The sequence below is a fragment of the Eleutherodactylus coqui genome, chromosome 6, assembly GCF_035609145.1.
Source record: "Eleutherodactylus coqui strain aEleCoq1 chromosome 6, aEleCoq1.hap1, whole genome shotgun sequence".
Classification (NCBI taxonomy): Eukaryota; Metazoa; Chordata; class Amphibia; order Anura; family Eleutherodactylidae; genus Eleutherodactylus; species Eleutherodactylus coqui.
The window spans coordinates 69,358,300-69,430,388 of NC_089842.1; the positions used below are offsets into that span (position 1 = coordinate 69,358,300).

A 72,089-nucleotide genomic window follows, 5' to 3' on the forward strand; every position below is an offset into this window, starting at 1 on the left:
CGGACACGTGGACAAGCACAGGCGGGCAGGGCCACTATATCTCCCTGACGGCACATTGGGTGAATTTAGTGGAGGCTGGGACAGAGTCAGAGCCTGGGACCGCTCACGTCCTACCCACCCCCAGAATTGCGGTCCCCAGCTCGGTGCTGGTATCTGCGGCGGTGTATGCTTCCTCCACTAAACCACCCTCCTCCTCCTCCTCCAACGCAACCTCGGTCTCACAATCAAGATGTGTCAGCAGCAGCAGCACGTCGCCGGCAGTCGGTGTCACGCGGCGTGGCAGCACAGCGGTGGGCAAGCGTCAGCAGGCCGTGCTGAAACTACTCAGCTTAGGAGATAAGAGGCGCACAGCCCACGAACTGCTGCAGGGTCTGACAGAGCAGACCGACCGCTGGCTTGCGCCGCTGAGCCTCCAACCGGGCATGGTCGTGTGTGACAACGGCCGTAACCTGGTGGCGGCTCTGCAGCTCGACAGCCTCACGCACGTGCCATGCCTGGCCCACGTCTTTAATTTGGTGGTTCAGCGCTTTCTGAAAAGCTACCCACGCTTGACAGACCTGCTCGGAAAGGTGCGCCGACTCTGCGCACATTTCCGCAAGTCCCACACGGACGCTGCCACCCTGCGCACCCTGCAACATCGGTTTAATCTGCCAGTGCACCGACTGCTGTGCGACGTGCCCACACGGTGAACTCTACGCTCCACATGTTGGCCAGGCTCTATGAGCAGCGTAGAGCTATAGTGGAATACCAACTCCAACATGGGCGGCGCAGTGGGAGTCAGCCTCCTCAATTCTTTTCAGAAGAGTGGGCCTGGTTGGCAGACATCTGCCAGGTCCTTGGAAAGTTTGAGGAGTCTACCCAGGTGGTAATCATTAGCAATCATTAGCGTCACCATTCCTCTGCTATGCCTCTTGAGAAGTTCCCTGCAAAGCATAAAGGCAGACGCTTTGCGCTCGGTAACAGAGCCGGGGGAAGACAGTATGTCGCTGGATAGTCAGAGCACCCTCCTGTCTATATCTCAGCGCGGTGAGGAGGAGGAGGAGCATGAGGAGGATGAGGAGGAGGGGGAAGAGACAGCTTGGCCCACTGCTGAGGGTACACATGCTGCTTGCCTGTCATCCTTTCAGCGTGTATGGCCTGAGGAGGAGGAGGAGGAGGATCCTGAAAGTGATCTTCCTAGTGAGGACAGCCATGTGTTGCGTACAGGTACCCTGGCACACATGGCTGACTTCATGTTAGGATGCCTTTCTCGTGACCCTCGCGTTACACGCATTCTGGCCACTACGGATTACTGGGTGTACACACTGCTTGACCTACGGTATAAGGAGAACCTTTCCACTCTCATACCCGAAGAGGAAAGGGGTTCGAGAGTGATGCTATACTACAGGACCCTGGCGGACAAACTGATGGCAAAATTCCCATCCGACAGCACTAGTGGCCGAAGGCGCAGTTCCGAGGGCCAGGTAGCAGGGGAGGCGCGGAGATCAGGCAGCATGTACAGCACAGGCAGGGGAACACTCTCTAAGGCCCTGGACAGCTTTATGGCTCCCCAGCAAAGACTGTGTCACCGCTCCCCAGTCAAGGCTGAGTCGGCGGGAGCACTGTAAAAGGATGGTGAGGGAGTACGTAGCCGATCGCACGACCGTCCTCCGTGACGCCTCTGCCCCCTACAACTACTGGGTGTCGAAGCTGGACACGTGGCCTGAACTCGCGCTGTATGCCCTGGAGGTGCTTGCTTGTCCTGCGGCTAGCGTCTTGTCAGAGAGGGTGTTTAGTGCGGCTGGGGGAATCATCACAGATAAGCGTACCCGCCTGTCAACCGACAGTGCCGACAGGCTTACACTCATCAAGATGAACAAAGCCTGGATTTCCCCAGAGTTCTCTTCTCCACCAGCGGACAGCAGCGATACCTGAGCAATACGTAGGCTGCACCCGCGGATGAAAGCATCGTTCTCTATCCCCATCAAAAACGCGGACCTTTTTGCTTCATCAATCTGTGTATAATATTCCTCCTCTTGCTCCTCCTCCTGAAACCTCACATAATCACGCCGAACGGGCAATTTTTCTTAGGCCCACAAGGCTCAGTCATATAATTTTTGTAAACAATTTTTATACATTTCAATGCTTTTTAAAGCGTTGAAACTTTCACCTCTACCAATTTTTATTTTAACTGGGCTGCCTCCAGGCCTAGTTACCAATTAAGACACATTAACCAAAGCGATTAATAGATTTCACCTGCCCTCTTGGTTGGGCATGGGCAATTTTTCCCAGGTACATTAGTACTGTTGGTACATCAATTTTTTGGGGCCCTCGCCTACAGTGTAATCAAATGAATTTTTAGCCCACCTGCATTACAGCTGACATTACATCAGCTGTGTTGGGCACTGCAATGGGATATATTTATGTACCGCCGGTGGGTTCCAGGGAGCGACCCATGCCGTCGGTCCACAGGGAGTTGTAACTGCATGTGTCCACTTCTAAAGAACCCCAGTCTGACTGGGGCATGCAGTGTGGGCCGAAGCCCACCTGCATTTAATCGGACGTTACCTCAGCTGTGATGGGCACTGCAATGGAATACGTTTATGTACAGCCGGTGGGTTCCAGGGAGCCACCCATGCTGTGGGTGCACACGGAATTCCCATTGCGGAGTTGTACCTGGCTGTGACTATTTATAAAAAACCGCGGTCTGACTGGGGCATGCAGACACCTTGACAGAATGTATAGTGTGTGGCACATAGGTTCCCCATTGCTATGCCCACGTGTGCAGCTCCAGGTGGAGGTGGCACAGGATTGGATTTCTCATTGCTTCTGTACAGCATTGTGGGCTATCGCCCCGCCCCTTTTAAAGAGGGTCGCTGCCTAGCCGTGCCAACCCTCTGCAGTGTGTGCCTGCTTTTCCTCTGGCAGACGCACTTATAAATAGACATGAGGGTGGCGTGGCATGAGGGCAGCTGAAGGCTGGGCAGGGACAGTTTGGTGTGTGCTGTGGACACTGGGTCGTGGGGGGGGGGGTTGGGCAGCATGTAACCCAGGAGAAGTGGCAGCGGAGTGTCATGCAGGCAGTGATTGTGCTTTGTTGGAGGTAGTGTGGTGCTTAGCTAAGGTATGCATTGCTAATGAGGGCTTTTCAGAAGTAAAAATTGTTGGGAGGGGGGGGGGGGCCACTCTTGCCGCTATTGTGGCTTAATAGTGGGACCTGGGAACTTGAGATGCAGCCCAACATGTAGCCCCTCGCCTGCCCTATCCGTTGCTGTGTCGTTCCCATCACTTTCTTGAATTGCCCCGATTTTCACAAATGGAAACCTTAGCGAGCATCGGCGTTATACAAAAATGCTCGAGTCGCCCATTGACTTCAATGGGGTTCGTTACTCGAAACGAACCCTCGAGCATCGCGAAAAGTTCGTCTCGAGTAACGAGCACCCGAGCATTTTGGTGCTCGCTCATCTCTAATCAACAACTAACTTGATTGGACACCCACATATTTTGGTGCTCGCTCATCTCTAATCAACAACTAACTTGAGAGACCTGCTTGGACACCCACATATTTTAGTACTTGGCCGGAAGTCCCCAGCCTCATCACCCGGACCCCGGGAACTTTCCAAAGGTTGGGCATAGGTCACGACAAACTCCTCAGGTAGGAGAGGAACCATTTTTTCCCAACCAAGGCAATGGCCTGAGAACAGTTCCTTGGAGTCTGTCTGCTCATCAGAATGTGTCATTTTCATGGAGTGAGGAGGCTGGGAGGAAGGAGGAGCAGCAGCCAGAGGATTCAGAGTTGCAGCAGTGGACGGCGTAGAAGACTGGGTGTTCGATACATCGCTGGATGCATTTTCTGCTATCTACGACAGGACCTGCTCACACAGCCCATTTTGGAATAAATGTCTACGACGTGGACCCAAAAATTGTGATATGAAGCTGGGGACCTCAGAAACTTTCCTCTCTCCTAATCTCAGAAGCCGGCTGCGATTCACCTGGACCAGGAACTCGACCTGTGCCCACACCCTCACTTGGAACTCCGCGTCCTCACCCGCGTCCACGTCCACATCCTCTAGCCCTACTTCTACCCCTCAGCATGGTGGATTACGAATAGAGCAGACACAGAGCGGTGTAAAAAATTTTTTAATTATTGGCGTGCAGTTGGAGGGAGACAGCGCTTATGTTACACAAACTGCAGCCAGAAAAATTATTATACGGAAGCCTGCAAGCAGGCCTAGCTGTGCAATATGCAATAGTGATGCACCTGAACTCCCAGCAGCCACGCAGTGAAATGCAGACAGTCACAGGTAGCCGTAAGAAGGATTTAAAAAAAAAAAAAAAAGTTTGGAAATGCAATACAGGCTATGTAGCGTGTATCTGACTTCCCCTCTATCTAGGGCTGTCACCGTACGCTGTGCGTGCAGTTGACGGCAGACACACAGCGGTGTAAAAAAATTTTGAATTATTGGCGTGCAGTTGGAGGGAGACAGCGCTTATGTTACGCAAACTGCAGCCAGAAAAAAAATTATACAGAAGCCTGCAAGCAGGGCTAGCTGTGCAATAGTGAGGTACTAGAACTCCCAGCAGCCACGGAGTTAAATGCACACGGTCACAGCTAGCCCTAAGAAGAACCGTTGGGGTTCTTGTAGACAGGATTCCGCACTACCCACTGTCCCTGCCTGACCAATACTGCCCCTATACTATGTAGTACAGACTGCAGCCTGAGAACGCTATAGCTGTAATGGGGCTGCACGCTCGATATACATTAAAAAAAAAAATGTGCAAAACTGCTACCAGCAGCCACAACAGTAATGCACACGGTCAGATGCGGCCCTAAGAAGGACCGTTGGGGATCTTGAAGACGCTAACACTAGCCTAACACTCTCCCTATAGAAGGAACAGCAGAAACAGCACTCTACCTAATCTCTGCCAGCGTGTGTCTGAGGCAAGCAGCAGGCGGGACTGCCTTATATACTCGGCGGTCACTTGATTTCACTAGTCACTCACTGCAGGGGGGTGGGATAGGGCTGGAACATCACAGGAGGAAGTTGTAATGCCTTCCCTGCATGTCTATTGGCCAGAAAATGGCGCAAAACTTTCAGGGAAGGAAATGGAATTGACTCGAATAACGAGCATTTCGAACACCCTAAGGGCGCCCACCCACTGGCGTTTTTTTTCCCTGCGAAATTTGCAGCATTTTTTTCTCTGCCGGGGTCTATGGGACTTGTAATGTTAAAATCGCGATCGCGCAAAATCGCAATTTACCACGAAATCGCAATTTACCGCGCCATTGTACGCATACATCCTTGGAAATAAGCCACAAGTGTGTGGACTGATGATGGGAGAAGTGGTAATTATTTAACAGAAGAATGTTATACGGAAGAAATGTTAAAACCTATGATGTATGGTTGTGCTTGTGAGTTGGTGGCAACAGGAGAAATATTCCCTTTTTAGGGCGCCCACCCACTGGCGATTTTTTTTTCTTTGCGTTTTGCGTTTTTCCTGCAGAGCAATTAGAATTGAATGTACTCCTGTCCACTGGCGTTTTGCGTTGCGTTTTTTAACATAGGAACTGTCAGTTGCATATGTGTCCTTATTTTTCTCCTAATGCACCGATGAAAGTCAATGGAAATTAATGGAAAAGCCGCGAAAACGCCGCAAAAACGCGGCAAAAAACGCCGCGAAAATCGCAAACGCCAGTGGGTGGGCGCCCTAATACTCGAACGAGCATCAAGCTCGGATGAGTACGCTCACTCATCTCTAGTATATATGCAGTTGCTGGGGGAGGGTGCTAGATTCTGTGTTCTACTTTAGTTCTGGGACACTACATTACTTCTCAACAATCGGCAAGTAGGAATTTCCTGCACTCACTAACCCCAGATACTTTATTCTGACTAGTAAATACTAAACTAGCATTCACTTCATAGCATTACTTTACCCTGGGGGTGCATTTACACAGGCAAGTGTAATATTGGTCCAAGGAACTTGTACCGATATCACATTTGTAAACTTGCAATTTTTTATGCAATTTGGCATCACATCGCTGAACTTCTGAAACGCATGTTGTTCCAATAGTAAAACAAGAAAATTGCATTACACTCACATAAAACTCATTTTCACATGTGTGTGTGTCGCAATGTTTTTTTTTGGTTTTTTTTTGCTCTCAAAGGGAATAATGGAAGATTTCTGAACATAATTACCCCAAAATAGCACATGCTGTGAATTCTCTAGCTAGCAGCATCGCTGCAAGAGAAAAACACCCATGTAAATACATCCATTTAGGCCTTAGTCAGACGGGCGTTTTTTCGCGCGATTTGCGGATCGCATGACGGATGCGCATCCGCAAATCGCGTGACCGGTGCGCGCAAGTCGCCCGCAAATCGCCCGAAAATCTGCTCCTAGCCGCGTTTCATTAGAAACGGGCCGGAGCTGTCCAGCGCATTGCATTCAATGGAGACGGCAATACAGCCGTCTCCATTGAAAGCAATGCGCTGCGGGCGAGCCCGGGATGAATTGTCGGTAAGGGCTTAAATATATAAGCCCTTACCTGCAATGCATCCAAAAATGTGTAAAAATAAAAAAAAATTGTATACTCACCTTCTGCCGGCAGCCGGAGCTCCGCCCGGCCGTCCTGCAGTGGGTGTGAAGGGGGTGTGAGTCAGACCTGCCCCCTGATTGGCTCAGCGCTGAGCCAATCAGAGGCATGCCTCACTCACACCCATTCATGAATTCATGAATGGATGTGAGTCAGACCTGCCCCTGATTGGCTCAGAGGCAGCAGTCACTCACCCATTCATGAATTCATGAATGGGTGTGTGAGTGTTTTCAGCCTCTGATTGGTCAGGGCTGTGACCAATCAGAGGCAGATCATTCAGCCGGCGGGGATTTTAAAGCCCCGCCGGCTGAATAGTGCCAAGAAGCAGTTCAGGAGAACTGACAGCGGCCGCGGCTGGACTCCGGCTGCAGCGGAAAGGTGAGTATACAATTTTTTTTTTATTTAAACACATTTTAGAATGAATTGCAGGGAAGGGTTTATATATTTAACCCCTTCCCGACAATTCACCCCGCGCACGCCGGCAGCCCATTGCTTTCAATGGAGCGGCTGTATTGCCGCTCCATTGAATTCAATGGGCAAACATCGTTCTTCTTCTGTTACAGCTGTGGCAGAGAAGAATGATTTGTCTTCTATATGTTCTCAATGGGGTCGGCGCTGCTGCCGCCGGCCCCATTGAGCGCATATAGAGAAGAGAACAGGTGCGATCTGCGATTTTTTGTTCTATAATTTATCGGACGAGCGCATAAAAAGCGCTCATGTGTCCGATACCATTGCAAAGCAATGGTTTTATAAAATCGCCGGACGCATGCGCAAATCGCGCGAAAAATCGCCCGTCTGACTAAGGCCTTAAGAGGTCTTTTTTCACATGCAAGATTTCACAGAAATTGCAACACACAGAAATCGCCTGTGGAAATCGCCCATGTAAATGGGTGGACATTGCATCCTAGTGCAAAATTGTTGTGTGGTTGCATAAAGCACATTTTTCACATGCATAATAATATACATTGTTTATACTTTGCATTGCACTGTCTTAAATTTGCAAAACCTTGCATAAGCTCAGACTATGCAGAAATGTAAGAGTAAAATTGTACAGATGATATGTGATTTTGGTTATCAAGCAGACCCTCAGCAAATTTTGCAGAGTTGCATCAGTTTTTGCAAAACCACAAATTCTATCAGTTTTGCAGGGCAATCCCCGGGAATGTCGGAGGAGCCAGAAAGCAGTCAGACAGTAAGAGTTCAGTTTTTGTGATGCAGAGAGAGAGAAGGAGTGCAACCTGTCAGCTCAGTGAAAAGCTATGAGAAAAAGCCCCCGGAGTCGCCACTCACCCTATCATTTGTGCAATCTTGATTTTTGTGCCAGTCCATGCTGCGAAGGGAATTACTGTGTCATGAGCTCTGATGAAAAGGAACAGAGCTTAAGCTATAGACAGAGAGGATAAGTTGTATAAGGACCCTCTGTGTATGCTATGTTTTCTAGCCTCCGATGGAAACAGTGTTAGTCAGCTACCACACTGATGAATTGCCCCTACATGCATCTTTCCAAGTACATGTGACGAAACTGAATTGTGGGTAACAAGTGGATATTGTAATACAATTTGAGTGGAACCCCACAGCAGAGGTTAATCTAAATTGGACTGTGCATGTTAAGAATGGAATCAATAAGTGTTAGCAAAGCTATTCCTGTTACTAACCAAGTAAGAGACATTACCAAAAGCATTATAGGCTGTGTCTTCAGTAACTCTGCTAAAGCAGTCACCTTTAAAGTCACAATAATTAAATGAGCATTCATCTACTGCTGTTGTATAATACCTCACATTATGCTATAATGGACCGTTGTAACCTGAATGTGCATAACCAGTTACAGTAAAGTTTAAAGTTGTTTCAAAAAATCTTTGTGTCAGAAGTCCATCCTACACTCTGTATAACTGAAGCAGCTCCCTTGACAAAAGGGTATGCTGTGGAGGCCGGGACCCTCATGTTAATGAAGCCACCCTGACACGTGACATAAGAACTACAACCCCTACTAGTCTGGTGTATTAATCCCTGGTCCACCACAGTGACATCAGGGATATTCAAAAAAGCAATGTACTATGAGGTATGCAAGGTTCACCACCCAAATGTTTTCCCTGTCTGTTTATATAGGTCCCATCATCAACCTAAGGGAATCACATTTAGTGCATATATCACATCTCAAAATGAATAGAAACCTCACACCAGACCAGCTCACGAGATACAGACCAAGACCACCTAAGTAGAAACTCAGGACCAGAACCCCTAATATACAAAACCTAGAACAAGCCTCATAAACTAATTACAGGCCCCAGGAAGCTTTTATACATTTAAAATCCTTATAGAAAAAATTATGCACTTTTTTTGTGTTTTTCCAGTGAGTTTTCCTTCTCATGTATTTAGAAAGCATCATACTTTGTTTGAAGGCTCTCCGACATTCATGTTTCTGGCTGGGGATGTTCTCAGTACTGATCAGCTAGTCTCTCTAGTGGATGTGCACAAGCTTAGCTCCCCCTCCCCTCTCCTCTTTCAGATGCTGTGCAGCATAACCATACCATCACTTGTCCAAGGAGAATGTGCTCTCAACAAGGGTGTATGCCGACAATAGTTTCAGCAGCAGCTAATCCTCCTGGATTTCACTGGGTCACACTCTTGTCAGTTCACACACACTGACTCCTACTACTCACTCCTGCTTCCTAAGAAGCACTGCACAACGCAATATAGGATAGAAACCAGTCACATAAAATTACAAAAGGAAGAGTACACAGGTATCAGGGTGCTTTCACGTTTGCAATAAAATTGCGTGAGTGAGTGAAAATGCAGAATTATGAAACCAATGATTTTCAATGGTTTCATTCCTGCTTGTATGTTTTCACTCATGTGAAGTGAGAAAAAAAAATCATAGTATGGGCTCCTGCCACTTGCCTTTTTCTTGCACCTTTTTTTTCACACAATATCAGTGCCTTTTTTTTCTCCCAGTTGTCAATGGGACTTTCTAATGTAAAAAACGCATTGCACGAAAATTACAAAGCCCCAACTTGTGATGCGTTTTTAACACCAGAAAGTCCCATTGACAATCGTGTTTAAAAAAACGCAGCGATATTGCAGTGTTAAAAAACGCAAGTGAGTGGGAGCCCTATATGCTATCTTTTTGCAATTTTTTATCTCCTATGTTTCCCTAAAGAGCCTGCTTTATATCGCATCGCAATACACAAACTCGCGATTTTTAAGCAATGCATTTTTGTAATGTTAGAAAGTCGTATTGATGTTTGCGCTAAAAAAATTGCAAAATCGCACAAGAAAATTGCAAGCGGCAGCGATCTATTTGCGAGAAAAAGTAGGGCTGATCATCAAAAATCATGGGAACAAAGATGCAATTTGGCCGCGATTTTCTCACGGCAAAATCATGAATGCAAGTGTGAAGGTAGCCTCATGGTAACAAAAGAAATACAGTCTTGTATTCCATGACAGCTCCTCCAATGCTTACAAGGATTAGAGAGGAATGGACAGTCTAAAAAATTTCTGCAACAAATCTGCTGCACATGAACTATTAAACCTATCTTATCTAAACGTATTTCTAAACAAAATGTCTATTGAATGCATTAGTGTTGTAGTAAATATTCCTCCGGATAGTTTCTGTCTGTTCCACTCTTTGTCTTATTTACTTCATGGAAATCTTACTAGAAGATTCGGTATGTAAATACGGAAAGTAAAGAGATTACAATTTGATTATCTACCTCACCTCTATGTGTATATACTGAGGAGAATCCAGCTCACCATCAGGGCAAAAACATATGGGCGTATGTGCAACTACACTCGCCGTTACAGAGCATGGTTGCGCATGAATGGGTTTTATTTTTCTTGGGAGTATTCAAACTCCACGCTATAGTCCGAAACTTTGAATAAAATAGCGGGAAGATAGGTCCTGTACTATCTTTCCCTCATATAGTTAATACTACGTGCAGGAAACGTAGGGAGAGTCCTATCTTTTCTGCCCATACTATTAAAAGATGAGAATACCGCTAATGAAAACAAAACAATTGAAATCAATGGTTTTGGTTTTGTCCCGTTATGCGGCCGTAATTATTATGGCTGCATAAGAGGACTTAAGGCCCATTTACATCAAAAATCACTAAAAAGCGTCCGTTTGAGCGATAATCGTTGCGTCTAAACACGCGGCCATCCTGTACTTTTCATGCACTGCTAGCTGATCGTTAAATTCAAGCCAGCCTAAAAATCGCTGTACGGTCTTACCAGGACTGCAAGCGGAGTTCTCCGTGAGTAGCGCTGATAGCATTGTTTCAGCTGTTTAACCCGTCAGAGAACAAAGGAGCTGTATGGAGATAAGAGCCCTCTGTCTAATAACTGCATTCAGCGAAGGCTTCATTTACACACTTAATTGCTCTTAAGTAGCTGAGTTACTTTATAGTTTATGCAAAATGATCGCTCAAAGCTGTCACTCAAACTGTCGTTTAAGCGATCTTTGAGCAATCATCGCTCCATGTAAATAGGCCTTAAATCATGCCGATGCAAAGAAGCCTTAGTGTGTATATACTGGGGAGAATCTAACTTGCCTATCTGTGTATATACTGAAGCGAATCAAACTCACTTTTAGGCTAATTTCACATGGGCGAACGCGATATCAGGCAGTGAAACTCGGCCCAATATCTCGCTCGGGAATGTGCAATGTCCCGATGGATGCGAGACGTTTTGTGGCATCACTTCTGGGAATTAAGGATCCTCCGGATTGGCATGTATTTCCAATTGTTTTCAATGGGAAACCTAGCATCGCATATACCTCATGCGCCATGCAATGTTTTTCCTGGTTCCATTGAAAACAATGGGTGAGCGCAATTAAAACACAAATTTACTAAATTTGGTATGTAAAATGAAATCTATTTCCCATTGAACTATTAAACCTATCTTATCTAAACTTATTTCTAAACAAAATGTCCATTGAATGCATTATTGTTGAAGTAGTAAATATTCCTCGGGATGGTTCTGTCTGTTCTACTCTTTGTCTTATCTTACTAGAAGCAACTACATCCACTGGATGATTGCCAACCATGTACTGAGCTGTTGGCGGAGATTAAGGGCTAATATCCACTGGTGTTTTTTCACAGCGTGTTGCACGAACGCGTAATACACGGTGAGTGGACGCAATGAAAGTCAATGGACTTTCATTCTTCCATGCACACCAGCGAGTGAACACAGCGTTTACATATAAAAAGTATGCTCTATTTCTCTGCGTACGATAGAGAGCCATTCTATGGGCTCCATATTAAACCGCTGTCCCTACGCAGGCATTGCGAGAGGGCAACGTTTCAATAGGTATCCCCGCTCTGAACAGAGCAAAGAATTAGAAAAAAAATCACACTGCACATGTCTGTGATGTCAGATTCCCAGACATGCGCAGTGCATACTCAGCCCATATGCAGTCACTGCCGGCTCCCTGCTGGCATAGTGAAAGGGATGTGTATATGTGAAATGGCAGAAGAGACCTGCGCCATTGTACGCATACATCCTTGGAAATAAGCCACAAGTGTGTGGACTGATGATGGGAGAAGTGGTAATTATTTAACAGAAGAATGTTATACGGAAGAAATGTTAAAACCTATGATGTATGGTTGTGCTTGTGAGTTGGTGGCAGCAGGAGAAATATTCCCTTTTTAGGGTGACTACCAACTACTTTTTTTTCACTGCGAAATTCGCAGCGTTTTTTTTTCTGCAGAGGTCTATGGGACTTGTAATGTAAAAATCGCGATTTCACGGTAAATTGCGATTTTGCGCGAAAGAAAACACGGTCATGGACATGAGCTCTCAGTGTTGCAACACTTCCCAAAACACAAAAAAAATAGTTAAACGTAAGAACAACGATGCACAGTCACTTCCACGTGGTGTTTCCTGGGTAACGCGGAGAACCATGCAAAATGGTGAACATATTTTATTCCTCAGCTCCTCTGAAGTAACAACAACTTCAAACATTTTCCATGCGAACAACGGGTAAACACCAAATAAACTCCGGTGAAGCCAGGTATATCAGCTAGTAGATACCCATGTACCCTTATAGGGTGCTGCATACTACGCCAACCATACTATACATTATGCATGGATGGCTCAGGCTACAGACATCTTCTTGAAATCCTGTTCTTTCAACTTGAATAGCCTTGTAAGGGCATATATATCTATGTATAAATACGTATGTGTGTAGTGCGTTCTCCTACCCACCACCACGAATGAAGTTACTCCTCAGAAACCCTTTTTTAGACACAAGACTGTCTCATCCTGCTTGAGGCATTATATGCAATTCACATTACAAATAGCAGATAGACAAGTACACATCACCAGTAATATCCAGGTTTATGGTAATATTATCTGGGTGGGATTGAAGGTGTGGGCCTCAGTATCTGTTAATCATTGACATTGGCTTGCTAAGACATGTCACCCTATAAAGAACAAAAATGAAAAACAAGACAAGAAGCTTTTTGTCTCAGCTATCAAACCAGTTCTTACTCTACCTGCCTCCTCCAGGCTCATGTGATGCAATAAACAGACACATGTTATGTAGCAAGCATATTAGCGCTAAGAGAGATATAAAAAAAACTAAGAAAGGCTTATAAACAAGAAAATCTAAGTCTCGGATCACATCTGCATTGTCACAACAGTTCATAATAAAAGTCTTAGGCCGGCTGTCCACGGGTGATGCGGTATTTTATGTATTGCCTTCCTTTGGATCAACAAGGGAAGTGGTGGTGGGTGGGGGGGGGCTGAACTGGATGGACTTTGTCTTCTTTCAGCCTATCTATATATATAAAATTGAATGTATGTCTGTCTGTCTGTCTGTTTGTCCTTTATGCGCTACTACACCATTCATCCGATCGCCATAAAACTTTGGGAATTTGTTGAGTACACTCCTGGGAAGATTATAGGCATAGTACATTTATGCTATGATAAATGGCACGCGTGCGAGCGTTGTCGACAGTTACGCCCCCCCCCCCCCCCACGTAGATCGTTCAATTTCCATCATTGCCACTAATTTTCTCACTTCCCAATATCATAGAAACTTGAAATTTGGCACGAGCATTGATTATGTCATAAATAGGAAAAGGTAATGGGTCCCAGCTCGATTATTCAATTCTAAGCGCAAAAGAATCAGCGTCCAAATTTTACGTACGGAATCTAATTTTCTCACCTCCCAATGTCATAGAAACTTGAAATTTGGCACGAGCATTGATTATGTCATAAATAGGAAAAGTTAATAGGTCCCAACTCGATTATTCAATTCTAAGCGCAAAAGAATCAGCGTCCAAATTTTACGTACGGAATCTAATTTTCTCACCTCCCAGTGTCATAGAAACTTGAAATTTGGCACGAGCATTGATTATGTCATAAATAGGAAAATTTAATGGGTCCCAACTCGATTATTCAATTCTAAGCACCAAAGAATTAGCATCCAAATTTTATGCACGGAATCTAATTTTCTCACTTCCCAATGTCATAGAAACTTGAAATTTGGCACGAGCATTAATTATGTCATAAATAGGAAAAGTTAATAGGTCCCAACTCGATTATTCAATTCTAAGTGCAAAAGAATTAGCGTCCAAATTTTACGTACGGAATCTAATTCTCTCACTTCCCAATGTCATAGAAACTTGAAATTTGGCACGAGCATTGATTATGTCATAAATAGGAAAAGTTAATAGGTCCCAACTCAATTATTCAATCCTAAGCGCAAAAGAATTAGCGTCCAAATTTTACGTATGGAATCTAATTCTCTCACTTCCTGATGTCATCTATATATATAAAAATGAATGTATGTCTGTCTGTGTGTCCTTTATGCATTACTACACCATTCATCTAATCACCATGAAACTTTGGGAAGTTGTTGAGTACACTCCTGGGAAGATTACTGGCATAGTACAACTATCCTGCGAGCATCGTCGACAGTTATGCCCCCCCAGACAAAGATCGTTTGATCTCCATCTCAAGCACAAAAGCAAAAGGCATTACGAGCAACGGGATGCGTGTTCAACTACAAAATGATGCATCCGCCGAACGTATCACAAGACAATTCCTGGATATTGAGAATGCTGAGGTAAAATGAAAGCTGTGCTGTGATTGGTTGCTATTTCTTATACTGCTGAGGCAACATGAAAGCTATGCTGTGATTGATTGCTATATATTATACCGCTGAGGTAAAATGAATGCTGTGCTGTGATTGGTTGCTATTTTTTATATTGCTGAGGCAAAATAAAAGTTGCGCTGTGATTGGTTGTTATTTCTCTTACTGCTGAGGTAACATGAAAGCTGCACTGTGATTGGTTGCTATATTTTATACTGCTGAGGTAACATGAAAGCTGCGCTGTGATTGGGTGTTATATATTATAAAGCTGAGGTAACATGTAAGCTGCGCTGCGATTGGTTGTTATATATTATACCACTGAGGTAACATAAAAAAGCTGCGCTGTGATTGGTTGTTATCTAGATATATAAAAACGAATGTATGTATGTCTGTCTGTCTTCGCAGCAACGCGCGACGGGTAAGCTAGTGTTAATATAAATATTTATTCTCTTAAACTGAAATGTCACTGTATGCATAGACTGAACATTCCTAAAAACATGTTTGGTATCAAAGGGGTTTTGCCACTACAATCAGAGGCCACAGTATCACCATCATGAACTCCTGGCACCAGGATGTGAGTGCTTATGCCAGGAGTTCAGACAGTGACATTGTGGCCTCCGATTGGCCACTGCAGTCACCTGACTTCCCCCCCAGACATACATACTGGGAGATGGCACTGGGGCCACTGGAGCTGTTCAGCTATGTCTTGGGGGGGGGGGGGGGGGCAAAGAGAAGTGAGTATAGCCCAGATTTTAGAATTTTTTTTGGTTGTAATGACAAAACTCATTTAAGGGGTTAAAAGTTTTAAAATGTAAACATTACAAGTTCTTCTACATTTTCCAGATAGAGAATCATTTTACCTTCCTCTAATTACTGACTGCATGTGCTGCTGACAGTGCTACTAGCAGATCAAGAAATCTGTAGTTCTTAATTGCAGCTTTCTCTTTTCAGTTTTATGTAAATATATATATATATATATAAACCTCTGTCTAGTCATTAATTCATTAATGCAAAAAGAACAGTTTGTACCTTGTATGTATATATATAATGTGTATGTATAACAAGGTACAATGACCAGACAGACGATTGGTGACGTTTCCTCCATTTTTGTATATGTGGTATAGCCAAGGAGCAGTCACTGGCATACATAATTACACATACAATGCTTCTGTGCTTTTATTAGAGGGCTTTGTTTGGTTTAGAGTAAAAAAACATATATATACCCTATCTCTATTTGCCAACAGTCACAGTAAATAACTGCAAAATTATGCAAATCAACCCAAAGTGTGCAGTTTCCCTAGTGCTTTGGGGGCAGCACCAGTTGGCCAATATGCTCTATTAAAGAATTAAAGGGATTGTCTGGTTGTAAATGATTGATGGCTTATCCTCCTGATTGGCAAAGTTCTGTCACTAGGGACCCCCCCGCCGAGCAGCTATTCTAGGAGTCAATGCACTTGATTGATTTGAATGGGCACATATGTGTGCATATTTACTCAATTTCAGTTGTTATTTTTTCTAATTATGCATTTAATTTTTAGATATATTAATATGGGTAGTTTATTAGGACAAAATGTGTCCATTTGTGCTCTTATGCGTATTTATTATATCCATTGTGAAATGGTCAGTTTATAGACTTTTATGCAGTACATTTGTTGGCATTTTTGCTAATAATGACTGTTTTTGCCTTTATATTGAATATATGTGTCCTTTGGAGTATAGACTGCGCTATGATGTAAATCTCTTCAATATTAGTTCAAATTTCTAGTTATACAATCGCTTTGGTTTGCGAACACACTTAGTGGTTGCATTGTATTATGTTAAAGATCAGTGGATGCCCTCTCATTGTATGCCTCTGCCCACGGCTCTGTCTGTGCGGGAGACATCGGGGCGTGTACGCCAGGAACGGGATTCCCCTTTAGCACTACGTCAGGGCTCTCCTATACTCGTGAGAGTCCTGTAATCCCGCGCATGCGCGGTTCCATCGGAGGGACGCCGGCGCTGTATACAGTACTGGATATGAGAAGGAACACTACAGCCTTCTTGGGAGCTGTGACGTATTGCGCATGACCTGGACGTCCACACACCTGCCGGTAATGACTCCACCATACACATTGGATGATCTTGGTAAAGGGGGTGTGTTTTCATGTATAAAATGTAGTTTGTGTCTGTATGTTGTCAGTTTGAAAAAAACCCAGTTTAGGGTTGAAACGTCACGTCGCTGAAGCTCAGGGCCATGGGTCCAATAAAGATTGCACGTTTGCTATAATTGCTGTACTGGAGTGCTGCCTTTTCCATCGACTTTCATTGAATGGGCACATTGTAATGCTTAAAGGAGTATTCTAGGACATTTATATTTTTTCTTTACAGATTTGCAGATCCTCAATGGATGATTGGCGGGAGTGCTCAATGGTAGCTGCACTGCAGTACCGACCCAGAGTGTTGCGCTATGGTCAGCACTTTCTGCCTCGTGATGTCACGATCAGTAATCAGTAGAAAAAATTAAAACATTCCCAGGATATTCCTTTAATTTTCCGTATGGCGCTGCTGTAGGGAAATTGAATACTTACTACCTGGGGGTCCCAGCAAGGGGACACTTTGTGACATGCTAACTGTGCACTAACCGTTATGTCGCTTTGTAATTTACATGTGTGAAAAAGTTTTTTTCTCCCAGACAAAAATACAGCAGCTGTTTGTTTACATGATCACAGCCTCTATAAAAAATAAGATCTGAAGGAAAAAGAAATTCTACACAAAACAAATAGTACACAACTTCCAAGTAAGTGAACTACATTGAAGAGAACCTACTATAACCTTTGGGCCCCATAAATTACAATATGGGGGTCAAAGGCCAATGATTGGGGAGTCCGGGGAGCGGTGTTTGATACTGATCAGGAGCCCCGTTCCTGCACTGCATCCTTGCAAAGTTGACGTGCACTCATAGTGTGACTCTTTTTAGCCCACTTTGTACATGTGCGATCCAATAGAGATGGATGGGGATGCACAGTAAAGGGCAGGCTGAAGAGAGTCACTCGCTAACTTCTCAGGGACACAGTGCTGTAATGGAACACTCAGTGAGTTTCAAACATCACTTACGTAGTTACGTAGCACTAACTGTGCAATCAATATGGCGCTGGTTTCCGTTCCCCTGGACCACATGTGATTGCTTATACTAAGGCCTTATTCATACGAGCACTTTTACGTGGCTATTTACCCGCAATAAAATGTTGGACGGAAATCGCGACCATCTGAAGCATTGGATTCCAATGCATTTGTTTAGATGGCCAATGTTCAGCCACATAAAATTGTCGCGACGACCAAAATAGGACATATGCGGCCAATTTTATATGCAGCCAAAAAGATAGGTTATCTTTCGGTCGATATACGCTAGCAGTTCCCATAGACTCCTATGGGAGCCAAACAAAAAGGGAGAGGGAGGGAGTTTAGCAATGGCCTGCTCTGGTAAAACATGATAGATACCTCTATTTAGGCATTAGAAGTAATTCCGAAGATTTATGCCAACCGACGGAATTCCAGGCTACGGCATATATATATACCGCACCCGGCCAGTGAGAAGACACATCGCCTGTGTGAAAGAGGTCTTAAAGCAACATTATACAAATAAAATAATTACATAATAAAAAACCATGCAGATGAATACCCCATTGCACATGTTCAGAGGAGTCGGGTCAGAAGAATGTGGTGGCCCAAAAATGTGCCATGTGTTCACAGAAATACATATCCAGGCAAAAAGAGAGATCTCTCCTGTCTATCTCACTGATTGCATTAATTCATTTCTGGCATTTTTTTTAGTTACCATAAAATAATAAATGCATTGCTAGGCTAGTTCGTTTTACATTGATTCCCTCTGGTTATTTCTGTGCTGGACCAGCAGCTCCACACAAATATCCTCATGTGATGCTAGAAGGAGCTCTTTAGTCTCTGCAGACACTTTGTAATCTTCTCCTTATTATCCCATAGTACTTTAGATCTTGGCAGAGTTTGCTGTTGAGCCACCCTATGAATAATGCTTTATTTGTGGGAATATGGTGTAGGAGAGAGTTGGCTTTAAATTGTGGCTTAATTATAGCATTAGTAAACTTTTAATTACTTCTGATTGTGAGATATCTCTTTTTCTGTACTCCACCTAGTTTAAGGGTGTCTCCACTCTAGAGCCTTATAAAAAAACCGCTACGTCCAAGAATCAGTTTTGTGGATTGGATTTCTGAAGAGGATTTACATCATTCTATAACAATCACCAGAATGAATATCATCCCTGCAGCTCTAATAGCAGTCTCTGCACTATGTGGAATTCTGGGAGGTAAGTTAGCTAGGATGCTAGGATGCTCCCCACGTATTTAACCATATTTATCTTTTTTATTTATTTATTTATTTCCATTAACATAGCTGTATCAGGGCTTTTTTTGTGGGATAAGTTGTCTTTTTAATGGTAGCATATAATATATGTAAAAGCCTTTTAAAAATTGTAAGTGGGAAGTAACATAAAAAAATGCAATTTTTGGTGAGTTTTGTTTTTTTTAGTGTTTACAATGCAGTAAAAATAACATATAAACTTTGATCCCTGGGTTAGTACGATTACATTGATACCAAATTTATACATTTTTTAAATATTTTTAAAAAGTAAATATATATATTTTTAAAGACAAATTGCTTTCTATCGTCATATTCCGAAACCCCTAAATGTTGTTATTTTTTTGTTTATTGTGCTGTGAGAGGACGTGCTATTTGCGGGGAGAGCTGTAGTTTTTTTAGTATCATTTTAGGAAACTTGCATCTTTTTGATCACTTTTTATTCAAATCTCTTGGAAGCTATAATCAAAAAAAAAATTGCAATTCTGGCGTTCCATATTTTTTTTTACGCCTTTAACCATGCGGGATAAATATTGTGATATTTTAACAGTTCAGACTTTTTTATACACCGTCATGCTAATTGTGTGAGTTTTTTAATTGTTACTTTTTTATAGAAAAAAATTGAAAAAGGTGGATTGTTTGAACGTTTAATGTTTTTTTTTTTTTTAGCTGGAGAAAAAAACTTTACTACAATTTTTTAGGCTTTTCTTTGAACCCCACAGAGAACTTGAACTTGCGATCATGTGATCACTCATACTATATACAGCGATTCTTCAGTCTTGCATTAGATATGGATTTTTGATGTTGCTTTTCAAGCCCTGGCTCAGGCAAGACTTGATAGACATCTATGCGTGGCAGCCCTTGGAGAGCTTCAGTTGGCTCTAGGCTGCCATGCTAGCCCATCAGCGCCCTCCAATTGTGCTGTGGGGGTGCCAATGGTGTATGGGAAGGGGTACACCCATCCTGCTGACTGGTAAGACTGTGGCAAGTAAACAGTTAACCATCAGTTGACCAGAGGCTGTCAACTATTAGAAACAGGTGATAGCTGCCAAGTATGGAGTGGACTCGCCTCCTGAGGCTGTTCCATACACACTTCAGGAGTTCAGGATATTCATAGTCATTCGGCAGTCCTGAAATGGTTAAAGGGAACCACCTCTAAATCACAGGCAGCACGAAATACTAACAAGTTCCCACATGTCAAAGAGCTATCTTCTACTCTAAACCTAACCTGTCATTGCTGCAATTAGGAACCTGTCACACGGAAAATGCATAAAGCATAAAGGAAACATTTAAACACTTACTCTTTTTTGCATCCAAGCCTAGATTTATTGTGTAAAAAAAAAAAACCATGAAATCTGTGCTGTGTGGATAAAACCTTAAAGGACACCTCTGGGGCAATTTTTTTCCACTTAAACGCATGCATTTTGGGTTGGCAATCACTTTTGCAATTCAGTTTAATAAAAAAAATTGCACTATTTTTCTTCTGCAGCTTCTATATGTCACTGTATATAGACACTGCAATCTGACTCTCAATAGGAGATTCGTGAATGAAGCTGGACCGATTGCTCTCCTCTCCTGCATAAGCTAATTCAGGACCACAACGTTTATCTTTGTTAGGGCTCATTCACACAGACTTGGGCGATTTTCGGTCGAATGTGTAACGGGCACAGCGCAACCAAAGATCATGTGAACGGGCACACAAATCTCCCGTTTGTGCCCACCATATAGACGACCTGGTCTGGCGAGTATACGCTGAGCCCGGGATACCGTCCGGCGGGGATAGCTCTGCTAAACTGCCTCCCCCTTTCCGCCCCTCGCCGGCTCTCGGCAAGGGGAGGGGGCGAGATGGGGTGGGAGCTCGTGTGCTAAGCTCCCACCTCTTGTCAGCTGCCAGCAATGGAAGCGGGTGAGCCGGGGCGGGAGCTTAGCAACTAGCTCCCACCCCATCCCGCTCCCTCCAATTGCAAACAACCGGCAAGGTGCGGAGAGGGGGAGTGAAGGGGGTGGAAATTCAGCAGACACACTGCTAACCCCCCCCCCACACACACACACACACACACGTCCCTTCTCCAGCAGCTCTCATAGGAGTCCATGGGAGCCGCTGCCATATTCCGGCTGGAAGATAGTTCCTCAAATATCTTTAATGGCCGGTGTAAAAGCACCCGGCCAAAATACGCACTGTATACGCTATCTTCGCCGGCCGGGCGCTTTACGCTCGTGGGAACAAAGCCTGAGACTCAGATTTCAGTGTCTAATTACAGTGACATATAGAATTTGCAGAAGACAAGCTTAGCAAAATTTGTAATTAAACACTACTGCTAAAATGATTGCCACCCCAAACATGCATTTCAGTGAAAAAAATGCCCCCTGAATGTGTCCATAGCTTTTAAATGTCAATTATGTAAATTACGATGAACACTGCTATTGTTGCAAACTACTGTAGGGTACCTGCTATAGGAACCACAGAAACAAGGAACTTTGTGATGTTTTCTAGATAAGCGTTGACACTTTCAATCTGTTAAAGGCAGTGGATGCCCTTACACGGAAATTTGTTAATTGCTTGCTTCCAAATTGCAATAATAAGCACCTATCGAAATGCTGTTCATGTTCTAGCTGTAGAGTTTATGTTATTAGGGTGCTTTCACATCTACACCCAGGGTTTCGCTTTCCAGCCCTATTCATGGAACAGGAAAGGGAAAACCCTGTGGGCGAATGGCTCCATCTCAGGACGGAACCAAACAGCACCACATTTACCCCATTGACAATAATGGGGTCTGTTTGATTTCCGCTCAGCTGCCCGGCCTTTAAACGGAAAAAAAAGCTCTTCTACTTAGCACTTCTTCTACTGGTATTTTGAGCTGGATATGCAATAGAACATCTGACCAGGGGTTCCAACACAGATGTAAAACCGGCCTAAAATCCTTCATCCAGCTGGTTGTCTTGCTGAATCTGATACAGATTGGACAACATAGTGCGTCCGGCTGTCAGCTCTTTCTCTTCTCTGCCTCCCTTCTCAGTGTGATAAATGCAAGAAAAAAGATGGAGCACCCCTGAAAGGGCTTTTTAGAGTGAGATACAATAAATGTGCGCTCTTTCGGTGTTAAAATATGTGGTTAAATGGGTAAAAGTAGCAAGGCGCTGCCAGTCCAGGGAGATGCCGCATTAATAGGATGTGAGCATAATATTGTGCCCTATTTATATTCAGAGTGGAGGTGTAACCTCTTCTCTGAACAGAAATGGGACACAACGAAGCTGATCCCCTTGCCAGAGATGTATACCCCCAGCATGTCAGAAAAAAAGGAATATGCCTCGAAACACATCATACTAGTCAGCTTTACCCCTTGACTCAGTGATTTTCTTAGATAAAAAAGGTCGTGCCATATCTTAGTGTGTTTTCTATCAGTCTCCTATCCCTTCTCTCAGTTTTAGAGGTAGCAGCGGGCAGGGAGAGGAAGTTATACTGTACAGGTCTGTGGGTAAAGAGGAAGAAAAGTATCCAGGTTATCAGGGAGGACACATCACACAGTAATACTTAGTGAGGAAAACACAGTGGGAGGGAATGTGAATTCCATGGGCTACGTCTCAGTCTCTGGACAGACTGTAGGGTGATAATACACATTCTCCAGCAGTAGTGTCTGTCAGCACAATGGAGAACAGATCCTTTATGGATTGTAGAAAGAGAACTCAGTACAGGGGAAAGTTGTGCTGATACCTGAGCTCTTGAGTAGGCAGAAGCATCCTGGACACACAGACCTCACACCCAGTATGTATTAGACGTCCACATGAGAAAAGTCTGAAAGTAGAAGCAGACTGCAAACTGACTACTAGGAGTCTGAAAATTAATGAGCAAATGGAAACTGCAGCCCAAAACTTTGTACAATTCTTTGTTTTAACTCAAGGTAACCAGTAATGTACTGTTATACGATTGTTTTTCTAAAATTTTCGTAAAAGTGTGCAAAAACTGCTATATGTCTGTAACTTGACTGAAATAGCTGAGAGCTGTTGACAGTTTTGGCAACCAAATAAACCTCTAACCATTTTTATATCTTATCATTATTCTAGTGGATGCTTTGAGGTGCTATTCATGTATCGACAAGAGTAACAACACAGAATGCAACCAGCAACCAGCAGTGACCTGCGACGCCTCCACCACCTATTGCTATACAGAAGTAGAGAAATTAATAAGTGGGTTGATATTTTTCATATTGTGTTCATTTCTCTTTATCATTAGTACTGTATTTCATTTCCTAAGTTGTACAGTAGCTAACGTGAATCTTCTGCATTGCAATCCAAAATTTGTAAAGAGGTTAAGTGCTGATTTTAGGGCATGCTGTAGATTTTTAGATCTGCAGCATATCCTATATATTGTGAATTTGTTGCATAATTGTGACAGATTTAACCATTTGCATATATGAATACTGAAATCCGTAGCAACATATAGATACAACATGAATCATTTTGTGGATTTTCTGCATATTTACACTGAAATTGGCAGAGCAACATTTCTATTTCATCTTGATGCTACGTTTAGATATAATGAAAAAGTTAAACCCACAGATTTAACATTTTAAAGGGTCCAATCTGTTCCAACAATCAGCAGCCTAGGCCAAGTATTATGTGTTTATACAGGTAGATTATCTGTTGAAAAAGTCGCACCTTGCACATGCAGATGTTTCGGCAGAAACTGTATGTCTGTTAATTTCGCCCTTTGTAATGGTGAGATCCAAAGCAAAATCAACCATCTCTTTGAAAATCCCCTTTACTTACATTGCAATATAGTTTGCTCTGGATCTCTAGACAATCTTCCTCTTGTGAGCATTAGACTAAACCCAATTATTTAAGCAGTATCAACTGACTATCTAATATGTATAGGGGTGTCCTGACTTTGCCCAGGTAGCAGATGTAGTGGGAAAGAATGATCCGGCATGTTGGTTTTCAGCATTCCAGATCCTTTATTTTCCTGAGAGATTAGCCACTATCAGAGGTGTTTGGTAATGGCTTATTCTCCTCTCCACATTGAAAATGTTCACACATATGGGAAAATCAGAAGAAATATCTGTCAGCCAAAAGAGTGCTTGACTGACAGTTATCTAAAGTATATGGGCAACCATAGGTCTAGTTTCAAACTCTTGATATGAACAATTAATATTCCCATGTAATGACGGCAAACTGAGGTCTAAATACCTACATGTATCCCTGATGTCATAACTTCCACTTCTGAAACGGTTCATGTGATATTGCCCCTATTTCTGTGCCAATCATGCCATCTGGGAGGCTGGCTGTTTGAGTCATCTTAATAAGTAAACCTCTTCCCTGTTACAGCCGAGGCAGACACATAGTCATTAAAATGAGCCGACCCTCTGATGACTGGAAAGCGGGGCCATACCACGTGATTAGATTTAATAACTGGGCTGGAATTGGAGGTTCTGGCACTGTATGTCTGTGTACGTTTTTAAGCTCCCTGTCCAGCCCCATTAAAAACCATGGATTAAAACAGAATATTAAAAAGTTTCAAGGGGTTCTCTCGCGTCAGATTTTACTTTAATAGGACTGCGGAGTGGACTATCTTCACCAGTCCCATTAATGTGAATGTACTGGTGGTGTGCATGTGCAGCCACCCACTGCCATACACTTTGGGACAAGCTGCAGATAGGCTCTCTCAGTGACGAGAGAGAATCACGTTAATGAATATTTATTCTATAATTATGAGTAGAGATGAGCGAACGTGTTCTAAACGAACACTTACGCACCCAGACACCGGCTTTAGCGAGGACTTCAGTGTCCGCGCGTAAAGATTCGGCCGGCGCCGGGGGGCGGGGAGAGGCGCGGCGGCGCGGGCGGCAGCAGCGGGGAACAGGGGGGAGCCCTCTCTCTCTCCCTCTCCCCCCCACTCCCCGCCGCACCCCCCCGCGCTGCCACGGCGACCCCCGAACTTTTTTCGCCCGAGCACGGAATTGCTCGCAAAGTTCGGTGCTCGGGCGAAAAGGGGCGGAGCCAAACACGTTCGCTCATCTCTAATTATGAGGCTTTGTTTAAATTAACTTGATACTGATAACCAATGGTGGTACTTGTCCTAACTAGTTGCTTTCTTTTTCTTCAGCTCAAAAGTGGAAGATAAATAAGAGATGTGCACAAATGAATGAATGTAACAAAGAAAGCTACAATGTATTGTTTATGTCAAAGCACACAAGTTGTTGTTCTGGAGACTTATGCAATGAAATTGCCAACGGGACGACCAATGTAAAATATAATGCTTTTTTAATATTGGCTGCAGTTCTGGCTCTTAGTATCTTCAAGAACATATAGTCTGAAAATATAAAGACTCTTTCGTGAACAAAGACTTTGAGATGCTAATTTTTACACGCAAAATATAAACATAAGATAAGAGGGTATTAAAGGTGACGGGGGTTCATCAAGTTCTGCATAGTTCAAGACGTTTTTTCCCACTATTACAAGGCCTCCATATTGTAATACTGTAGTTCACATCTTGTTCTGTTAATCTGGGCCTACACTCCTGGAAGACATACTTTTTTCAGTAGTACTAAGCAATTTACACAAATTTAGTGGTGCAAGGGATTTGAAGGAGAACAAAAAAAGTAATTGCATAGGGCCTTTCCTACCCATGGGCCTCCACCTTGCAGTTCCTTCAGCGCTTCCAGGAAGAAGACATACATTATAGTAGGAGTTTGTAAAGTTTATAATTTAACTCCAACAATAGAAATGTTGAAGTATGTGGCTGAAGAGGTAACTGCAAGTTTTACTACTAAAATTCTGTTCACATGGCGGAATTTGATGCAGAATCTGCATAAAATCCACATTAATTCTAGATCCCATTCATTTGAAAGGAAATTCCCATTGTAGGTTACATGCTACAAATTTGAAATCCGCTTTGCAGAAAAGCATGAGGTGGCATGTCCCTTCTTAACATGGGTTTTTCACACAGATTAACCCTATTCAATAAAGTTAATCCAAATGTGGATCCATGGCAGAAATTCTTGCCTAAATGGGTTTTCCAGGGAAATAGCTCATTGGCTAGGACCCCGGCTGATCAGCTGATCGGGCGCCTGCTGTCATCACCATATGGGACATACTGGGACACAGAGCAAAAGCTACAACTCTGAACCCTGTGTAGTGACCGGGGCTAGTAACTGCAGGTGCAGTTCTCATGAAACGGATTGCCTGGTTACTGAACAGTCCCTTTTCAATAGGATGCCTGTGTGAACATAATAATCAGAAACCTACTTACCCCTCCGTGGCTGCCAGGATCCAGTGCTGCAGCCTATTGCAGTCCTAGCATTTGTTGTAATAGATGATGTCACAGGAAATCACATGACCGCAGCAGTTGATGAGAGGCTGCAGTGTCACGTTCTTGAACTCCTGGCATCACGGCACTCGGGATGTCAGCACTGATGCCAGGAGAACAAACGATGACACTGCAGCATGTCATTGGCTTCAGCGGTCACATGATTTCCTGTGACATCAACAGTCCCAACAAATGCTGGAACCGCAGCAAGCTGCAGCCCTGGATCCCCGTAACCATGGAGGGGTAAACATGTCTGTTTATTTTCACACAGGGTGTCCTAATGAAAAAGGATTGGCATCAATGGTATTTTTCTAGAAAACCCTTTTAAATGTGTAGAGTTCTGACCCAGTCTTCCATTGATTTCCACATTCAATTTTCCCATGTGTACATATCCTTAGGATCCTTGGAACTATCTGCACTGTTTAATTTGATATTTTACACTGAGAATTTATGTTTACTGCCATATAAAGGTGGGTAGCAATGACTGCCAGATGCCCGCTTCACTTACAACAATGAAGTGTGTGAGGGATCAGGCATGAGAAAGTCCACCTTTTATATTTTCAGCAGAATTGATCACGGGATAGTTGGGCTGCCTCGCTCCACCTCAATGGGACTTTTTGCCAATTATATAGTGTATAGCTAAAGGAACTTACACATTACATGATACTGTAACTGAGAAGATGGCTGACACCAAATGTTTCTCTACCAGCCTTGACCCAACTACGGTATGACTGGCCCATAGTATGAAATGGAGTTCCTTAGGTCCATAAATAGCTTTATATCAGAAAACACACAAATTTCCTAACTGAAAGTTAATAATAAACTGATCTGTTTGAACTTTGTAACGGCTACTATTTTGTATGCAATAAACCTCTTTTCTTAACATGTCTCGTTGTCTGATGATGAGGCTCCGAAACGCAATGCAATCAAGTTTAAGATCCAATCCTAATACTTTGACTTCACTCTCTGAGGAATTATATATTCTTTATCTTTACCTACTAAAAGCATACCTGAGTTTTCAGATGACTTTTCAGAATAAGCTGCCATGTGTACATGAGGAATAACACTCTTTCTCGCCATTATATGTCTTGTATTCTGTATTTTTCCTCATCATTCCCTCTGCAGCATGTGCATCTGATTTTCTATCCTCTCAGAACTGGTGGGAGAAACATTGTACTATGTGTGTTGTATTATATAGACATAGAGAACTGCAAACTGTACCATGACGTATAATTGCACCAACGTAACTACATACCACCATGCTGTGACTCAATAACGTGACCGTACCGTGACAAAAAACAGCACCAAACCAGCACTGAAAAACTCCACCTTACCATGCTGCAATAACAACACTGCACCATGACAATATAACACCGCCACACCATGACTAGATAACACAACTGTACTTGTCAGGCAGATGGATGTGGATCTACCTTACCATACACCAGTTTGGCCTTGGGCTATCTGAGGTGGCAGCACCTGTAAAACCCCGGTTTTCACGCTCAACCCCTGTAAATGGGATAGCGGCTTTGCTGTGGGGGCCCCAAAGCATGGTTGCAGTGCAGGGGGGGGGCTGCCATGCTTAGAAGGCATTAGAGAAGAACAACATCTGCTACACTGGGAGGTAGGAGCTACCTGCATGCTGTTCTCCCTTCTGTATCTCGCTCCACCAGTGGCAGTTGATTTGCAGGCAGTGTGGAGTGAACAGCAGACACCCGACACTCACACCCTGGACTGATCTGCTGGGTTCCAGGAGTCAGGGTTTTGAGAAAAAAAAAAACGTTTGTCTAGCTGCTTTTGGAGCTGCCATCCTCTGATTGGACGCCATAGCCACTGACTCTCCAGCGCCCAATGACAGATATGTCCCTGGATCTCACCATATCTCCAGCAGGCATGTGCAAGTGTCTATCCATTCCCCGTTTTCCAATTGTTTGCATACAGTTCAATGAGCAGGATGACTTATTCACATGCTTTAGCAGCATCCCAGCATCTGATATTAATCATCTGAGAGCAGATAGAAAACTGCAAGATAGGGAAGGGAGATAACACTTTAGAGTAATTTTTCAGCGCAAAAATGTTATTTTAGATAAATAATGTAAATAGGAGTTATGCCACATATCATACTAACTATCATATAAGGATAAGTTGTTTGAAAAGTTAAGTTACATTAAGAGATATTAGATTGACTACTTGCTCTTTAGGCTGGAATCACACATGTAGCTTTTGCTGCTGTTTCAGCCAAAGCTAAGAGTGGATCCAAACTGAAGGCGCAGTGGCATATCTATAGGGGATGTTGCTATGGTTATTAGTAAAAAAAAAAATTAAAAACAAAGGCTACATATAATTATCTATGCTGTACTATAAAATTAACAGTAAATGCCATAAAAACACCAGAATAGCAATTTTTAATGTTCACCTAACATTCCAAAAGTAGGAATCAAAAGTAATCAAAAAGTGATATGTCCCCTAAAATGGTTCCAATGAAACTTACAAGCTGCCCCACAAAATACAAACCCATAGGGCTCCTGCACACTTGCGTTTTTCTTGCACATTTTTTTTACGCAATTGTTAATGGGACTTTCTAATGTTAAAAATGCATCGCACAAAAATTGCAAAGCACAAACTTGCAATGCATTTTTAACATTAGAAAGTCCCATTGGTAATTGCGTGAAAAAAACCCGCAAGAAAAACGCAAGTGTGCAGAAGCCCTAAGGGCTCCTTTACACTGGCGAGATAATCGTGTGTTTTCAGTGCGATGCGAGAGTGTGAGCTCTCGCAGGAAAGTCCTGCACATGTTGTTCTATGACAACCTTTCCATTAGCGATGTTTAAGGGCAAGCTGCGATGCGAGGATTAAAAATCGCAGCAGGGGGATTGTTTCAGCGATTTGCGTTTTTCTCTCACACATACAATGTAATGGCAAAACAGATGCGATTTTAACATTGCGATTTTCTCGCAGCGATTATCGCTATCGCCAGTGGAAAGGAGCCCTAATACAGCTGCATTGGCAAAAAAAAAAAAAAGTAAAATGCTGCAGATATTGGAATGCAGCAACACATAAAGAAATCTTTAGTTACAAAGAAAATGTGTTTATTGTGCTAAGGTAGCAAAACATAACAAAAACTTTATAAGGCCGCCTGCAGGCGGCCGGGTTGGATCTGGCGGCGAGAATTCTCGCAGCGGGACCCGACCCGAGCCCCTGCAGGGACCAGCGTGGCACTCACCTGCTCCCACGGCTCCAGCTCTGTGATGTGCCGGCTGCCGCCCAGCCGGCGCATGCGCAGAGTGGAGTCAGCGGCCGGGGAGTAACATTTCTGTGCGGGGCTTTGCGAGCCCTGCACAGAAAAAAGGACACGCCGCGATTTGTTTTCTGTGCGAGATTTTGCGCAGACAAATCGCGACCATATGCATAGGATTGCGTTTTCTAATGCAATCCTATGGCAGCTTCTACGGGTGGAAATTCTGCGGGAAATCCTGCCGCGGAATTTCCGCCCATGTGGAGGGGGCCTGGATCTGGTATCACTAAAATTGTAAGAAGTTTTAGAATTTAGTTCACATTAATTACACCGCATAGTGAAGGCTTCAAAAACTACATTGCATTACATGAATATTGCTAGTTTGTGAGATGCAATACAATAAACAAGGAGGCTCCATAGGGAAACATGGGCTACAAAAAAAAAAAATCACAAATCGCTCAAATATTGAGCATGTCGCTTTTTTTTTTTTTTATTGCAACCTAGCGTCAGAGAAAACATTGCAAATGTGAAGGAACCCATGAGAAAACATTGCAAATGTGAAGGAACCTATTGGAAGGCATGGGCTTCACATACAATCACTGTCGCATCATGAGAAAATCTTGTTGCCCGTGTGAAAGCGGCCAGCGATATATTAAAATTCTACAATGAAAACGTGTCATTTTCAGGAGGGTTTTTCCAATTTTAATGTAACTGGTCATGAGTTAAAGGGAGTCTGATTAAACCTCTAATGTGCAGAGGTGTTCATGCATAATACATGATTTTTGCGTCATTGTGGTACATGTGCAGTACTCATGGACTTTGTGTGCCTGTCTAATACACGCATGAGTGCATACTGTATGATTGTGCTTAATGTCAAAAAAATTGTATATGTTTTAATGATTGATTAAGTAGCAAAACCAGCTGTGAAAATATATTTGTCCTTAGGAGAACTCCCATGATAAATGGGTAAGTCATGCTTCATCTAAAACAACAAATGAGTACTACATAATAGATTGCGAACACTATGACCATACATGTACTTGTACTGACAGAACTGAGGTACGGATTCCCCTGATCTTCAGTTATAAAGGGAATTTGCCAGGTCCTCTGCGATTACTAAACAAAAAATAATGCTGGGTAGGGGACTTAAATGGGTTTTCGGGACTTTATAGGTCATTAAAATGTGATAGGTGAGGGTACATCACTTAGGACTAGAGATGAGCGAGCGTACTCGTCCGAGCTTGATGCTCGTTCGAGTATCAGGGTAATCGAGATGCTCGTTATTCGAGACGATCACTACGCGGTGTTCGAGTCTCTTCCGTTTTCTTCCCAGAAAAGTTTGCGCCGTTTTCTGGCCAATAGAAACACAGGGAAGGCATTACAACTTCCTCCTGTGAAGTTCCAGCCCTATCCCACCCCCCTGCAGTGAGTGGCTGGGGAGATCAGGTGACACCCGAGTATATAAACTGGGGCCGGCCGCGGCTCGCAACAGATGCACGCTGAGAGACATTAGGGAAAGTGCCGTCCTGCTGTAGCTGCTATAGGGAGAGTGTTAGGCTGTTATCTTTGTCTTCAAGAACCCCAACGGTGCTTCTTAGAGCCACATCTGACCGTGTGCAGTCCTGTTGAGGCTGCTTTTAGCAGTGTTGCACTATTTTTTTTTTTTTTTGCATATCGGGCGTGCAGAGCATTGCGTCCCCAGTCTGCAGTCATTGTACATAGTATAGGGCCAGTACTGCTGAGGCAGGGACAGTGGTACAGGGAAACAGATATACTGGCTATATAGGCAGTGGGCTTTTTCAAAAAAATTGAAAAAAAAAATCTTTGGGCTGCCTGTGACCGTGTTCAGTTTACTCCGTGTCTGCTGGGGGTAGTAGTCGCTCACTATTACCCAGCTAGGTGTTCCTGCAGCCTTGCGCATAATTTTTTCTGGCTGCACTGTGCTTTCAATAACCACAGTCATCCTCAAACAGGGAAATCCATATACAGGCTATATAGGCAGTGGGCTTTTTCCCAAAAATTGGAAAAAAATACTATATTTGGGCTGCCTGTGACCGTCTTCAGTTTACTGCGTGTCTGCTGGGTGTAGTAGTCGCTCATTATTACCCAGCTAAGCCTGTGACCGTGTACAGTTTACTGCGTGTCTGCTGGGGGTAGTAGTCGCTCATTATTACCCAGCTAAGCGTTACAGCAGGCTTGCGCATAATTGTTTCCTGGCTCTGCTGTGTCCGTTACATGATCGCCGTCATCCCTCCAGAGGGAAAGAGTATACGCTGCATACGGTGTCTGTCTGGTTTTTCACCTCACTATTTTAAAAAATTGAAGCAAAATACTTAAAGGAGATGTCTCGAGGAAGCAGTGAATTTTTTTTTTTGCCCAGTCCCCCTAATTAAGCATACATTACTAAGCCCCCCTCTAAATGACTTTTCTAGCTGGTTTGTACTTACCGTTCCAGCGTTTCAGCAACTTATAAAAGTTTCCCCAAGATGGCCGCCAGCTCTTTTCCCGTCGCTTTCTGCAGCCCGACGTGCGCGCTCCCGAGACGCTACCAGCTGTGTCTCCATGGCAACCAGACGCCCCGCAGCCGCCGACCAGTCACCCACCGCCAGGCAGCAGGTAACCGGCGCTAGCCCCCGGCTCCCCGGCGCTAGCCCCCGGCTCCCCGGCGCTACGCTCCCGGCTCCCCAGCGCTACGCTCCCGGCTCCCCAGCGCTACGCTCCCGGCTCCCCAGCGCTACGCTCCCAGCTCCCCAGCGCTAGACCCTGACAACAGACGAAGGCCCCGGAGCCCAGCGCTAGGTTCCGGAGCCCAGGTGAAGGCCCCGGAGCCCAGCGCTAGGTTCCGGAGCCCAGCGCTAGGTTCCGGAGCCCAGGTGAAGGCCCCGGAGCCCAGCGCTAGGTTCCGGAGCCCAGGTGAAGGCCCCGGAGCCCAGCGCTAGGTTCCGGAGCCTAGCGCTAGGTTCCGGAGCCCAGGTGAAGGCCCCGGAGCCCAGCGCTAGGTTCCGGGGCCTTCACCTGTTAGAGAAGATCACCCCCCGACCCATCACTTACCTGGGCGGCTTCTCGGGGCTGCTGGGCTGGGCTGGGCTTCTCCGCTGGGCAGCTCCAGTTTCTGCACCTTCCTCTAACAGAGGATGGTACAGAATGGCCGCTCCAGCGCGCTCCCGAGCAGTGACAGCTCGTCTGCGCATGCGCAGAAGAGCTGTAGCGGGGAGCACACTGAAGCGGCTCGTGCTGAAAGGAGAAGACCGGACTGCGCAAGCGCGTCTAAAAAAGCAAGCTGCCAGCGAATTTAGACGGAACCATGGAGACGAGGACGCTAGCAACGGAGCAGGTAAGTGGAATAACTTCTGTATGGCTCATATTTAATGCACGATGTATATTACAAAGTGCATTAATATGGCCATACGGAAGTGTATAACCCCACTTGGTTTCGCGAGACAACCCCTTTAAGGCCTACCACTGGCCTTTGGCCACTTGACTGGTTCTGCGCTGTGAATTCCAGTAGCTCAGTCATACACACCTAGGTCTGACTACAGGCTTGTGCATAATTGTTTCCTGGCTCTGCTGTGCGTTTCGTAAGCAAAGTCAGCCTCCTACCACAGGCCAATAAGTGGCACATTTAATTACAGCGTTCTGTTTCTGCTCTACTCGTAATACACCATGCTGAGGGGTAGGGGTAGGCCTAGAGGACGTGGACGCGGGCGAGGACGCAGAGGCCCAAATCAGGGTGTGGGCACAGGCCGAGCTCCTGGTCCAGGTGTATCGCAGCCGACTGCTGCGGGATTAGGAGAGAGGCAAGTTTCTGGGGTCCCCAGATACATCTCACAATTAATGGGTCCACGCGGTAGACCTTTATTAGAAACTGAACAGTGTGAGCAGGTCCTGTCGTGGACCGCAGCGGTACCTAAACAATACGTAGGCTGCACCCGCGGATGGAAGCATCGTTCTCTATCACCATAAAAAACGGGGACCTTTTAGCTTCATCAATCTGTGTATTATATTCATCCTCCTCCTCCTCCTCCTCCTCCTCCTGAAACCTCACGTAATCACGCCGAACTGGCAATTTTTCTTAGGCCCACAAGGCTCAGTCATATTACTTTTGTAAACAATGTTTATACTTTTCAATTCTCATTAAAGCGTTGAAACTTGCACTTGAACCAATTTTTATTTTAACTGGGCTGCCTCCAGGCCTAGTTACAAATTAAGCCACAGTAACCAAAGCGATTAATGGGTTTCACCTGCCCTCTTGGTTGAGCATGGGCAATTTTTCTGACGTACATTAGTACTGTTGGTACACCAATTTTTTTGGGCCCTCGCCTACAGTGTAATCCTAGTAATTTTTATGGGCTTCGCCTGCACTCATGGTACAGCAAGGTGTGTGGGGTTGGCCTACACTTTTGCTACATAAATGTAACTGGGGCCTTGTCTATAATGCAACTACTTAAATGTGAAAGAGACTGTTATCTTCCTAAACTGCTGCAACAGGAATGTTACTGTGGCCTGTCTTGACTGCTACTACTACTGAAATGGAACTAATACTGTGCTCCCCCTATACTGCTGCTTCGGAATTGTTACTGGGGCCTGTCTTGACTGCTACTATTACTGAAATGAAACTAAGACTGTGCTCCCCCTATACTGCTGCTAGTGATATGTTACTGGGGCCTGTCTAGACTGCTACTACTACTGAAATAGAACTAATACTGTGCTCCCCCTATACTGCTGCTAGTGATATGTTACTGGGGCCTGTCTAGACTGCAACTACTACTGAAATGGAACTAATACTGTGCTCCCCCTATACTGCTGCTAGTGATATGTTACTGGGGCCTGTCCAGACTGCTACTACTACTCAAATGGAACTAATACTGTGCTCCCCCTATACTGCTGCTTTGGAATTGTTACTGGGGCCTGTCTTGACTGCTACTATTACTGAAATGGGCGGTTGGGCAGCATGTTACCCAGGAGAAGTGGCAGCGGAGTGTCATGCAGGCAGTGATTGTGCTTTGTTGGAGGTAGTGTGGTGCTTAGCTAAGGTATGCCCTGCTAATGAGGGTTTTTCAGAAGTAAAAATTGTTGGGGGCGGCACTCTTACCACTATTGTGGCTAAATAGTGGGACCTGGGAACTTGAGATGCAGCCCAACATGTAGCCCCTCGCCTGCCCTATCCGTTTCTGTGTTGTTCCCATCACTTTCTTGAATTTCCTAGATTTTCACAAATGAAAACCTTAGCGGAGCATAGGTCCCATACAAAAATGCTCGGGTCGCCCATTGACTTCAATGGGGTTCGTTACTCGAAATGAACCCTCGAGCATCGCGGGAAGTTCGACTCGAGTAACGAGCACCCGAGCATTTTGGTGCTCGCTCATCTCTACTTAGGACCAACATGGATTCGAAATTTTTAGAGGCAGCGACGCTCGGGTGAGTGCTGTCGCCTCTTCCCTGCATATCAGGCAGTACCTGATATACCGGTAGTAGCTCAACCCCATTGCCTTGAATGGGACTGAGCAGCTCTCAGGCAATGTGACAAATATATGTGATGTCACTGGCCTGAGAAGAGGCTGTGGGACTCATACAAAGAGGAACCATCAATCAAGGTTAAGGGGAACAAAGAGGAACCATCAATCAAGGTTAAGGGGCAACGTTGGGCAGGGTTTACTGAGGAGAGCAAGAGTAGCTTGGAACCATCCTCGGGGCACTGGTAACCTCATGTGCGTAATTGAGCTATGCTTAGTACAGGACCAAAAGGGGTGATTAATGACAAATACATTTAAGGATTATCTAAGAGAGAATCTCTGTGACCTGCACTACCCCTCGTGCCCTGCATTGCACATTGCCACTATCAGTTTTGCTTGGAGAGTTCCTTTAAAGGGTCACTGGGGAAAATACATTTTTCTATCTATGAGTGCCCGTCAAACACTGGAGGTCTCCTCTGTAAACTGCAGTCACTTCCATGCAGTGCAGCTTCCTGTCTGATGCTTATCAGGCACCATCTTGTTAATCTTTTCACTTTCACTATTCAGTGCTATTAATTCAATGATGCATCAGAACAGCATTACGTGAGCAGCTAGAGATTGTACTATCAATGCTGGAGGTTTAGGACTGCCATTAAATCAGCATTCACCTAAATAAGCTACATACCATAAGTATACAGTCAGGAGGATGAGCTGTAATCTCCTCTATTATAACTGTGTGACAGAAGGCTCTATCAATAACCGTGATAGGAGTGTCTTTGACCCCCTCTAAGCAGTTTCTGTGTTGGGTCCATGTAATAGCATCACACAGGCTGAGAAACTGTGTAGTGTCAGACAGCATAAACCTAAGTAAAACTAAGCTGGTCTGAACTAAAATCACATGACCATCTGAAGGGAAAGAGGCCATAGGTTTCAGATAGAAAGGAATAACTAAGCAAGGTAGCATTATGAAGGTGGGAAAATCATTAAATGACCCTTTAAATGCTACCATCATACTGTTTGGGCTATGTTCACATCTGCGTTGCAATTTATACTGTTTCTGAGAGGAAAACAGTGATGCATTCAACACTATTTTTCCTGACAAAGCAATGGATACCTTGGTGAAAACCAAAGATCATCATTAGTGGTATATTCATGTAGTAGATCTCTTGCTGAAATTTCTGCAACTGAAAATCTGTTTTATTTATCTGAAATGGGTTTCCTTGGGAGTAAGCACATGGACTTTTGCCACATATGAATACACCCTTATAAGGCAGTGGGCTCCATTGCACACCATTGGTGTCTATTATGCTACGAATCCTACACAACATTGTTACAAACAGAAAACCCAACGCAGGCATGAACAGAGCTCAATTCAGCTACTATACAAATACCTTTGTGTCAATGCACTATACATAAAGTTTACTTGCTGTGATCAAGCATGCTGTTGGTTTTCAGAACCTCAGAACACTGTATAGATCACACTAAAAAAAATAATTATGGCAAAATGCAATGTCAAATTTTGTGTTTCCATAAGTTTTTGCAGCAATTTTTTGGTTGTAGTAGAGATATAGTTTTATGATGTGTCATTACCGTAAGGTATGAATACACTTGAATCATCCAATGAGATGCCCATGAAGAATGCGACAAAGGTATTACGTAAGTACACAAAGAACTAAAGGTGTGGTGACATGCTAATACGGGATATTGAAGGCATATCTCTTACTGACCTGCTGACTAAAGAAACCACTGGCACATATATACAGGTGATAACTGCTGAGACACAGCATCCTACTGAATTCAACCATAGCCAAAAACACTTTCTTGCTTGGTGGATATGATGATATTTTTGCATCTGGCAACATTTCTATGCTTAGTTATAATGGGGCATGTGAAAGGTAAGTGCACTCATATACTACTTAACTGTAGGCCATACAGTATGTACTAGAGAATTGTGAAATCAATGTACTTGTTATCACAGGGACTACATGTAAAAACTGAATAGCAAAGCAACAACTATGCAGTCACATGTTTGAAGGGAATACTGCTTCCTTTTCAGCAGTGTAAGTACAATGTGAGCAAGGGCACACATACTATGCATACCAGTATGGAACTATGCCCCCTAGAGAGAGGGAACCTATCACATGTACAGTGCATCTAACAAATCTACACACTCCTGTTTAAATGCCATGTATTTGTCATGTTAAAAAAATTGACAAAAATGAATTATTTCAGATTTATTTTCACCTTTAATGTAACCAATTATCTGCACAATTCTTTTAAAAAACAAATCAAAATCTTTTAAGGGGTAAAAAAAACCCAACTAAAATAATGTGGCTGCATTAATATGCACACCCTAAAACTACTACTAGGTTACCCTTTGAATTTATGAGAGCATTCAGTCTTTTTGGGTAGGTGTCTACATCTTGACTTGGCAATCTTTGCCCACTCTTCCTTGCAAAAGCATTTTAAATCTGTAAGCTTGTGAGGGCATATCGTGTGTACCGCCCTCTTCAGGTCAACCCACAGATCTTTAATGGGATTTAGGGATTTGGGCTCTGGCTGGGCCATACCAAAACTTTGATCTTCTGAAGAATCCATTGTTCTGGGGATTTAGAGGTATGCTTTGGGTTGTTGTCGTGCTGAAAGGTGAAATTCCTCTTAATCTTCAGCTTTGTTGCAGAGGTCTGAAGGTTTTGTGCCAAAATGGACTGATATTTGGAACTGTTCATAATTTTCTCCACCGTGACTAAAGCCTCTTTTCCCGGCAGCAGAAAAACATCCCCAAACATAATGCTGCCTCCACCATCCTCACTATGGGTATGATGTTCTAATGGTGGTGCGCAGTGTTAGCTTTGTGTCAAACATACCTTTTGGAATTATAGCCAAAAAGATTAACCTTGGTCTCAACAGACCATAACATGTTGTCACTAGGGATGAGCGAGTATACTCGCTAAGGCACTACTCGCTCGAGTAATGTGCCTTAGCCGAGTATCTCCCCGCTCGTCCCGAAAGATTCGGGTGTCGCCGCAGCTGACAGATGAGTTGCGGCGCAGAGCGGGCGGGAGAGAGGGATCTTTCGGGACGAGCAGGGAGATACTCGGCTAAGGCACATTACTCGAGCGAGTAGTGCCGTAGCGAGTATACTCGCTCATCCCTAGTTGTCACACATACTTTTGGCAGACTTGATGAAGGTTTTGGCAAAACATAGCCGAGCTTGGATGTTTTTATTTGTTAAAAAAGGCTTAGGTCTTGCCACTGTATCCCACAGCTCAGACATATGAAGAATATGGGAGATGGTTGTCACATGCGTTAGACAACCAGTACTTGTTAGAAACTCCTGCAGCTCCTTTAATGTTGCTGTAGGCCTCTTAGCAGCCTCCCGGACCAATTTTCCTTTGGTATTTGTCACTGTTATGCCAAATTTAATTCCTTTTTTGATTACCATCTTCACTGTGTTCCATGGTATACATAATGCCTTGGAAATGTTTGGTACCCTTCTCATGACTGATATCTTCCAACAATCAAATCTCTTTGTGATTGTTTGCTAAAAGTAAAATGCAAGTAAGAAAATGTCAGGTGAATCCTAGTAGATTAGCTAAACTTTACATGGGGTAAATCAGAATCCCTGTAAATAATGGCAACAGTGTACTGACTACTATTTAACATGAGTTTAAATGTCATTGGCTAATTTTGAACACAACCACATCCCCAAATATAAGAGGGTGTTCACACTTCTGCAACCACATAATGTTAGCTTTATTTTTCTATCCTAAATTATTCCAGTTTATTTTTCAATGGATTTGTACAGATAATTGGTTAAACTGAAGGTGGAAATAAATCTGAAATGATTCTTCTTTGTGAAGATGTTTTAGCATGAAAAAAACATGACATTTTAACAGGGTAGTGTAGACTTTTTATATCCATTGTAGTACTCCAGTCTCATATTCCATGAGAGCTTCTCCACTCTTTACAAGCATTCAGATAAATGGACAGTCATAGAAATGTCTGCAACAAATCTGTAGATGTCCTGATGTGGAGAAAACCTGCAGACGAATGTGGTCTCCATTTAGGAAATGGTAGAAGGTAAGTGTACACAAGTCAAAAAAAATAGATGGAGCCTTCCTGCCACTGGTGGTGGTCAAAATGTAGAGGTTTCAAGCAGCACTTTAAAGGGGACTCGTTCTATCATTTCTCAGTCCTCCACTGATTGTGGTGATTCCTGTATTGTTCCTGATGGGGCTTAATGAGTTTTTCTGTTTTGATGAATTGTATAAAACCCTCTGTACTGGGTTTTTATGCCACAAACTATTTTTGTGTATTTGTTCCAACAAGAAATACTTTCTATCTGTGTGCTCAGCTTGCTTAAGATACTTGCTTCTGCAGGTCATTTCTACAATTCTAGTTTTTCTACTTCATCAATCACATCTGCATTGATATCATAGACAATAGTGTCAGAACTTAATGAGTCATGCTGCTCTACTGTGTACAGAAATCTACAGAATGGCATCACTGGATATTTTGTTAGTCACCTCAATGACGTTGAAGAACAGTCATTCAGCTCCACTTTGAGAGCTTTTCCTATAGGTGTTGCCTGAACAGCTAAAATGGTGTAAAATACGTATATAGGGTCAAAGTTCCCAATACAATAGTATTTTTAAAGCTATCAAGAGGGATCACAATAAAGAGAATGGTAGACTGAAGATTATGAGGGTTATGTAGAAGTTTATCTTGTGGGATGGGAGATACATCACACAGTTCCCTTTAGACAATACTATTTACTTTGTATTTGGATGGTGCTCAATATCAAGCAAAAAGCAAACACACTAAATGAATGGACCCTGAGGTGGTCATCAACAATGCTATCCATGATCTTTAGTTATTCCTTCTTTATGTTGAATTGGGCAAGAAATTCTGAGTTGCTTGCTTTATTTCATGTATGTTCTTATGCTCAGTTCTGTAAGGCTTCCCTTTCTCAATCCTTTCTTCTCCTGTCTAGACAGTAAATAATTTCTACTGCATGAAAATAAACAGAAATCTCACGCTCCACCTCAACATAGGTGCCAATTAGGATGGAAGGTTAATCTACTGTAATTGCATATACTATACATCCAGGTAGGAATTATTCAATTGACTCCAAGCCTGCACTGCATCCAAACTGTTCTACTCATCAGTAACTAGACCCAAGAAGCCTTATATAGCAAGGCCATGTGCATGCAGGCTGAAAGGCATATCTTGGTGTTTCTGAAGCTCTGTGCTATGAAACAGTAACATAGTATGTTAGGCTGAATGAAGACAATATCCATTTAGTTCAGCCTGTTTCAACCACTTACTTGTTGGTCCAGGGGAAGGAAATTACATCCTGACTCCATAATGGCAGCCAGAGTAATTCCTGGTTCAACATTTTAGATCATCAACCCCACTGGTCACCTAATGTCTATATCCTGTAATATCATAGTGTTCTAGAAAGACATCCAGTCCCCTCTTAAATTCCTCTATGGATTTTGTCATCACCACGTCCTCAGGCAGAGAGTTTCACTGTCTCACTGCTCTTACAGTAAAGAACCCCTTTCTATGTTCGGGATGAAATCTACTTTCTTCTAGATGTACAGGATGCCCTCTTGTTACTGTTGCAGTCCTGGGTATAAACAGATCATGGGAGAGATCCTTGTATTGTCCCATAATGTATTTATACATAGTTATTTGATCGCTCCTTCACCCTCTTTTTTCCAGGGTAAATAATCCCAACTTTGATAGCCTCTCTTGGTATTCTATTCCTCTCATTCCGTTTATTAACTTAGTTGCCCTTCTTTGAACCCCCTCAAGCGCTGCAACATCTTTCCTGTGTTCAGACCTGTACACAGTATTCCATTTGGGGCCTGACAAGTGCCTTATATAGTGGAACACTAATGTTCTCGTCTTTCACCCCTATACCTCTTTTAATGCACCCCAAGACTTTATTTGCTTTTGCAACAGCTGACTGGCATTGATTGCTCCAGTTAAATCTACAGTCAACAAGTACCCCAGGTCTTTTTCCATATCACTTTTCCCTAGTGGTACCCCATTTAATGTGTATTGGTGACATCCTGCCCATGTGCAGAACCTTACATTTATCAATATTGAACTTCATTTGCCAGTAGGCATTGGGAATGCTCTTTCTACAATATATTTTGGTAAAATTAGTTCTGTAATATGGTGACAGATGCCACATTGTTTTTACTGTTGAATTCATATGGAGTCCATCGTAAAACCTCTATACACCTTCATATGAAATGAGAAATATATAGAGGTAATGCAAGGCCACATGGACTTTCATGAGTACCTTGCTGTGATGGATCCTGATGGTGTGCATTAGACTCTGCTCACATTTGCGACATGGACTCCATTGCAGATTTGTCAAAAATGAAAGACATCAGTGCAACCTATTAAAAGTCGATGTGGTCTGATGGGCGCCACCAGTGTCCATTGGGTGATGGATCAGGAAGCCACAATGCAGATGTGAATAGAGTATTAGGTTCACATGTTTTAGATTTGGCACAGTGGGATCTGTGTTGAACATCTGTACCAAAAATAAAGTACATACAACTGAAAGGAATCTTTCTAAACCCTGTTTACATGCTGAGAAAGAAATCAATGCAGCTTTCTGGCAATTGTACAGAATTTATAAGTGTCAGCATTTTTGATCTTGTGCACATTGTAATATAATTGGTAAAGCCTTTTCTAAATATACAGGTACATATCTATTTACAGGCAGATTTTGCTGTCTTTTGCAGTAAATATATCAACAGTGTGAACCAGTGTATGGCCATCGATGCTGCAGTCCAAGTACTTTCTACTTTAATAAAAGCAATTTTGCAGCCAGGTAAAGAAGGGATTATAATGTAGTTCATATCATACTCAAAGGGTCCTAGATTTTGATGTTGAACAGCAGGAGAAGCGAAAATGAATACGTCTCCAGTTTTGACTGAAACAAATTGCATAAAAATGTTGTGAACTGGGCATAAAGGACCCCATACACATTAGCTAAACATTATCTAAACCCACTAACTTCAACAGGACTAGCTGACTATGATATGGGTTTGGCCAGCCCCCAAGTCTCCCCCAGCAGATGATGAGGGATAAAAGGTTCGGGCAAGTTGAATTTCACTTCCTGAATCCTGACTTTTTTTGTTGTTCCTAAAGATAAGCCACCAGAGCTGTCTGTCTGCCAGGGCCAGCTACAGGTTTATGCGGGCCATTGGGTAACAGAGCCTCATTGGGCCCCTTTACAGTGTGTCACAACACATGTGGCAGTAAATCTGCAACAGCACATACAGTGACCATATAATAGTAACTACCAAGTCTGCACAGGTGTTTTGCAGACCATATAAGCAATTACAATACTGTTAAATTCAGTGATAACAGGTGACTTCCTTTTTGACTGGAGTCGTTCAGTTTCCTTTTTCTACTCTGGCCCAGACCATCGTGACAACTTCTCCTTGCTACAACTTGTCTCTGTGGAATTTGACACGCAGACATCTTTAGCTCCTTGCTTTTCCATCACCTCCCTATGTTATCTATACCGCTATACAATCCTCCCTTTTATAATATCCGAAATAGTAATAATGCCACCTGTGGTACCCCACACACTAGCACTGTTCCCATTTTTGAGCAAGGAGATAGCGGGGTAGAGAAAGACCTTGTCACGGGGCTCTACCATCACCTTCCCTGGGGGTAGCTTGGGACTTGACCACATTACTGCTGGGGAAGATCAACCGAGGTTACTTTAAGTACATTTGACACACATGATGCCACCGTTCCGTCCTCTGCGGTGAAACTTGACGATGCAATAAAGTAGTCCTCACACAGGGAAACTTTCTGACTCGGGGACGGTCGGTAATGTCCGTTTACTGTAACTTGACAAAGTCCAAACCACATCAACAGTCCTGGCACAGATACAACAACTCAGAGTGGTATGACAGGCAAGATTCTCGGGGTATCTCAGATGATCCACATTCCAAGTTATCTGTGTGATCTCACCCCCAGCAACTTTTCCTCTCTCACTCTCTACCGGTTCACACTCATGTTAGTTGTGCTCTCCTTGCTTTGAAGCAGCTTGTCTCACTCTCAGCACTCAACAGCTGTACCAAGGTTTCCTGGGCAGGCTGGGCCTAGGCTGAGCTTCAGGCCGTCGCTCGGCCTCTTCCATTCTTCACACACAGACAGATCTCTCTCTCTGTCTGTCAGACTTCTCCTCCCAGACTCCTGCTAGACTGACTGTTCTATTCTACTCTTCTCCTTCTGTCACATACTTGCAAACACATACATATATTTAAAACATAGTCATATGACTTATACGATACATTTTTCAGACATGACCCAGACATTAACCCAATCAATACTGCAGAAGTGCAATACACATAAATCTATGCATACTAGACATAAGACGCTGACATGAGACAGACACAAAACATTATGGAGGGTCCCCACTAATTCTGGGCCACTACAAAACCACAAAACTGAGAATTACAAAGAACTGCTGGACAATATGCTGTCATGTTATGAAAAAATGGGCTGCAACATGCGTTTAAAAATACATTTTTTACTTTCGCGCATTAACTTTTTCCCTGACAACTGTGGTTCTGTAAGCAATGGGCATGGCGAACGCTTCCATCAGGACATCTCTGGTATGCAGAGACGCTACCAAGGGAAATGGAGGCTGTCAATGCTAGCAGATTACTGTTGGAATATGAGGCGTGAAACACCTGTAGATTCATATAAGAGGGTAGTGAAGAAACGGCGTACATGCAACTAATGTCAAGTTTGCATTGTGCAATTGAGTTTTTAACAGGTACATTGTGTGTTTCATAATTGGAGACATATCTTGACAGTTCCTGTTCTGCAAGTAGCCTGTATTACATCATATGTATGTTTGTAGTTTTATTTTAACAATAGTTAATATATCTCATAAATCTGAGCTAATCCAAGGTTTTCATTGTCAATTTTCAACTCAGCACGTTAACATCATAAAAAATTGACATATTTCCTTTCTAAAGTAAACAAAACGTTAAAAGTTGTTGACCAGTGATCAGACTGATACGCGTGTGTCAGCATATACCGTATATACCGGCATATAAGACGACTTTTGAACCCCGAAAAATCTGCTCTGAAGTCGGGGGTTGTCTTATACGCCGGTAATACAAAAAAAAAAGAAAGTGTCAAAAAAAAAAATCATTACTCACCTCCCCCGGCGTTCTGCGGCGCTGCTGCAGGCTGTCGCTCCCTCCTGGTCCCCGGCAGAGCATTGCTTTCTGGACGCAGGGCTTGAAATCCCCGCCTCCAGAAAGCTAATACTGTGATTGGCTAACACACGCTGTCAGCCAATCACAGCCATTCAATGACATCATTGAATGACTGTGATTGGCTGAAGGCACGTGTGTTTTAGCCAATCACAGCCATTCAATAATGTCATTGAATGGCTGTGATTAGCTGACGGCCCTGCGTCCAGAAAGCATTGCTCTGCCGGGGACCGCGAGGGAGCGACAGCCTGCAGCAGCGCCGCAGAACGCCGGGGGAGGGGAGTAATGATTTATTTTTTTTTGCTCCACTGTATTCCCGGCGTATAAGGTGACAGTTGGGGGGGTCGTCTTATACGCCCCGTCGCCTTATACGCCGGAATATACGGTAGTAATGTAATTTTTTTGTTCACAATGACAGTTCACAGGCGTGCGTGATGCTTCCTTATGGTGGAATAGAATGGATATCTAAAGCCTAAAAGGGAACAGCTTTTCTACCTGTCCCTGTGTTGTCCGCAGGGTCACACTCTTAGGGCTCCTGTCCACGGACGATGATCCACTGGCGATAAATCGCCGGCGAATCACGCTGTATGAAGCTTTCCATAACGTTGCTATGGAAAACGCAGCTGCGGCGTCTACGAGCTGAGAATCATAGTAATTCTCCGCTCGCGGGATTCAAATAAAGGCATGCTGCGATTTTCTGCGGTGAGCCTATTTGTCAGATAGGCTCACTGCGGAGAACTGACAGTTCTCTCCCCTGCTCCCGGGCGGCGGAATATCGCTAGTGATATTCTGCAGCACCCATGGACAGGCGGCCATACCCTTGTTTCTTTGACCCTGCCATAGACTTCTATAGCAGCTTTCTACATAAAAAACTGAACGTTAGGGCTGGGCCTATCTTTTTTGTGCACAGGAATTGATTTCAATGGGTTCGCTTTGTCATGTTTGCAGGCGTGAATTTCATGCTCGCTAAATAGTGCGCAAACACGTTCATTCATTTACTACTTTTCTTTTAATTCGAGTATATTGTCATAGATATAAAGTACAGCTTATCTTTTCCATTGACAGGAGAGTTCATCACATGCCACTATTGTGAGAAATTCACCAACGTTACAGAGTGCGACCTGCAGCCTCCAGAAAACTGTACCACAGAGAAGCCTTACTGTAAAATAACACAGGTGAAAACGGGCATTCCTGGATTAGAGATGTGTGAGTACCAAATGTTACATCTAAACCAGTCACCAAATCAGCAGCTGCAACGAGAGGTGCGCAAATGCACTCTCAATACCTCCGTGATTGCATAATATATTGCACAGTTTAGCGGGAAAAAGAACATATCTGGAGCTAAATGGGCTAAACAGCCTTTTAAAATCAGGCGCGGCTGTGTCCTGCATCCATATAAAAAGACCCTGCAATCACAAAAAGTACAGTAAGGGCTTCAATAGATGAGTGTATGCGCAAATACGCTCGCCACACTGAGGGTATTTGCACATAAAGAAGGTTTGAAGATGGTAATAATCCATCTGAAATGCATGTGTCAGCACACAGTACTGTACATTTTGCACTCACAGAGCCAGTTCACACACACGCATGATACTCCCTTTCCGTGGAATTGAATGGCTATTAAAGCCTAAGAAGGGCCAGCTGTCTTCTTTTCCTTCTGTTGTCTGCCAGTCACACCCTTCCCCTTGGCTTATTTAATGTGCTACAGACTTCCATAGCAGCTTTCTGCATAACAAGCTGAAAGATAGGGGAAGTTCTATCTTTTTTCACACGCAGGGATTGCGTGCAAAAAATGCTCATAAGAACAAACCCATTGAAGTCAATGAGTTAGATTCATCACGTTTTGCGGGTGTCAGTTGCACGTGCGAAAACGTGCGCAAACACGTTCATCTGTTTAATCCCTAAATGTTAGGATTGTATTTTTTACTATTAACAGCCAAGAAAAAAATTAGAGCATGTAGAAGAAGAAGAATATTACCAAATAGTTTATAGGCATGTATGTACAGGGTGTGCCTTTACAAATTCTGATGCTGCACGCTGGAAGTAATGCCAAAAGCCTGAGGACTTCTCAAGTAGGGCCTGTAGATGACTCAGTGCTACAGTAATTAAGCATGGAAATATGTTTTTCCATCTAAGAGGCTGCAATCACTACCCAAGCACTTCTTGCAGGGGACTCTAGCCCTTTACTTTAACCCCTTTTAAGTACGGCTCCTTTTTTTTCCCATTTAAAAAATTTTCCTCACAACTTTTAAAAAATCATAACTCTTGATAGCTTGATAGCAGTCTGAGAGCTGTGTTTTTTTGCGGGATGAGTTGTATTTTTCTAGGTAAATACTCACTTGCGTTTTTCTTGCACATTTTTTTTGATGCAATATTGCTGTGTTTTTTTAACGTGATTGTCAATGAGTCTTTCTAATGTTAAAAACGCATCGCCAGTTGGTGTTTTGCAATTTTTGTGCGATGCGTTTTTAACATTAGAAAGTCCCATTGACAATTGCGTTAAAAAAATGCAGTGATATTGCATGAAAAAAGCGTGCAAGAAAAACGCAAGTGGGTACTCACCTTAAGGGCTTATTCAGACGACCGTATATCGGCCAGGTATTCACGCCGGCCGATATACGGCGTCTCTCTCTGCAGGTGGAGGAGGCTGGAAGAGCCGGGAGCAGTGTACTGAATCCCCGCTCCCTCTCCGCCTCCTCGCCACCCCCTCTCTGCCCCTCGGCACTATTTGCAATGGGAGGGGCGGGATGGGGGCTGAGCCAAGTCCCGTAACTTAGGGTGCATTCAGACGACCGTATATCGGCTGGGTTTTCTCGCCCAGCCGATATACGGCATCTCTCTCTGCAGGGGGAGGAGGCTGGAAGAGCCGGGAGCAGTGCTCTGAGCTCCCGCCCCCTCTCTGCCTCCTCTCCACCCCCTGCACTATTTTCAATGAGGAGAGGCGGGCCGGGGGCAGAGCAAAGCTTAGCCCCGCCCCGTTTCACCTCCTCTCATTGCAAATAGTGCAGAGGGGCAGAGAGGGGGTGGAGAGGGGGCAGAGAGGGGGTGGAGAGGGGGCGGGAGCTCAGAGCACTGCTCCTGGCTCTTCCAGCCTCCTCCCCCTGCAGAGAGACGCCTTATATCGGCTGGGCGTGAAAACCCAGTCGATATACGGTCATCTGAATGCACCCTTAGCTCTGCCTCTGCCCCCTCTTACTGCAAATAGTGCCGAGGGGCGTGGAGAGGAGGCAGAGAGGGGGCGGGAGCTCAGTGCACTGCTCCTAGCTCTTCCAGCCTCCTCGCCCTGCAGAGAGGGACGCCGTATATCGGCCGGGCGTGAATACCCAGCTGATATACGGTTGTCTAAAGAAGCCCTTAATGGTACAATTTAATGTACCATATAGTAATACTAAAAACGTTTTTAAAAATGTAAGCAGAGCAAAAAAAAAAAAAACACACAGAAAACATAATTCTGCCATGACATGATAACATTATGCTATGGGTCAGTACGATTACCAAATTTATATAGTTTTTTTTTGCTGTACTAAAAATATCTGGAAAATAAATAAAATTATTGCCTGCCTGCCTCTTCTGACAGCCATAACTTTTCTATTTTTCTGTCAACATAGTTGTGTAAGGGCTCATTTTTTGCAGGACGCCTTGTAGTTCCTGTTAGTACCATTTCGGAGTACATACAACTTTTTTTTAATCGCTTTTTGTTATATATTTTATTATATTAGCGCAATGCGCTATATTAGCGTTGTGTTTTTTTGCTACTTGTGGGTTATCCATCACCACTTTTTTATTTAATTTCACAAATGTTTCTCCAATACATATGTGTAAAAAAAACCTACTATTTATTTCTTAAACTCTTTTTATTTCTCCAAAATATAAATATTTATGAAATTATTTAGGTGGTACAAACGTGGCAATAGCCTGCAAAATAGCGTCGATAATAGAACCTTAAAAAATTGGTGACAGAAAACCCACAAGTTCCTTTTTTTTTCTGCCGATGTTCACAGTGTAGGGTTATAAGAACAAACTTTTATGGATGCAGTGATACCAAATATGCTGTGGTTTTTTTTGTGGATTTTATTATAGATGTGGGAAAGGTTTGTTTTTACATTAATTTTTTTAATAGTTAGTAAAACTTTGTTATATTTTTAAGTCCCTAAAGGGGACACGAACTTGTGATACCACAGACATGGTCTGATAGTAATCTCTAATGGCAGTCCTGAGGGGTTTTAGAAGGTCCCTGGCTGCCATGGCAACATCACATTGTGGAGGGCTGTACGGGACCCCAAAACTCCAGTCGGGGCCTTTAAAGGGTTAAAAGCATGAGTGCTGATCACTGTTCATCACCAGGATTGTCATTAGTGGGATCGGCTCCTAATCCCCCTCCATATAAACCCCAAACCTCCATGACGTACAGTGTAAGGACTCCTTCACACGAGCATATATGTTTTTGCGGTCGTCTGCACGCGCCGTTAAATCGTGTGAATGAAGAAATAATGTGATCAAGCCCCGCACTTAATTAGAGTTTTCTCCTCCATTCACGTGGTTGGGTATGATGTATTAGGGAAAAAATACGCCGCAGCCCCGAAATCTCTCCCTTGTCTTATTTTTTCGGAATGACTTCCAATGCCTTAATAGAGGCCCCTGTAAGCTGTCCCCTGCATTGGATGCTGTTAAACTGCCTCCCCCTCCCTACTTTTCCAGCTCCCATAGAAGTGTATGGGAGCCGCCAGCGTATATCATTTGAAAGATCGATTTTGGTCGCGTATGTGCTATTTTTTCTGGCACAATGTTTTTATGCGCCGCAAAAATTGCCCATCTGAATGCATTGAAATCCAATGCCTCAGATGGTTGCGGTTTTCGTCCGGCATGAAAACACGGCTAAATAGCCATGTAAAAAGGTTTGTGTGAATAAAGCCTAAGGCCTCCCTCACACGCTGCGTTTACTGCAGATTCTGCCCAGTTTCAGCAGTGCTGGCATGCGTTATGCCAGCATTTTTAGCACAGCTGAAAACATAGCCAAGGCTGCAGTTAAAAAAAATAAAAATCAATACTCACCTAGCAGGTGAAGCAACTGTCCCCAGCACAGCTGTTGGGAACTTGTGAAGCTGGCAGATTGCTGTGATTGGCTAAGTGACAGCCGGCTGAGCCAAGCAGAGCCAGTGCTGGATGCGTCTAATCACAGCCATCCAATGAATAGTTAGTTAGTTATCTCGCTTGGATGACAATGGTCCGTAGCACCGATCTAGAATGACCACGACCAAGAGCATTGTTCCATTCTGTGTTGATGTCGGAGGAGGTACTGTTGCCTATTTGTTGCACCCACGAGTGCCACGGACGACCACGGGGCCTCCGCCATCTGGCAGGGGGTTGTCTCTCGATTTTCCTAGCAATTGCTGCGGTTAGAGCACTGTGGGCCGGAACAGCTTCTGACAAGCGTGCAACATGACCAAAAAGTGCAAGTCGTCTCCTTGTGTTTTTGTGATTGACTCAAGCCCCGTGCAAGTCTGTATCTCGCGGTTTCTGATGAAGTCAAACCAACGGACACGGAGAATCTGGTGTTGGCATCGCATGTGAAAGGACTCCAGGACCTCATCGCTGAGGCTGCCAGCGCTATTCTCCACAGGATGTCTGAAAGCGCACTCCCATCTGTGTGCTGAACGCTGCCGAGGTACACGAACTCACTGAAAGCGTCAACTTTCTGTCCGTTTACGTCTAGGTTCGGAGGGATTGCGTCGGCTCCTAGATTCTGCAACTTGGTTTTTTGCCAGGAGATGTGAAGCCCAAGACAGGATGCCTCAAAATCGAACTGTTCCAATGAGTGTCTCAGATTATTAGTTGTGACACCCAATGAATGAATGGCTGTAATTGGACACATCCCACGCTGGCTCTGATTGACTCAGCCAATCAAAGCAATCTCTTGTTGGAGGCAGAGATTTAGAATCTCCGTTACCAGCGAAAGTTCCTCTGAATCCTGACAAGTTCTGAGAGCCCCCTGGGACAGCGACATCACTTGCAAGGTGAGTATTGATTTTTTTTTACTCAGGCAGTGTAGCTAGGGAGTTTAGCGCTGCCAAAAGCACGGTACCAAGTTGTGCTGCATTTTCGGCAGCGCTGAAACCGCTGCCCATTCATTTCAATGAACAACGCAGGGCTTGTGAGCAGCCCCACTGAAATCAATGGGAGCGCTGTACAGCGTTTAGCGCTGTGCTGCAAAAGCAGCGCTAAACACTGTACAAAAACACCTGTGTGAGGGAGGCCTAAAGGGGTTAAAGCAATCCCTTCCAGTCCAGACAAACCCAGACGGCCATACTGATTATTTGACCACTAGTGCACAGTGTACATTAAATAGTCAAAGAATTGGTGTGGTCATCTTGGTTTGTCCCAGATCGGGGGTCACGTTAACTCTTTATTCTTATGTGATGCTTTTTGCAGAAATGTTTCTGATATTGCAGCAAAATACTGTGGTTTTCAGGGAATCTGCACACAACCGTGTTTGTATGTGCAAAATCTGCGTGTGCAAAACACAGAGAATAGAACCCATTGACTTCACCCATTGGATTTGACCTTTGGAGTGCATTTTGAACAGCACAGGCCCCATAGAAGTCTATCGGAGATGTGCAAATATCCAAGTGAAAGTGTCAAACACTGTGCCAAACTCGGGGAAAAGAACACATCTAGAATCCATTTGGCTACATAGCTCTTTACTCCACAGAAAGGGTTGTGTCACATGCATCTGAACTGGCCCTGTGTGCGCAAAAAGTACAGTACTAAGTACAGAGAGGCAAGGAAATCTACCCTTTTCAAACCTCGTTTATTCCTAAATACGCCGCACTGCAGTGAGCAAATTTGCGCTTACAAGTGTGAAGCTGCCCTTAGGCCAGCTGCACACGAATGGGTCGGATTCCGCATGCAGGAGGCCGCAACGGAATCCGGCCCTGACCGCAGCCGATGTCCGCACGTACCTATCTTTTCTCTTCTTTATCTGTTCTGCGGATGGTTGCGGCGAGCTTCTGTCGGACATGCGCAGTACATGCGGAAATCATAGTTAAATTCTGCGGGTGAGCAGGAAGATGTGTTAATTTCCCTGAGTTTTGTGGAGTGCACCACCTTTCCCCTTGTGTATTTTCATACCTCCCATAGACTACTATAGCACTTTTGCTGTGCAACATGCAGAAAAATAGAGCAGGTCCTACTTTTTCCCATGCGTGTGTAAAATCCATATGCAGTACGTGCTTATGAGAACCATGCTATTGAAATCAATGGGTTCTATTCTCCTTGTTTAGCTCATGCAGATTTTGTGTTCACAAATACCTTAGCAAATAGCGGATCGAAAGTGTTTCCCACTTTGCATCGCACATTGAACAGCATGCGAGAGCCATCCGATTTATTTAAAGTCCCATTGAAATCAATGGGCGGTGCATTCTGAGAAATGCAAAAAAATAGAACGCACCACTTTTTTTTCCTCGACGCATCGCAGTGAGGGAAAACATCACTCATGTGTACGACTCCATTAAAAAATGGAGTTTATATTCGTGTGACTTTTGCGAGTATTGCAACACACAAAACTCACATGAGATTCTCGGCTGTATGAAACTGGAAAAGTTAAAAAACCGACACACGGACCCCATATGGATAGCATACAGAACTGCATACAATTTTTGCGGATGTAACTTGGACAAAAAAATTTTTAACACAAGTGTGCACTAGCCTAAAACATGTCCCCTACAGTGTATATGTACACTTAGACGCCTACAGATGTTTATGCTGCTAATGAAATTGAATGCTCTGCAGATTTCAAGTTTTACACTGGCCCACATGTAGAGGTCTTACATTTATCTACCTCTTTGTTTTGTTGTTCCAGTTTCCAAAGTCACAACCACCAAAGGATGTGCCAGCGCAAAAGAGTGCAATAAAGAAGATGTCGGTACATTTGACCCTATAAAATATATATGGTGCTGTCAAGCAGACTTATGCAATATATTTGCAAATATGGGCAAAGGGGAATTTGGCAACTACAGTTCCCATGCTCAGAAGAGTGACCCGTTACCTGCCATTTACACTATTGTGCTAATTACACACCTTTTATATTAAAGATACAGCTATCTTTTATTATATGTGATGAAAGAACAGTAGTCAGTCATCTGTACTGTGGTGTGCATTACAATAAACTTTTGGGTAACTTATTATTAAACTACATGTGTAATTCTCTATTACCAGTTTTTATTCAAACCAAGTAATCCCCCATAAAGTCTCATTCCCATTAGCGTATTACAAATTCATTCTAATTCAGAGTTGTTTATTACTAAAAAAAAAAGACATGGGTACTAGAGATGAGCGAGTGTACTTGCTAAGGCAAATTCGAGCACATGCCCGCTCGTCTGAAAAGATTCGGGGGCCGGCGGGGGAGAGCAGAGAGGAACGGAAGGGAGATCTCTCTTTCTCTCCCCCCCCCCCATTCCCCCATGCTCACTCCCGCAACTCACCGCTCACCACGCCGGCCCCCGAATCTTTTGAGGCGAGCGGGCATGTACTCAAAAATGGTGATACTCGCTTAAGTAATTTGCCTTAGCGAGTACACTCGCTCATCTCTAGTACCCATGTCACCGTATGACAGTATTTGCACAGACACACGTGCAAAATAGACTTGTTCTCTGCGCAAAAAAAAATTGTGCAGGAGTAAGCGCATTGCAAAACATGCTCATCTGTCGAAGCCTTTATTCACATTTCAGTTTTCTTATACACTTTTTTTTAATGCACACAGCATTTTATAAAAAACTCAGCATGTTCCAACAGATCTGTGCTGGTGCAGTTTTTCGCCCATAAAAATTAATTTTTTGCATAGTTAACAAGGTCCATTTTTTCCTTTTTAATCGTGTTTTTCATCAACATTCCAAAAACAGTATCTGTTGGAAATCAGTACTGGACATTTGTAGTCAATCCATATTTTCATATGCAAGTGTGCAAAAACCCTAATGGCCCTTTTATACAGGACAAGCTTTCAGGTAAGCGATGCCTGGCAGCTTGTCCCAGTGATGCTTGCTCCTCTATTACACAAGAGCAAGTATCACTGGCATCGTTCACAGCACTGCCGGAATGGAGGCGGAGGTGGCCAGGGAGCAATCTCCTCCAGCCCTCCTCCATTCACAGTAAGCCAACAGTCATTCAAAACTGATTCCCACAGGATTCATCCTGTGCAATGCTTGTCTCACACAGATAGGTTGGATTCCGCATACAAGAGCCCGCAGTGGAATTCAGCTCTGTCCCCGGACAGTGACCGAGCATAGCTGTATTCTTCTGTATTGCAGATGGCAATGGCAGCTCACCGTCAGTCTTGTGCAGTACGGATTTTTTTTTAAAAACTTTGTTTTTCCTGCACCATTGCTAGGCGATGACACAAGTACCCGCGACCTATCCACAATGTCAATTGTAGATGGGCAACGGGTCGGACGGCTTCCATTGACTTAAATGAAAGCCGTCTGTGCGGAATCCGCTTGAAAATAGAACATGCTGTGATTTTATTTCTGCTCACGGAAATTGCAATGTCTGTCTGCTCATGTGAGTGGACATGGAAATGTTCTATTCTTTGAATGGATGCAGAAAACGGCAGATCGTCCATGCAAGGGATGATCACAGATTCTGCAATTCAAACCCGGTCGTGTGAGGCCGGCCTAAAAGGGCCATAAGGTGTGTATCAGTTAAAGATAATGAGGAAAATTTACTTGGTGCCAGTCTTAAACCAAAAAACTTTAGTGTAAGATGTGGTAAGTTTATTAAGAGGTGCACCCGTCTTAAGGATTTGGCACATCTTTGGCTGTCTGGATGCAAGAAATTAATGTCTATGTCTACTCTGAGCAGGTGTAGATTGCTTTCAAGTTTATCGCAGATTCCAGCATAAATTACAGTAAATCTGTCGGTCTGTGAAAGCTTCGTCCACTTTTAAAAAGTGTTGTAAAAAGCATAAAACGGCTAAAAGTAGCAAAATATTGTGTAAATGTGCCGTACACCATAATTTGCAGCTATTTAATGCCATAATTTGGGGGCAAATGTAATTTCCTTCAATGTCTAGGATGTGACCCCTTGTGTCCCTTTAGCAGGTGCCCCTTTTAAGGTTTTCGCCCCAGGTGTCACAGAAATTCTGCGTACAGCACGAATCAGGCCCACCCCAATGCCCTGTTGCTGGCGGTAAAGAAGAAACACCACACACGGAGGTCTGGTATAGTTCCTCACACGGGGAAATAACTGCGCTCTTTATTACAGATTACATGGGGTCTTATACCCTTTGGTCACATCACTAGGAATGTGTAATGGTCTCGTTGGCTCAAATCCATCGCATAACCATATATGTGATGTCTGCAGTTCCGCCTGAGGCAGTGTTAGTCATATACGTAGTTAAACAGTCGTTATCAATTCTGGGAAAACAGCCAAGCACACGGCCTTTGTTTCCGAGTCTGTATCATCTCTGAATTTCTGGACACATCTCTCTCGGTCTTGCAAACACTTGGCATATCTGATATGATTTTTAGGCTACATATTAAGTTTTTTGCATTTTAGCATTGCATAGAACTTGCATACAGGTATAAAAGCATAAAAACATATGGAAATATATACATATACCCTCACACAGGTATCCAATAAAGTGTTTGCCCCCCCCAGCTGTCCAATACTGCCCAATGCAGGAAGCTTTAATGTTCTTTTATTTTTCGACTCATAAAATCTTTGGCTGAAGTGGCAAAAAAGTATGACTAGTGATTCTCACCTGTTATACTCCTGAGAAGTATGGCCGAAATGTTGAACCGTGCTTTCATTTGGAGAATTTGTGCATCCACTCAGTCAGCCTCTCCCTGATGTCAGAGAGAATAGGTCAAAGAGTGTGGTTTTAGGAGGCCTTGAAACTGTGGGCACACACACGCCAAAATTGGTCAGACAAAAGGAGCTTTTTCCGATAAAGAACTGTCCATATTTCTGCGTGCTCCTCAACAGTGTTCTGGCATGACGGCCACTACGTGGAAATTGACTGGTGTCACAAAGTCAGTCTGAGCTACATAATGACACTTTTGTGCACAGGCATCTTGTCACTGCTGGAGGTACTTTTAGTGCTGTATGTCTGAGATCTCTTTTTTAAATTTTCTCTAAATTTGGGATTTTTTTTTCCAAACGCAAAATATACCAACCAAAATTTACCATAGATATAAAGTAAAATGTGTCACGAAAAAACAATCTCAGAATCACTTGAATAAGTAATAGCATTCCACATAAAGTGAAACATGTCAGGTTTGAGAAATTGGGCTTGGTCACAGAAGCCACAACTGGGTAAAATCCCTAAAAAGTCTTTGGTCCTTTAGGACCAAAGCAGTCTGGTCCTTTAGGGGATTAAAGGGGTTAACCAAGCTTTTCGGGTATAAGTTCCCCTATTCCCAACCTTAATTTCGGCTTGACAATGGGCCAAGTAGACACCAAAGCCCGAAGACCGGGCAGGAGAACTTCTCTCTGCCCCTCACCCCCCGAGAGCCTGGCAAACCTCTGTCTGATGCAGAAGCCAGGAGGAGAAGAGGAAGCACAGGCTGAGAGCACAGTGGCACTAAGCGTCTCTTCAGGAGGGTAGCTGGAGGTGGGGGTGGCAGTTCGATTTCTCCCTGCCCCTCACCACGCGCACAGCAGACAAACCCTGTAGAGAAACAAGAGTTGATGAGGAGGTGTAGGCTGCAAACATGGGGGCGCCGGGAGTCTAGAAGGAGAAAGTATTGGGGGTTGGGGGCCACGAGGACATTAGACCCCGAGGCATAGGTGGGGGGACTTCTCGGTCCCTCACCCCGCCACAGACTGTTGGCGAGCAGAAAACACCACATTGCCCATAAGCGGAGGGGAATCCCTACAGGCCTTAATGGTGGGAAAGAAGTCTTCTGGTCAACATGATACAACCTCGAAAGGGAGCCCTGAAAAGAGGAGGACCAGATTAGAGGGCAATGTATGCCCTGCAAGGAAGATGGAGCAACAACCCCAGCAGCTGCAAAATTAAGTTTCTCTTAAAGATCCCCTGCAAGCACAAATCATTCAAGGGGTCTCTGAGGATCCTATACTAAACATTGCATGCAGAGATCAAGGAGATACAGAACAATTCATTAAAGAGGTATTATTAGCATTAAGAGGATCAATTCAGAATGACCTGGCCAAATTTAATCTGTCAGTTAATTCCTCCATCACTGAAGTTGGAGACAGAGTAAGGCCGCCTGCAGACGAGCGGAAATCCCGCCGCGGGATTTCCCGCGGGATTTCCGCCGCTGAAAGTCTGCATAGGAGTGCATTACAATACGCACTCCTATGCAGACGGCCGCGGTTTGGCCGCGCGAAATCTCGCGCGGCAAACAAACCGCGGCATGTTCTAATTTTCTGCGGGGCACGCACTCACCTGGCCGCCGGCTCCGGGCTGCGCGGCAGCCGGCACACCAAAGAGCCGGGGCCGCCAGGCGCGGGTGAGTACGCGCTCGTCCCTGCAGGCTCTGGGGTCGGATCGCGCGGCGAGATTTCTCGCTGCCGGATCCGACCCGCTCGTCTGCAGGCGGCCTTAACCACCTGGAGCATAAAATGGGCGAGATAACTGGATCGCATTATGAGCTAATAGACGCACATTCCACAGTAGTTGAGGATCTTGAATCTATCAAGTCTAAACTGGCAGACTTAGAAGATAGGAACCAACGCAATAATATTAAAATTAGAGGTGTAGCAGAATCAGTCCCGCAGGCGGAATTGTCGTCATTTGTCAAACGTCTAATTACAACCAACCCTCCAAATTCTACAGCATAGAAAAGAGTTATTGACAGAGCACACAGGCTGCCTCATCCAAATGTGATCTCTGAAAACCTTCCTAGATATATCATAGTGAGAATACATTTTTATCACATTAAGACGTCAGTCATACGAATGTTTTGCGCTCACCTATAGGCACACAAAAAAATGTGCCACTCACATGTGCTCAAAATGCACGAACGGACAATGTTTCATATGTGTATCGCATGAAACATTGCCCGTTCATTGGAGCTGCTACGCTTGGAGAAGTGCAGCTGCTCCAGGAGCAGAGAGAAGCGCCGCAGGACCTCAGGATTTTCCCAAAGCAGGGAGAGAGAGGGGAGCTATGGGTGGGGGAGGGGAGGTTCCGCAAAGCATGGAGAGATGGAGTGGGGTGAAGGCTTAATCCCCCTTTGCTCCGCTCTCTGGCTCTTGCTATGGGAAAATCCCCCATAGGTCCACTCACTCTCCCTGCTCTGGGGAGATCTTGCATAGGTCCGCTAAATCTCCCTGCTAGAGTGAGTGGGCGTGGCTTGAAAGAGTAGGTGGGGTTCACAGAAAATCCCTATAGCAAATTATAGGAGGCAGTGCTAGAGGATAATATGTCTAGCCTGGCCCCTTCTCAAAACTTTCGGGGGAAGCCCTGTAACCTTGCTGCCCTCTCTCTCCATGCAATAGGAAAATTGCTCGCGGAGAGAGGTGCCTGAAGGCAGGAGGAATAACCCGCTGCTTACAGCAGGACATTTAAAAGGTGCTTCTGGCACAGAAAAAGCAAACTTGTCTGACCGTGGCCTAAAAAAGCTCTGATATACACAGCAAAAAAACTCTACCAGAACCATTAAAAAAGATCAAATTATTCTCTGACCTCTCTCAAGCAACCATGCAGAATAGAAGAAAAATTTTCCTCAATACTACGATCCCTCAGGAAAAGAAAATTTCCCAACTAAATTGATTGTCTCACAAAACGACCCTACCCATATTATCCTAATACTAGAGGAAGGCCAAAAATGCTTTTATAAAGTTGTGGCCTCCTAGATGCAGGGACAAGATCTATAAGCTGCCTCCCCCAAGAATCATCAACCAAGTCCTTGGCACCAACCAGAAGTACGCCTCTCTCCTGAGGTATTATTAGCTATTGATTATCCAAGGTTCCTGGATACAGACACAGATATAGAGGCTTCCATCCCAAATAGCTGAACTTTTATTCCCCACATGAGCTTACCTTAGTGGTGGCCATTGTCGAGGTCTGTCCATGAATGATGTTTCTATTTTCGCTCATACTTCAAGTTTTTTTTTTCTGTTGAAAAGTTTCCACAGAACCCATTTCACCCTCTGCCACAAAAAAGGATATTTCACACACAAACAAAGAAGCTGTCCCACCTCCCAAACAGCTTTCCTGATGCCTGTTCAGGCTTTCAAGATCTGTATTTTTATAATAAGACAACAGATAAGGTGGGAGCCTCATATCACAAACCAGAAGATACTCAATGGCCATTAATTTCTAACAATTAATGTGAAGGGCTTTAATTCCCCATTTAAAAGACACTCCATATGGAAGGAAGCGGTGTCATCAAATGTTAACGTAGTCTGCGTACAAGAGATTCACTTGGTGTAGGGGAAGGGTCCCAAGATCTCCCACACTAAATACCCCCCACTTATCTCAACCATCACAATTAAGAAAAAAGCGGGAGTCATCATGGCGATTAAAGACACACTGGACTTTGACCTAATTGAATCGGTAGTGGTTGAGGGGGGCAGAGACATTGTATTGGTTTGTAAGATCAATGGAATGTTATTCTTATTCAACATCTATGCACCTTATTCCTCTCAAAAAAGTTCCTTTGAATAAGATTATGAGAATTACCAAAAAAGTATTGAAGGTCCAGTTATTGATATGTCAGAACTTTAATATTATTTTTGACACCACAATTGAGTAGTCATAGCAAATCACTTGATCCCTTCCTCTCTCCCTGGCTTAACAAAGAGGAATTATACGATTCATTCAGCTGTATGAATGCTAATTAAAAAAAATATTCTTTCTACTCCCCTAGGCATAAGACCTTTTCTAGGATAGACATGTTGCTGACAGACCTTTTCTTACTTTTTAAAATCCAAAAAGCCTAGATTAGAGATAAGCAAGCATACTCATCCGAGCTTGATGCTCGTTCGAGTATTAGGGTACTCGAGATGCTCGTTACTCGAGACGAGCACCAAGCGGTACTCGAGTCGATTCTATTTCCTTCCCTGCATGTTTAGCGCCATTTTCTGGCCAATAGACATGCAGGGAAGGCATTACAACTTCCTCCTGTGATGTGCCAGCCCTATCCCACCCCCCTGCAGTGAGTGGCTGGTGAGATCAAGTATTTAAAGTGGTCCCGCCCGCAGCTCGCCTCAGACACACGCTGGCAGAGATTAGGGAGAGTGGTGCTGCTCATTCAGGGATAGTGTTAGCGTCTTCAAGAACCCCAACGGTCCTTCTTAGGGCCACATCTGACCGTGTGCATTTTTGTTGTGGCTGCTGGGAGCAGTTTTGCACCAAAACATTTTTTTTTTTCATCTCGGGCTGTGCAGGCTATTACAGCTATAGCGTTCTCAGTCTGCAGTCAATTATACAGAGTATAGGGGCAGTACTGGTGAGGCAGGGACAGTGGTAGTATAGAATCCTGTCTACAAGAACCCCAACGGTCCTTCTTAGGCCTACCTGTGACCGTCTGCATTTTACTGCGTGGCTGCTGGGAGTTGTAGTGCTTTTATATTACGCAGCTAGGCCTTTTTGCAGCCTTGCGTATATTTTTTTTCTGGCTGCAGTTTGCGTTACATAACCGCTGTCAGCCTCCAACTGTACGCCAATAATTCCCTAATTTTTTACACCGCTCTGTGTCTGCCGTCAGCTTCAGGCACAGCGTACGGCGACAGCCCCTGATAGAGGGAAAGTCATATACATGCTATATAGCCTGTATTCTTTTTCAAAAAAATGTTTAAAAAAGCTCCTTCTTAAGGCTACCTGTGACCGTATGCATTTTACTGCGTGGCTGCTGGGAGTTGTAGTGCTTAACTATTACACAGCTAGGCCTTTTTGCAGCCTTGCGTATAATTTTTTTCTGGCTGCAGTTTGCGTAGCATAACCGCTGTCAGCCTCCAACTGTACGCCAATAATTCCATTATTATTTACACCGCTGTGTGCCTGCCGTCAACTTCACGAATAGTGTACGGCGATAGCCCCTGATAGAGGGAAAGTCATATACACGCTATATAGCCTGTATTCTTTTTCAAAAAAATTTAAATAAAAGCTCCTTGGTTGGGCTACCCCTGACCGTCTGAAATTTACTGTGTGTCTAGTGGAAGTTGTAGTCAATCACTATTGCACAGCTAGGCCTGTTTGCAGCCTTGCGTATAATTTTTTTTTGGCTGCAGTATTTGCATTACATAACTGCTGTCAGCCTCCAACTGTACGCCAATAATTCCCTAATTTTTTACACCACTCTGTGTCTGCCGTCAGCTTCAGGTACAGCATGCGGCGACAGCCCCTGATAGAGGGAAAGTCATATACACGCTATATAGCCTGTATTCTTTTTCAAAAAAATTACAATAAAAGCTCCTTCATTGGGCTACCCCTGACCGTCTGAAATTGACTGGGTGTCTGGTGGGAGTTGCAGTGCATCAGTATTGCACAGCTAGGCCTCTTTGCAGCCTCCCGTATTTTTTGCTTCTGCCTGGTATTCACGTTACAATACCGCTGTCAGCCTCCAACTGTACGCCAATAATTCCATAATTATTTACACCGCTCTGTGCCTGCTGTCAACTTCACGCACAGTGTACGGCCACAGCCACTAATAGAGGGAAAGTCATATACAGGCTATATAGCCTGTATTCTTTTTTTTTTAAATTACAAGAAAAGCTCGTTGGTTGGGCTGCCCCTGACCGTCTGAAATTGACTGGGTGTCTGGTGGGAGTTGTAGTGCATCACTACTGCATGGCTAAGCCTGTTTTCAGCCTTCTGTATTCTTTGTTTCTGCCTGGAGTTAGCGTTACAATACCGCTGTCAGCCTCCAACTGTACGACAATAATTCCAGAATTATTTACACCACTCTGTGCCTGCTCTATTCGCAATCCCCCATACTGAGGGGTAGGGCTAGAGTAGTGGTCCCCAACCTTTTTGGCACCAGGGACCGGCTTCAAGCAAGACCATTTTTACAAGGCCCGGCAGGGTGGGGCGGGACATGGGCGGGGCTTTGGTTATATGGGGCGGGGTTATGAAGAGAGTTGGAGTTTAGTGCATTCTTATTTAATTATAACATTTAGAATGTCCTGGCAGTACACACATAGGGCAGTATAATATATCCCCCCCCCCTGCCTGGCAGCACACACATAGGGCAGTATATAATCTATCCCCCCCAGCACACACATAGGGCAGCATATAATTTATCTCCCCCACCCCTCAGTAATAGACAGCCCCCACCACTCAGTAATAAGTAGCCCCCTCCCCAAGTAATAAGCAGCCCCCACCAGTAATAAGCAGGTCCCCCCCGTAATAAGCAGGTCTCCCCCCCCCCCGTAATAGGCAGGTCCCTCTACCCCGTGATAGGCAGCCCCCCCCCCCCGTAATAGGCAGGTCCCTCTACCCCGTGATAGGCAGCCCCCCCCCGCCTGTAATAAGCAGCCCCTCTCCCTGTAATAAGCAGCCCCTTCCGCTGTAATAAGTAGCCCCCCCCCCCCCCAGTAATAACCAGCCACCCCAGTAATAGGCAGCCCCCCAGTAATAAGCGGCCCCATCCCCTGTAATAGGCAGCCCCTTCCCCTGTAATAAGTACCCCCCCCCCCCCAGTAATAGGCAGCCCTCCAGTAATAAGCAGCCCCTTCCCCTGTAATAAGCAGCCCCCCCCAGTAAGCAAACCCCCCAGTAATAAGCAGGTCCCCCCCAGTAATAAGAAGGTCCCCCCAGTAATAAGCAGCCCCCACCCCCCAGTAATAGGCAGCCCCGCGTAATAGGCAGCCCCTTCCCCTGTAATAAGTAGCCCCCACCCCCCAGTAATAGGCAGCCCCTTCCACTGTAATAAGTAGCCCCCACCCCCCCGTAATAGGCAGCCCCTTCCCCTGTAATATGCAGCCCCCCCAGTAATAGGCATCCCCCCAACCCATATACTTACCTCCTCCCTGCTGTCAGTGTCGCTCTCTCTCTGCTTGCCCTGACGTGTGCAGCCCGGAACGCTTCCTCCCCGAGTCCTCTCCTGCGGAACTAATGAGCAGGGGACTCGGGGAGGAGAATCCTGGCTGCACAGACATCAGTGTGTCCGCCGGGATCAGCGCGATTACCAGCGGGGAGCTGCGGCGCCCCCGCTGATAATCGCTTCGGTGGTCAGCGGCGGGCCACATAGCACAAGGCAGTGGGCCGGATTCGGCCCGCAGGCCTTGTGTTTAGAGCAAAAGTTCCCGGCGGTGCCGCGGACCGGCGCTAAACACCCAACGGCCCGGCCCTGGACCGGTGGTTGGGGACCCCTGGGCTAGAGGACGTGGATGCGGGCGATGACGCGGGCGATGATGCGGAGGTCCAAGTGAGGGTGTGGGCACAGGCCGAGTTCCTGGTCCAGGTGAATCGCAGCCGGCTGCTGCGGGATTAGGAGAGAGGCAAATTTCTGGGGTCCCAAGCTTCATATCACAATTTTTGGGTCCACGTGGTAGACCTTTATTACAAACAGAGCAGTGTGAGCAGATCCTGTCCTAGATGGCAGAAAATGCATCCAGCAATGTATTGACCACACAGTCTTCTACGCCGTCCACTGCTGCAACTCTGAATGCTCTCGCTGCTGCTCCTCCTTCCTCCCAGCCTCCTCACTCCATGAAAATGACACATTCTGATGAGCAGACAGACTCCAAGGAACTGTTCTCGGGCCCCTGCCTTGATTGGGAAAAAAGGGTTCCTCTCTCACCTGAGGAGCTTGTCGTGACCGATGCCCAGCCTTTAGAAAGTTCCCAGGGTCCAGGTGATGAGGCTGGGGACTTCCGGCAACTGTCTCAAGAGCTTTCAGTGGGTGAGGAGGATGATGATGATGAGACACAGTTGTCTATCAGTGAGGTAGTAGTAAGGGCAGTAAGTCCGAGGGAGGAGCGCACAGAGGACTCGGAGGAAGAGCCGCTGGACGATGAGGTGACTGACCCCACCTGGTTTGCTAAGCCAACTGAGGACAGGTCTTCAGAGGGGGAGGCAAGTGCAGCAGCAGGACAGGTTGGAAGAGCCAGTGGGGTGGCCAGGGGTAGAGGCAGGGCCAGAGCGAAGAATCCCCCAACTGTTTCCCAAAGCACCCCCTCGCGCCAAGCCACCGTGCAGAGGCCAAGGTGTTCAAAGGTGTTGATGTTTTTCAGTGAGAGCGCGGACGACCGACGAACAGTGGTGTGCAACCTGTATCGCGCCAAGATCAGCCAGGGAGCCACCCCTACCAGCCTCAACACCACCAGCATGTGCAGGCATATGATGGCCAAGCACCCCACAAGGTGGGACGAAGGCCGTTCATCACCTCCGGGTCGCACCACTGCCTCTCCCCCTGTGCCCCAACCTGCCACTCAGATCCAACCCCCCTCTCAGGACACAGGCACGACCACCTCCCGGCCTGCACCCACACCCTCACCTCCGCTGTCCTCGGCCCCATCCAGCAATGTCTCTCAGCGCATCGTCCAGCTGTCGCTAGCGCAAGCGTTGGAGCAAGAGCGTAAATACGCTGCCACACACGCTCAAGCTTTAAATGTGCACATTGCCAAATTGATCAGCCTGGAGATGTTCCCGTACAGGCTCGTGGAAACAGAGGCTTTCAAAAACATGATAGCGGCGGCGGTCCCACGCTACTCGGTCCCGAGTCGCCACTATTTTTCCCGGTGTGCTGTCCCAGACCCACACCTACACGAGCACGTCTACCGCAACATCAATCGTGCCCTCACCAACGCGGTTACTGGGAAGGTCCACTTAACCACGGACACGTGGACAAGTACTGGCAGGCAGCGCCACTATATCTCCCTGACGGCACACTGGGTGAATTTGGTGGAGGCTGGGACCGAGTCAGAGCCTGGGACCACGCACGTCCTAACCACACCCAGAATAGCGGGTCCTTCCTCGGTTCGGGTATCTGGGGCAGTCTATGACACCTCCTCTAAACCCTCCCCCTCCTCCTCCTCCTACGCAACCTCTACCTCTCAATTAAGAAATGTGAACAGCACGTCTCCAGCAGTCGGTGTGACGCGGCGCGGCGCGGCAGCACGGCAGTGGGCAAGTGTCAGCAGGCCGTGCTGAAACTCCTCAGCCTAGGTGACAAGAGGCACACAGCCCCCGAACTGTTGCAGGATCTGACAGAGCAGACCGACCTCTGGCTTTCGCCGCTGAGCCTCCAACCGGGCATGGTCATATGTGATAACGGTCGTAACCTGGTGGCGGCTCTGCAGCTCGCCAGCCTCACACACGTGCCATGCCTGGCCCACGTCTGCAATTTGGTGGTTTAGCAGTTTCTGAAAAACTTGTCTGACCTGCTCGGCAAGGTGTGCCGCGTCTGCGCACATTTCCACAAGTCTACCACGGACGCTGCCAACCTGAGGACCCTGCAACATCGATTTAATCTGCCAGAGCACCGACTGCTGTGCGACGTGCCCACACGGTGGAATTCTACGCTGAACATGTTGGCCAGGCTGTATGAGCAGTGCAGAGCAATAGTAGAATATCAACTCCAACATGGGCGGCGTAGTGGGAGTCAGGCTCCTCAATTCTTTACCGAGGAGTGGGCCTGGATGGCAGACATCTGCCAGGTCCTTGGAAACTTTGAGGAGTCTACCCAGATGGTGAGCGGCGATGCTGCAATCATTAGCATCACTATTCCTCTGCTATGCCTGCTGAGAAGTTTGCTGCAAAGCATAAAGGCTGACGGGGGAAGAGAGTATGTCGCTTGATAGTCAGAGCACCCTCATGTCTATATCTCAGCGCGTTTTGGAGGAGGAGGGGGAACAGACAGCTGGACCCACTACAGAGGGTACCCATGCTGCTTGCCTCTCATCTGTTCAGCGTGTATCGCCTGTGGAGGAGGATCCTGAAAGTGATCTTCCTAGTGAGGACAGCGATGTGTTGCGTACTGGTACCCTGGCACACATGGCTGACTTCATGTTATGCTGCCTTTCTTGAGACCCTCGCATTAGACGCATTCTGGCCACTACGGATTACTGGGTGTACACACTGCTTGACCTACGGTATGAGGAGAACCTTTCAACTCTCATTCTCAAAGAGGAAAGGGGTTTGAGAGTGATGCAATACCACAGGGCCCTGGTGGACAAACTGATGGTAAACTTCCCATCTGACAGCGCTAGCGGCAGAAGGCGCAGTTCCGAGGGCCAGGTAGTAGGGGAGGCGGGGAAATCAGGCAGGATGTTCAGCGCAGGCAGGGGAACACTCTCCAAGGCCTTTAACAGCTTTATGGCTCCCCAGCAAGACTGCGTCACCACTCCCCAGTCAAGGCTGAGTCGGAGGGAGCACTGTAAAAAGATAGTGAGGGAGTACATAGCCGATCATGCCACCGTCCTCCTTGATGCCTCAGCTCCGTACAACTATTGGGTGTCAAAGCTGGACACGTGGCACGAACTTGCGCTGTATGCCCTGGAGGTGCTGGGTTGCCCTGCCGCTAGTGTCTTGTCAGAGAGGGTGTTTAGTGCGGCTGGGGGAATCATCATGGACAAGCGTACCCGCCTGTCAACTGCCAGTGCCGGCATGCTTACACTCATAAAGATGAACAAAGCCTGGATTTCCCCAGACTTCTCTTCTCCACCGGGGGAGAGCAGCCGAACCAAAAGATTCTTTTCGCTGCAACCGCAGATAAAAGCACTCCTCTCTATCATCGGGAAAACGGGCATTTCTCTTTGTCAATCTGTCTCTGACATTAGTCCTCCTCCTGCTACTCCTCCTCTAAAAACAACATGTTATCGCGCTGAATGACAAATTTTTCTGAGGCCCAAAAGGCTTACCTACATCTACCAATGTTTTTACAATTTTTCAAAGTTTCAAAAGTATTGGTACTTTAACATGAACCAATTTTTTTAACAGGGCTGCCTACAGGCTCTGTTACAAATTAAGCAACAGTGAGCTGTATCTTTAAAAAAATATTTATGGGTTTCACCTGCCCTCTCAGTTGATAAGTTTTTCAGAGGTACACTTGTGCTCTTGGTACACTTATTTTTCGGGCCCATGCCTACGCTCATGGTATCCCAGTGTTTCAAAGGTTGGCCTATACTATTACTACAGAAATTTTAATGGGGTCTGCCTGCCTATACTTCTGCTACAAGAAAGTTACAGGTGTTTGCCTATACTGCTGCCACTTAAATGTTACAGGGGTCTGCCTATACTGCTGCCACTTGAATGTTAAAGGGGTCTGCCTATACTTCTGCAACGTAAATGTTACAAGGGTCTGCCTATACTGCTGCCACAAGGATGTTACTAGGGTCTGCCTTTACTGCTGCCACTTAAATGTTTGAGGGGTCTGCCTGGACTTCTGCCACGTAAATGTTACTGGGGTCTGCCTATACTGCTGCCACGTAAATGTTACTGGGGTCTGCCTATACTGCTGCCACGTAAATGTTACAGGGGTCTGCCTATACTTCTGCTACAGAAATGTTGCAGGGGTCTGCCAATACTGCTGCTACATAAATGTTACTAGGGTCTACCTATGCTTCTGCTACATAAATGTTACAGGGGTCTGCTTATACTGCGGCGACAGAAAAGGTACTGGGGTCTGCCTATACTTCTACTACAGACATGTTACAGGGGTTTGCCTATGGTTGTGCTACATAAATGTTACAGGGGTCTGCTTATACTGCTGCTACAGAAATGTTACAGGAGTCTGCCTATACTGCTGCTACATAAATGTTACTGGGGTCTGCCTATAGTGTTACTATAGAAATGTTACTCGGCTCTGTCTATACTGTTACTGCAGAAATGTTACTGGGGTCTGTCTATACTGTTACTACTGAAATGTTACTAATACTGGCCTCTGCCTGTACTGCTGCTACTGAAATGTTACAGGGGTCTGCCCATACTGCTGCTACATAAATGTTATTGGGGTTTGCCTATACTGTTACTACAGAAATGTTACTCGGCTCTGTCTATACTGTTACTACAGAAATGTTGCTGGGGTCTGTCTATACTGTTACTACTGAAATGTTACTGGGGTCAGCTTATACCTTTGCTACAGGAATATTACAGGGGTCTGTGTATACTATGGGTGCACTAAGTCTTCCCATCGCGGTGTTCTACCTATCTGGCCCCCCAAAAAACCCAGACTGACTAGGGCATGGGTTGTGGGCCGAAGCCAACATGTTTTTTCTCTCACGTTACCACAGTTATCCGGGGCACTGCAATGGGATTTCTTTATGTACCGTCTGTGGGTTCCTGGGAGCCACCCATGCTGCGGGTGCACACAGACTTCCCATAGCGGAGTTGTACCTGCCTGGCACTTTAAGAAAAAAACAGACTGACTACGGCATGGAGTGTGGGCCGAAGCCAACATGTATTTTCTCTCACGTAACCTCAGCTATCCGGGGCACTGCAATGGGATTTCTTTATGTACCGTCCGTGGGTTCCTGGGAGCCACCCATGTGGCGGGTGCACACAGACTTCCCATAGCGAAGTTGTACCTGCCTGGCACTTTAAAAAAAAAACAGACTGACTAGGGCATGGAGTGTAGGCCGCAGCTAACATGTATTTTCTCTCACGTAACCTCAGCTATTCGGGGCACTGCAATGGGATTTCTTTATGTACCGTCTGTGAGTTCCTGCTAGCCACCCATGCTGCGGGTGCACACAGTCTTCCCATAGCGGAGTTGTACCTGCCTGGCACTTTTTAAAAAAAAGACAGACTGACTAGGGCATGGAGTTTGGCCCGAAGCCAACATGCATTTTCTCTCACGTAACCTCAGCTATCCGGGGCACTGCAATGGGATTTCTTTATGTACCGTCTGTGGGTTCCTGGGAGCCACCCATGCTGCAGGTGCACACAGACTTCCCATAGCGGAGTTGTACCTGCCTGGCACTTTAAAAAAAAAACAGACTGTGTAGGGCACTGTCCGGGGCACTGCAATGGGATTTCTTTATGTAATAGTAACAGTGTCCCCTATAAGGGCCCCAGAAGTAATAGCATCTCCTATATTGGCCAAAGTAGTAATAATGTCCCCTATAGTTGCCCTTGTAGTAATAATGACCCAACAGTGGCCTCAGTAATAACCCCACATTAGCCCCAGAGGTATTAACCCTACAGTAGCCCCAGTAGTAGTATTAACCCCACAGTAGCACCAGTAATAAGACTAAACCCATACTAGCCCCAGCAGAATTAACCACCTCTTTAGCAATATTAATCCCACAGTTGCCCCAGTAGCAATATTAATCCCACAGTAGCCCCAGTAGGGATATAACCCCCTTCCGTAATATTAACCCCACTGTAGCCCCAGTAATATTAACCCCAGAGTAACCCCAGTAATATTAACCCCACAGTAGTCCCAGTAATAATATTAACCCTACAGTAGCCCCCAACCCATATACTTACCTCTTCCTTGTAGTCCTTATAGTCCTCTTTCCGGCACTGATGCCGGGTGCACACTGATGTTTGTGTTTGAGCCTGGAATGTTTCCTCCCTTCTCCTCTCCTGCGGAGCAAAGGAAGAGAGGACTCAGGGAAGGAGGATCCCGGGTGCACACACTGACGTCAGAGTGTGCACCAGGATCAGCATCGCTGAGTGATTACTGGCCGGGGAGCTGCGGCACCCCGGCCAATAATCACTATCGTGGTGAGCAGCCGTCGGCGTGCGTGCCAGCAGACAGGGCTCTGCGTGCCTCTTTCGGCATGTGTACCATAGGTTCGCCACAACGGACCCAGACCCTCAGTCAAAGCCTTTGACTTTTGCTCGTAGAGCCCCAAAGAAAACATTGATCTAAAAAATGATCCAATAACTCCTCAACCATCCAGGGAAATGATAAGCGTAATTCCTATATAAAATAGTCCATCCCCAGCTAAATAAAACCCAACTAGATAGTTACAATGAACCCATCACCGAACAGGAGATTATTGATACAATTCAATTATTAAAAAAAAATATATAGACCCCGATCCAGATGGTTACTCTAATGAGTACTTTTCAAAAATTTAACCCCTCCTTAGCCCCAAAGTTGATGAAAGTGTTTAGGATGGCAATGACACGAGGCTCTCTTCCAGCAAAGATGCTTCAAGCCACCATAGTAACGATACCAACACCAGGAAATCCCTCTACCACCCCAGCAAACTTCAAACCCATTTCCTTGCTAAATAGCAACACCAAACTATGCAAAAAATATAGGCGAATGCCTACTCCCAATGATCCCACCTCTAATGGCGATCAGGTTGGCTTTGTAGGAGGCCGACAGGCCTCAGACAGCAACATAAGAATATTGGACTTGATCTACCATGCTAGGGGCCTTAGGACGCCTGCACTGCTTCTAACCCTGGATGCTGAAAAGGTGTATGACAGGATCCATTGGTACTATACAGTCTCAACATTGCAAAACTTTGGGTTTTCTGGTAACATTTTAAAGGTAATCCAGGCCTTGTACTCTTTGCCTTCTGCTAGGGTATTAGCAAACGGAGTCTTTTATAACCCTTTCAGCAACACTAGTGGCAGCCACCAAGGCTGCCCTCTTTTTGCCCATCCTGTTCATTTTATTTATAGAACCCTTCTAGGAGACTGCATAGATTTGAACATTAGGTGTGTATCGCTACCATTACGACAGCCTAAACTGGGACTTTTTTTTGCAGATGACATCATTTTTTTTACTATCTCATCCTGTCAGCTCTCTGCGCCCATTATCTGATGCAGTGGAGAGCTTCAGACACATTTCACTAAATCTTTCTTCGCTAAATCTCAAATCCTAAATTTGAATATTATCCCCAGCTTAAGTTAGCTATTAAACTAAAATTCTCCTATGCATGAGAGGAAAACGCAAGCCCATACCTGGGAATCAATATTTTCTTTGCTCTTAGTAAAATTCCTTCCCTTAAATTGGACCCCTTGATTAATGAACTTAGAGACAATTTAAACAAGTTAGGCCAGTATGGGGCCTTCTTGGCTAGGTAGAATAGTCATATACAAGATGATGATATTGCCAGAAATCCTGTATGTCATTCGCACAATAACAGTGCCCTGCCCAAAGAAATATTTGATATCTTCGCAATGACAAATGATGTCATTTATATGAAACACAAAAAGGCCCAGAGTAGCAGCTTCTATTCAATTCACTACAAAGGAAAGAGGCAGTCTGGGAGTCCCCAACATAATGGCTTAATACAGAGCAAATGTAATTCGCCAAATACATTCCAGGTGTTTCCACTGTCATTCAACAAGCTGGCCTTCTAAAGAAGGCAAATTATTGAAAGGCTGTTGCCCACATTTATACTGTTGGCAATATCCTTCGACAAATCTCTTGCCGTACCATAAATGCCACAGTTACAGCATGGCTCTACCTTCTACACTTATCCAAAGCGCAGTATTCCAAAAAAAAACCTTGAGGTTCTTTATTCCAGAGCTGGTGGTATCTATATATAGAGAGAGGGGGGGGGGGGGGGGTAACAAATATTTCAGACTTAATGTCAAATAAGTCTGAAATAAATAAATGAATCCCATTAGAAACAGTCAAAGATAAATAGAGAAGAGATACTACAAAAAAAACACCTACTTAATTTGAAAAGGGATCTGGGGGCCTCTTTCTCCCCGCGGCAGTGGTCAAATGCTTTCATCTGGGACCACAAAAGCTTCCTGAGCGCTAATTTGTTGGAGACCCATTATGGAATTATACCAAGATGGTACTACCCTCCAACCAGAATAAACAGAATAGCTTCCAGAGTTTTTTTGACATGCTGGAGGGATTTCAGAGGGGCCAGGTTTTCTGATCTATATTTTTTGGGCGTGCCCCCCCTCCTACATACCTTATGGAACTCAGTATTCTCCATGATTTCTAAGATTGTAAATTCCAGTCCACAACTAGCATTGCTTCTGCTGGGAATTGAAGATATTACAACAAAATTTAAGAAATCGCCTCCTATATCTTACTTTCTGTAAAACTCTCCATAGCCAGATATTGGAGGTCTTCTGTCATTCCCTCACTACAGCCCATTATAAAATTGGTTTCTGAACATTGTTAGTTTGAAAAATTGTTTGCAGTCAAAAATGATACTTTGAAATCCTATAATTCAGCGTGGCATCCTTGGTTACACATTATACAAAACAAAATGAATATATAAGATCCAAGAGTTAATTGGAGGTCTCCCCCATCCGTAGGGTGGATAATAGGTATTTCTATAAATAATGGTGAGTACAAATTAAACCCTTAGACATATCTGTGGCTCCCTCTTCCCTCACAACTTCCTTTATCCCATGCCCTACCCAGTTCCTTCCTCTCCCTCCTATCCTTAGCCAAGTTAATGTTAAGTTTATGCAACCCAGAGTTAAAAGATAAAAGGATGCAGAATCAAAAGTGTTAGTTAGAGAATTTTATGGATAAATGTTAATATTTGTTTCCAAAGGAAGCGACAATGTATGTTTAAAAATGATTTGTATGCATGCTCTTCTTTCAATAAAAATTTGTTAAAAAAAAGAAAAAACTTACACAGCATAGCAGTCTTTTATTACACACTTCTTTACAGATGAGGAAATTATGGCTCGATTACACCAACGTCGGAGGTTCCATTCCAAATTTTATTGCCGATTTCCACTACAAAAAAAGGTCAAAATAGTGAAGCAAGCTGCGCTATTTAGTCATGTAAAGTCCAGCTAAATGCTGGACCGTAGTCTGGAGATTGAACAAACCGCATTATAGTCAATGGAGATCCGTTCGGTTCCATCATAAGAAGGTTCGCCCATGGAGTGCTGTTTTCCTTCTCCCCAAACACAGTAGGAAAACAGAACTCCCTAACGCTGATGTGAATGAACCCTTAGGCAGTTAATGAGACCCTTCAACCTCACCAAGTGGT

General features: G+C 44.8%; 2 protein-coding genes across 3 annotated transcripts; both read left to right on the forward strand.

Moving 5' to 3' along the window:
* Positions 1 to 18,825: 18,825 nt before the first annotated feature.
* LOC136632219 (lymphocyte antigen 6E-like) lies at positions 18,826 to 27,224 on the forward strand. The gene is made up of 3 exons (XM_066606952.1): positions 18,826 to 18,984; positions 23,097 to 23,219; positions 25,135 to 27,224. Exons 1-3 carry the CDS (start codon positions 18,927 to 18,929, stop codon positions 25,338 to 25,340), a joined length of 387 nt encoding a protein of 128 aa, XP_066463049.1. The 5' UTR covers positions 18,826 to 18,926; the 3' UTR covers positions 25,341 to 27,224.
* Positions 27,225 to 36,682: 9,458 nt separating this feature from the next.
* Positions 36,683 to 52,471, forward strand: LOC136631338 (ly6/PLAUR domain-containing protein 2-like). Of its 2 annotated transcripts, none has more exons than XR_010793004.1 (3): positions 36,683 to 36,920; positions 45,366 to 45,506; positions 52,159 to 52,471. XR_010793004.1 is itself a non-coding variant. In XM_066605597.1 (3 exons), the coding sequence occupies exons 1-3, from the start codon at positions 39,099 to 39,101 to the stop codon at positions 52,386 to 52,388; spliced, it is 381 nt and encodes a 126-aa protein (XP_066461694.1). In that variant the 5' UTR covers positions 38,995 to 39,098; the 3' UTR covers positions 52,389 to 52,471. The 2 variants fall into 2 exon arrangements, 1 of the variants encoding a protein (XP_066461694.1); XM_066605597.1 differs by lacking the exon at positions 36,683 to 36,920 and adding an exon at positions 38,995 to 39,108.
* The last annotated feature ends 19,618 nt before the right edge of the window (positions 52,472 to 72,089 follow it).

Bases quoted from the DNA above. Each gene is read 5' to 3' on its own strand.
- LOC136632219 (XM_066606952.1), top strand. From the start codon at position 18,927: ATGAATATCATCCCTGCAGCTCTAATAGCAGTCTCTGCACTATGTGGA. The intron at 18,985-23,096 runs GTAAGTTAGCTA...TCATTATTCTAG, and splicing joins ACTATGTGGAATTCTGGGAG to TGGATGCTTTGAGGTGCTAT. The intron at 23,220-25,134 runs GTGGGTTGATAT...CTTTTTCTTCAG, and splicing joins AGAAGTAGAGAAATTAATAA to CTCAAAAGTGGAAGATAAAT.
- LOC136631338 (XM_066605597.1), top strand. The intron at 45,507-52,158 runs GTGAGTACCAAA...TTGTTGTTCCAG, and splicing joins CATTCCTGGATTAGAGATGT to TTTCCAAAGTCACAACCACC.